Genomic DNA, 72,089 nt, shown 5'->3' on the forward strand with positions numbered 1-72,089 from the left:
AAAAGCATCCGTACCCTTACACCCTGAGTTGGATAAAAATACTATCATAATACTCATTTATATTTCCGAATATTTCTAATATTAAAATAATTATTAAAAAATAAGAAAAATAGTAAAAAAGCATGTCAAATCATGAAAAGGCATGTCTGGCTAATTGACGTCATGACATGCCCATCTTGGCATGCCCGTGCCGTTGTGACATGCACCCTAATCTCGCATCTCCGATAGGTTGTTTAAACAAGTATTTAAATTAAAATATAAAAAATATGATAAAATATAAAATTGTAACAAGGCTCATATTTACTCTTAAATCCTTAAAAATTTCTTCCCTCTGCTCTACTTTTAAGAACCACCACATAGCCCTTAATCATTTTTTATTTTTTTGAAAACACCCTTAATCATTTTTTGTTACTAAAATATTCACTTGTACCGGTTTGAATTTAAATTTTTGTAGTGAAATAAGAAATATGAATATTATATAATTCAGGAGTTAAGATATAGAGTATTGTTTGAGTTGACACAAAAATCTATCTGCTGTTTGCTAAGAGTCATATTATTTATCTATACTATATTATTATTATAATAACCGGAATGAGTATAATTTGGTTCAACTGTTATTCTCTAATTTTATTTATTAAAAAAATAAATAAATCGTGTTATATATCCTATAAACTACTAAATTGCTAAACTACTAGACTTAAGAGTACTTATACTACTAAACTACGACCACAACTTATCATATTATTAAAAAATAAATAAATAATGGTATATATCCGCTAAACAGCTAAATTTTTAAACTACTGGAAATAGTTTACTTTTCCTACTAAACTACGATCACATGTTAGCCTATTATTTTCATTATAACTTTATAATTATTATATATTTATAAAAATCTTTTAAAATTATAATATAAAGGAATAAATAATTTTTTTAAATAAAAAAGGGTACCCGTGCGATGCACGGGTTTTAAGCTAGTATTATATTGAGGAGCGAAGTAGAAGACTATTGGAGATGTTTTAAGAGCATCTCCAATAGATTCTTAACTTTGCTCTTGACTTGAAATTTGAGGACTAAGATGTATTTTTTTGCTCCGAAGAGACTCTTAACGGCTCTTAAATTTACTAAAAATCTCCTCTCTTCTCACTTGTAAGAGCTTCAATCCCACTCTTAAACGATATTATATTATATATTCATCAAAATAATCTATTTCTCTCTGCAATATCTTTTGACCTATATAAACTCAACTTACATTTAATAATAAAAATTAATTAAAAGTAAAGATAAAGAGCATTGTGGGAGAAGGACACATGTTAGGTCACTAGAAACTAATATTATATATTATATTTAAAGTAGAGATGCTCATGGAGATGCTTTAAGAGCCCCCAATTTCTTCTTTATTTTTAAGAATTATAACTAGCTTTTAACTTATATTTTGTAATAAAATAATTTTTGCACTCTCTTTGTCTCCTATCTTTTTTTGTACTTTTGTAATTTCAATACTTTTAATTATAAAATAATATTTAAGAAGTGAATTTAAAAATAATTGTGGTAGTTGAACTTGAGTTATCTTCTAGCATCGTTTTTATATATATATTTTTAAAAGAGTGAACTAAGAGTCTGTTGGAGATGTTTGAAGGCTCTATAAAAATATAAAATGGGACGGGATTGTCCCACAATTGATCTTTTCTTTTAAATAAGGGTTCAAATTATTTCTTTAATAATTAAATAAAGTTTTGAATATAAGGTATTAGAGAATGGTTGTGATAATTTTATGACCATTGCTAGAACTATATGTTGGTGGGTGATTACTTGTCTCAGCTCTTACTTCTCATCATCCATTCAATTCTTAAAAACTGGTTAGTAGCACCTGTTAGGAGAAAACATACATACGAGATTCAATCTAACAATACGCAGTACACATATAAAATATATAACGCAAAAAACCCACATCCTAACTTGTATTATTATTCTAAATAATTATCAATAAAACATCAATACATAACACCTCAATGGTGTTCCGAAATGATATTTGAGCCAACTAACGCTAAAGCATCTCCCGCACGATATCTAAGACGACTACATCTCTTAAACATACATATCAGACATAATATAATTATGTCTATATAGCCACCGAGACTTACCACACGTGTTCTACAAGTCCTCCCATGCTTGTTATAAATGCCTTCCTTACTTAATATCCAATATTCCAACCTTGTGACCAAGACATACCATATATAATAATTGTCTACCTATAGTTATTATCCAACCTAATTATGATTATAATTTATACCCATAGAATTATTATCCAATCCAATTATATCCTGTATCACCAAGCCCATGTAACCTATTGGGTTTAAACCCAACAATCCTCCTCTTTAACCCAATATTCCATATTAGATTGAACGGTAACCATCAAAACATCATTGTCCATTCGCTGATGCCTCCCCTCGAACAAGAATACATTCATCTCGTTCATTCAACTGTTGAGAATGACTAAAACCCGTATAGTGACATGCAAACTACCGTTCTTCATCACAACGGTATACCTATCAACAAAATAGCGTGCATCAACTACTTCAAGTGCCCTTTCATCATTTGAGGCACCCGATCCTTGCTTTCTCAATCATTCGGCAAGTTGAAGAATATCACGAGCACCATCCAAATTTTTTACCTGGTTGATCAAGCCATTGAAACTATTACGATGATTGCTTCCATCTTTTTCCATCTCTAACCCGATCGATTTGATCCACGGTACAATTGAACCACCAAATCGCACGTAACTCTGTCTCTTCCCACGTTAGTAGGTTTCAAAACTATCATCGTACTCCACCATACAAATTATATCTCAGACTTTCCTCCCAACCCAATTCACTATGAACATTATCTATGATACCACTTGTTAGGAGGAAACACACACACACACATACGAGATTCAATCTACCAATATGGAGTACACACACAAAATATATAACGCGTAAAACCCACGTCCCGACTTGGATTATTAATCTAAATAATTATCAATAATACATCAATAAATAACAACTCAATAGTGTCCTAAACTAATACTTGAGCCAACCAACGCTAAATCACCTCCCGCATGATACATAAGACGACTACATCTTTTAAGAAAACCTATCGGGCATAATATGACTATATATATATATAGCCACTCAAAACTTAACTACCAAGACTTACCATACTTGTTCTACAAGTCTTCCTATACTTTTATACAAGTCTTCCTTTCTTGATTTCCAATCTTTCAACTTTGTGACCTTGACATACCATATATAATAATTGTCTACATACAATTATTATCCAACCCAATTATGATAATAATTATCTACCCATACAATTATTACATAATCCAATTATATCTTTTATCACCAAACTCATAGAACTTATTGGGTTTCTTTAAACCCAATACTCCATATCAGATTGAATGGTAACCATCAGAACATCCGCGTCCATTCACTGATGCCTTTTCTAAAACAAGAATCCATTCATCCTGTTCTTTCAACTGTTGAGAATCATTAAAACTCGTATAGTGACCTCCAAGCTAATGTTATTCATCACAACGGTATACTTACATACAAAATAACGTGCATCAATTACCTTAAGTGCCCTTCCATCCGTTGATTCATCTGATTCTTGCTTTCTCAATCATTCAGTAACTTGAAGAATATCACGAGCACCATCCAATTTTTTTACCTGGTTGATCAAGCCATTGAAACTATTACGATGATTGCTTCCATCTTCTTCCATCTCTAACCCGAATGAATTGATCCACGATGCAAGTCAACCACCAAACCGCACGTAACTTTGTCTCTTCCCACGTTAGTAATCATCAAAACCATCATTGTACTCCGCCATATAAATTGTATCTCAAACTTTCATCCAACCCAATTCACCATGAACCTTGTCTCTGATACCACTTGTTAGAAGGAAACACACACACACACATACGAGATTCAATCTACCAATACGGTGTACAAAAAAAATATATATAACACGGAAAATCCATGTCCCAACTTGTATTATTAATCCAAATAATTATCAATAATACATAAATACATAACACCTCAATGGTGTCCAAAACTAGTACTGGAGCCAACCAACACTCAAGCATCTCTCACACAATATCTAAGATGACTACATCTCTTAGGTAAACCTATTAGAGATAATATGACTATGTTTATTTAGCCATTCAAAACTTAGCCACCAAGACTTATCATGCTTGTTTTACAAGTCTTCTCATACTTTTTATACAAACCTTCCTAGGGGTGTTCAAAAAAAATCAGTCAAACCGTGAATCCGGACCGGTCCACGATAATCAGAACCAAGAAAGACTGAAACCGCTAAAACCGTTTTAAATGGTTCGGTTAACCGGACCGTTCACGCATAAATGGTTTGGTTATGGTTTTCAATAAATTAAAACCGTTTAGACCAAACAAGACCGTTATATAATAATATATAAAAAATCTAGTATATACATACAAGTTAAGATTATAAATTATGGTTTTGTGTATGTGTAGGTGTATATTTTATTAAAAACATCAAATTAATTTTTTAAATAAAAACTTAAGTTAATTGTTAATGTATTTTGAAAAGCTTAAAAGCTATAAAAAGGAACAAAGCCCCTGGTCCTGATGGATTTACGATGGAATTTTTTCTTAAAACTTGGGATATAGTGGGTGATGACTTCTGCAAAGCCATTGTCCATTTTTTATTCTTATATTTTGAATCCTGGAATTAATGCTACCATTATATCTTTAAATCCTAATATTCACACTCCAACTCAAATGACTGATTATAGACCTATCTATCTTTGCTCTGTCACTTATAAATATAATTCTAAAATCTTGGCTAACAGATTGAAGATTGTTTTGCCCCAGATTATAGCATGCCCAATCTGTTTTTGTAAAAGGAAGATCTACCACTGATAATATCCTCATGGCCCAAGAGTTGTTCAAAGTCTATAACAGAAAATGAGGGACTGCTAAATGCGCTTTAGAAATCGACCTTAACAAATCCTTTGATTCCATCAGGCGGGACTTTATAATTCAAATTTTGATCAAAATACAATTTCCTCCCAGGTTTGTGCAATGGGTTTAGTCTTGCATTACAACTACCAGGTTCTCTGTCAAAATAAAATTTTGAAGATAAGGTATGAGAGAAGGGTTGTGATAATTTTATGATCATTGTTAGAACTATATGTTGGTGGGTAATTACTTGTCTTAGCTCTCGCTTCTCATCATCCATTCAATTCTTAAAAACTGGTTAGTAGCACCTGCTAAGAGGAAACACACACACGAGATTCAATATACCAATACAGAGTACACATATAAATATATAACGCGGAAAATCCACATCCCAACTTGTATTATTATTCCAAATAATTTTCAATAAGACATCAATACATAACATCTCAATAGTATCCCGAAATGATATTTGAGTCAACTAACGCTAAAATATCTCCCACACGATATCTAAGACGACTACATCTCTTAACATTAAACTAAACCTTCAAAAAAGTTATATCATCTAATCTATACCTACGATATAATCAGGGTTATTTCTTAGTATCAAATTATCTTATGTTAATTATATCGTATACTATCTAGAACACTCTCGATAGTGTATAAACATATAATTAATGTTGTTATAAAGAATAATGAGACACATAAAATGATTTGATCACGATTAAAAGAAGAACTTTAGGATTCAGAATAGAAAAATAAATGACAAACTAAGTAAAAATTCGATCAAGTAAAACTAAGTTTTCACGTATAAAAAGCAGTGTTCTAAAACTCGGAACTCGGTTCACCTCGGTGAATGGACGGAGTAACTTAGAGAGTACTCAGAAATAGTACTCGGTTAAAAACTCAAATGTAATTAAATATTAATTTTTAATTTTAATATGTATATTATGTTTTGTAAATGATATATAATTAATTTTGTATGCAATTTACTAATTTCAAACGCAGTCAATGGTACCCTAATTAAATAATAGATAGATTATAAACTAGAAGAATCATCACAAATACAAATAGTTGAAAATGTCGCAGCAGGTAGCACACCAATTGCAAGCACCACCATTACAATATCTAAACTCCGAAATAATTTAATAAAATTCTGTTTTTAGTCCAAAAACTCTTACAAAAAATGTTAGCAAGCACTGCAATCATCTAAAATTTTACCATATCTATAATATATAATAGATTATGTCAAAGATTACTGGAACTAATAATGTCATCAACATCTATGATCTGAGTATATCAGAAGATAAGAAGAATTGAAGGCAGTAGGCAAGAGCAGAATATCAAAGGATGGAAAATTTCTGTATGTAAAAGCTGGCTCTTTGTCAAGATACAGGATAGGGATGTTAGCTAGTTATCCTAAGCCAGATTTGCTGAAACTAATAGAGGCTCTAACTGACACCCCCATCCTAGAAGAATTGGAAATACTTGTGCAGATTAAGAACATAATTGAGAAAAGATCAGACAGCTCAGTCTTTACTTAATTATTGTAAACTGTCAAATATTCAATGTACAAGTGTTGTATCAGCTTTTGTATTATTTTATTTTCATTCTTTAACTTGGGGCTAGTCTTGTTAACAGGCATGCATTTGTGATAAGCAATCTTCTCACAAATTGGGGGAGATTGTTGTGCAAGACATGCCTGTATCATAACAAGACTAAGTCATACGAACAACCCTAAGATTAGTTGTATTGTAACCTTAATTTGTAATTCATACTTGTAACACTTAATATCTGTAAAATGTAAATGGAGCAGACTGGAGCATTTTTCTCTAAACAGTGTCAAGCCTAAGAATTCTATCTGAAAGAAGATCAAGAAGGTCATGCCTCAGAAGGATTATGAAGAAGCTTGGAGTTGAATAATTCAGTTTGGTGAAAAATATTCTAAGTCAAGATCTCTACAAGTCACATAATTAGTGTTATAGAGAAGTCGTTCGAGAACTCAGAAAGACCTATCGAGAACTCAGGAATAGTCATTCGAGAACTCAGGAATTGCCTATTGAGAACTCAGGAAATGCTATTGGAGATATCGATAAGTAAGATACCCATTCGAGAACTCAGAGATATTGACAAGTACACATTCATTAGAGAACTCTGAGTTATCGATAAGCCAAAGTCCATTAGAGAACTCTGAGTTATCGATAAACCAAAATTCACTAGAGAACTCAGAGTTGTCGATAAGTTAAGACATTAATGAAGTTTCAGAGATATCGACAAGCCAACATGCCTATCGAGATGTCGAGTTCTCTACAGCTTAATTGGAGATCTCGAAGTGAAGAAATTTCTCTAAGTACAGAATTGCAGAACAGTTTAATATCCAAGGTTGCAGATCAACAAACAATTCACACAGCTGGATTGTCAAGTCTACAAAAAGCAGCTTGAGAGATGTGCAAGATCAATGACAAAGATTAACTGGCATAGGAGATTAAAGTAAACACGGGATGCTAAAGATATGCTAAGCCAGAAATGGAAGATTTGCTTTTCTATAAATAGAAATGATAAGTGAAAGTTTAGAAAAACTAACAGCATGTTTATTATCCACTGTGTAAACCAGCAGTTAACTGAGTTATAAAGTTAACACTGGTCCTCTAGTTAAATGTAACAATCTAGATAAAAAATTGTATGTTCTCTCTCAAGAAAGAAGCTAAGTTCTAAAACAAGAACTTAGAGATTTTGTAGCAAAACACTGCTTGATTTTTAATATAAAATTAAGTGAGTTTTGAAGATCTTTGTTTTATATATTTGTACAGTTATTTATGTTTAACATCTACTCTACTAAATCATTGGTAACAACCAACTGCTAAAGCCTGGGTCGATCAAAAATCAAACATTTAAGACAAAACACATTCACCCCCCCTCTGTGTTGTATTCATACCTAACAAGTGGTATCAGAGCAAAATCTGAAAGCAAACAGATTAGATCTTGGAAAAATGAATACACGGAAAATCAGTAGTATCAAGATTCCTCCTATTGATAAGGCCAATTACACTTTATGGAAAAAGAAAATATTGTTGCTTATAAGAATGGCCAATCATCTTTATATTGGTATCCTCAAGAATGGGCCCTTCACTCATGTAGTTAGAATTGAGGAAACCACAGATGGAGATATGGTTATTCCAGCTCATTATGCTCCCAAAGATCATTCTGAGTATACTGAACCTGAAAGAGAGAAAGTTTCCCTGGACAGTGCTTTGCAACTGATACTAATTGAGTCACTTGACAATGTAATGTATAATAACACTGTCAACTGTGACACTGCTAAACAGATCTGGGAAAAGATTGAAATACTTTGTGAAGGAACTGAGGAGGTTAGGTCAAATCAAAGAAGGATATTGATTTCTCAGTATGAGGGTTTATGGCTAAACCAAAGGAGGGTATTACTGATGTGTTTGAAAGGTTTAATAAGCTGATAAATGACTTGCAGCTTCATGATAAATTTTATGATGTCGAAGAAGTGAATTTGAAGTTCTTACTCACTCTCCCTGACCATTTGGAACAAAAGATCTCTGCAATCAGAGAAGGAAGGGATTTGAGTAGAATCACACTGGAAGTGCTCTATGGGGTTCTGAAAACTTATGAACTTGAAATGATTCAAAAGAAATCATTAAGGGCTGGTCAAGGATATGTACTGGACGGCTCAAGTGCACTAATTGTGAATGATGGCCAGACCTCTAATGATGAGCAAAGATCCCAAACTCCGGAAGTTTCTACAAGTGAGAAAAGAGTCAATGACACTAAAGAGCAAGTCATACTGGAATTGGATGAAGAAGATGAATTCTACACTCTTGATGAACTTGATGAGCTAGACAAATCAATGGCTTACTTGGCTAGAAAATTCTCTAACATTAGAGTGGAGAAACCAAGATTTTTCAAGAGCAAAGGACAGTCCTTCAACAAAGACAACAGCTGGAAAGGAAAAGGGAAGTACACTCCTGATAGCAAAAATGGCTACAAGACTGGATCCGTTGATAGATCAAACATAAGGTGCTTTAATTGTGATGAGTTGGGCCATTTTGCTACAGAATGTAGGAAACCCAAGAAGGCAAAGAAAGACAAAGCGTATCTTGAATTGGAAGCAAAGTATGATGCTCTTCTAAAGAAGCAACAAGGGAAAGCTTATATTGCTGAGGGCAAGAGCTGGGATGATTCAGATAATGATGAGGATGAAGAAGTTGGAAACTATGCACTCATGGCCTTGGAGCAAGGAGACTCTTCATCATCTAAATCACAGATACCAACTCTTACCACAATTGATTTAAATGTGAGTCAATATAAGGAAACTGTTGAAAAGATGAGCAAAAAAATGTTCCACATTCATACAAGCATGGTTGCTACAAATGAGGAAGTTAGCAGATTGAAAAAGATCAATGAAAAACTTGAGAGTGAAAAACAAGAGACTGAATTGTTGCTGGTTGAGCTTGATGCTGCTAGGCAAGAAAATGCATACTTAAAGAACAAATTAAAGTGTGCAAGTGAAATTGAAGCAGTATTGAGAGAAAGGCTAGAGAAGAATGAAGTGAAGCTGAAATCCTTTAAAAATGCTTCTGATTTGATTGGCCAATATCATGAAAAGAACAAGCCATGTGCAAACATTGCCATTGGTCTTGATTATGAGGGTTTGAACAACAAAAATAAGTCTGTTAGTGACAAAGGAAAATCAACTACACTGAAGATGTTCCAATTATTTTGAAGAAAGTTGAATCACCTTTGTTCAAGGCACGTGAAGTGAACTTCAGTGAAGAGAGTTGATCATCAAACATGAGATAGATGATGAGGACAAGAAAAAGAAAAATGATGAGATAACTCAGTCTTCCATCTCTGTTGAAACACCAAAAGCCAATCAAGAAACTAAGGAGCCTGTGAAGGAGATTAAAGCTGAACAGGTCAAAAAGAAAAAGAAGAATAAAAATGGAAAGATTGGGATAAACAAAAGCAATAATTTTGCTTATGTTGCATATGCTCCTAGAAAGAGGTGTGAGAATTGTGGATCAATGAATCACCTAACTCATCTTTGTAAAAAGACTGTTAGCAATTCACCTGAAGGAGTCTGCAAGTACAATGAAGCTAAGGTTAATGATCCCTATTCATTATGTGACAAGTTTGACTGCATTCCCTGTAACATGAAAGTGACGAAGAGTTGTCACAAATTGAGAATTGATCACATAGAATCAAAAATTGGTTCTGTATCTGAAAGGGAAAATGCTCAACAGTCTATGAATTCCATTTTATCTCAAAATTCTCATTCTACTTCTGCAAAATCAGCTAACAAGAAGAAAGTGCCCAACACAGCTTGGGTAGCTAAACACAATTAATCCTCATTGTGTGCAGGGCAAAGGAAAGAAGGTCATATGGATCACTGATAGTGGATATTCCAGGCATATGACAGGTGATAAGGCCCTGCTATCACAATTTGAGGAGATGGCTGGCCCTTTGGTGACCTTTAGAGACAATAACAAAGGATTCACAATGGGATATGGCAAGATTGTTTCTGGAAATATTGTCATTAAAGATGTAGCACTAGTTGCTGGATTAGAAGTAAATCTCCTAAGTGTTAGTCAATTTGCAGACAGAGGTTTTCAAGTTGTTTTCAACAAAGAAGATTGTGCTTTTATTAGCAAAAAGACTGGTAAAATTGCTCTTAAAGGAGTAAGAAAGGGAAACTTGTTTGTTGCAGACTTAGACTCAACAAATAAGGATGGAGTATGATATTTCTACACCAAGGCATCAGAAGAGCAAAGCAAATTATGGCATAAGAAGCTATCTCACCTGAATTTCAAAGCAATCAACACCTTAATCAAGAAGGAGCTTGTGAGAGACATGCCCAGTCTGGAATTTGCTCAACTGGAATTTTGTGAAGCTTGTCAGAAAGGAAAGATGAAAAGATCAAATCACAAATCAAAATCTGTGAATTCCATAAGTGCACCTCTGCAACTTATTCGCATGGATTTGTTTGGGCCAGTAAATGTCTTGTCCATTTTAAGGAACAAATATGCCCTTGTTATGGTTGATGATTTTTCAAGATACACTTGGGTTGAGTTCATGTACTCTAAAGATGAAACTCCAAACATTATAATTAAGCACATCAAGAAAATTGAGAAGCAAGCTGAAGGAAAAGTTAGTGTGAAAAGATTGAGAAGTGATAATGGAACAGAATTCAGAAACTCAACATTAAGTGAATTCTGCAAAAGCAAAGGCATTGTTCAAGAATTTTCAGCAGCTAGAACACCTCAACAAAATGGAGTAGTTGAGAGAAAAAATAGAACATTGGTTGAAGCTGCTAGAACTTTGCTACAAGATGCTCAGTTGCCAACTAGTTTTTGGGAAGAGGCTGTTAATACTGCATGCTACACCCAAAACAGATATCTCATCAACAAAGCTCATGGCAAATCACCCTACTCAATCATGTCTAACAGGAAGCCTACAGTGAAGCATCTACATGTGTTTGGAAGCAAGTGTTATATTCTAAAAGACAAATCTGAATATGTGGGAAAATTTGACACTAAAGTTTTTGAAGCAATTTTTCTGGGATATTCATTGGAAAGAACAGCCTACAAAGTTTATGTGATTGATCAAAAGAAAATGATGGAAAACACAGATGTGACTTTTGATGATGACAAGTGTCCAAGCTTGGAATGCCTTGATGTAAATGATGCTGAAGCCCTTGCATTTGAGAATCTAACCATTGATAGTGATTCTGATGAGGAGGATGAAGTTGTGGCACAATAAATGACAAATGAAGAGACTTCTGAACAAAATCATGGGAATGAAAGCTCTCTTCAGACACCTGAATTTGATGGCACAAACTCAGGGGGAGAAGGAGAGAATGGAAATGACATTCATGGTAATACTGAAGAAAATGATGAAGGCACCAGTCAACAGACACACACTAGAAAGTGGGATAGGAGTCATACAGTAGAAGCTATTATTGGTGACCCCTCAGCTGGTGTGAGAACTAGAAGTGCAACTGCTAATGAATGCCTACATGCATGTTTTATATCTCAAGTAGAGCCCAAGAAAACTGAAGAAGCCCTATTGGATCCTGATCGGATATGTGCTATGCAGGAGGAGCTGAATCAGTTTGAGAGAAACAAAGTGTGGAAATTAGTCCATGTACCAAAGAACAGAAGCATAATTGGAACTAAGTGGGTGTACAGGAACAAAATGGATGAAAATGGAATTGTTACTAGAAACAAAGCAAGGCTGGTTGCTAAAGGCTACTCACAAGAAGAGGGAATTGACTATGATGAGACTTTTGCTCATGTTGCAAGACTAGAAGCAATAAGGATTTTTCTGGCATTTGTTGCACACTCAAATTTCAAGGTGTATCAAATGGATGTCAAGAGTGCCTTTCTTAATGGTGAACTAGAAGAAGAAGTTTATGTGCAACAACCACCTGGCTTTGAAGATCTAGAATTCCCTAACTTTGTTTACAAATTACTCAAGGCTCTATATGGACTGAAACAGGCACCTAGAGCCTGGTATGACACACTGTCAGAATTTCTACTCAAACATGGCTTTACCAGAGGTACTATTGATAAGACTCTCTTCTACAAGAAGCATGGTGAAGATATGATCCTAGTTCAAATCTATGTGGATGATATCATCTTTGGATCTACTAATGAAAAGCTTTGTCAAAGATTCTCTAGGCTAATGCAGAGTGAGTATGAAATGAGCATGATGGGAGAATTGAGTTACTTCCTTGGCCTTCAAGTTAGTCAAAGAAGTGATGGTATTTTCATCAGCCAAACCAAATATGTGAATGACTTATTGAAGAAATTTGGTATGGTGGATAGCTCACCAGCATCACCAATGTCTACTGCAACCAAGTTGGATGAAGACAAGAAAGGCAAAAGTGTGGATATTTTAAGCTACAGAGGGATGATTGGATCATTGCTTTATTTGGCTGCTAGTAGACCAGACATCATGTTTTCTACTTGTCTATGTGCCAGATTTCAAGCCAATCCAAAGGAATCACATTTGATGGCTGTAAAAAGGATTTTCAAATACTTAAAGGGAACTTCAAACTTAGGATTATGGTATCCTAAGGGAACTGGTTTTGAAGCTGTTGGATACTCAGATGCAGATTTTGCTGGATGCAGGGTTGATAGGAAAAGTACTAGTGGAAGCTGTCAATTTCTTGGTCAAAGACTTATATCCTGGTATAGTAAAAAACAACAGTCTGTGTCAACTTCCACAGCTGAGGCTAAATATATAGCTGCTGGAAGTTGTTGTGCTCAGGTGCTTTGGATTAGAAATCAGCTAATGGACTATGGTCTAGTGTTACACAAAATTTCTATTATGTGTGACAATACCAGTGCCATATCTATAGTAGCTAATCCAGTTAATCATTCTAGAACAAAGCACATTGATGTTAGGTACCATTTTTTCAGGGAACATGCTGCAAATGGTACCATTGAGCTCATTTTTGTTCCAACAGAGAAACAATTAGCTGACATTTTTACTAAACCTTTGGATGAAGCAACCTTCACTAGACTTGTGAGTGAAATTGGAATGCTCAATTCTTCATTCTAAGGCAATAACTCAGCTAATGTGTTGCAGCAGATTAATTTCTGATAAATCAACCTAGTTTGATTTAATTGGAAATTAACTGAAATATGAATTATAAATATTTCAGAATCTCTGTATATTTATCTTTCTTAAAAACTCAAAAATTAACTTAGAATATTTCTAAATTCTAAGTAAACTGCTTAGTTGTTAATTTACATCTTAAATGTGTAAAATTAGCACAAAGCAGAAAAACAATACTCAAAGGTATAGAGAACTGAGTTCTCGATAAGTCAAAATGACTTATCGACAAGTCATTTTAGAGTTCTCGAGTGAGTCATCGATAAGTCTTTTTACAGACTTCTCGAATGACTTCTCGATAAGCTCTACTATGACTTATCGATAAGATCATGTATAGTTCTCTAATAGTGTTAATCAACAGAGTTCTCGACAAGGTTATTTTGAGACTTATCAATAACTCAGAACTAAAATAATTTAATTCAATAAATTATTTTAGACAAATACTTTTGGAAAATTTATTCTGATTTTAATTTGATTCAATTCAAATAAATTAGAATCATTCGTAGTCCACTTTCGGACAAACTGGGCATTTATCAAAGTTCTCGATAAATCATTTCTTAGTTCTCGAAAAGAATTAATAAAATGACTTATCGAATGTAACTTTTTCAAGTTCAAAATTACTTCTCGATAAGTTTAATATCAAACGGTTATTTGACTTCTCGATAAGTATTTTATTTTTTCTATAAATACACAGACTTCTCGATTAATCTTAACTTGGAATTTCTCAAAGTTCTAAGTAATCTGAATATTTATTACTTCATATCTCTAGTATATGAACTTAATAAATAACAGATCAAAAGAAGCAAAAAGTATGAAAAACTGAACAAATTTAATTCATAAATTATGTTCATAAAAATACTTTTGACATACTTTGTCTCTAATTTCTCTGACTTATTGACACATTTACATGCTTATATGATTTCTTGCTTACGTGGAAATATGTTAGCCCAATGTTAGTAGACTAGGACATTATTTGTGTTGTTTTGAGTATGCTGATAGTGATAAATTTATCTGACGGATTGCTGATAGGGTGAGTTACTTTTTGTGTAGGGAGTACGTGCTTATTTGCATGGGGAATAGTTACTCTTTAAAATAAACTAATATTCTTGAGTACTTGCATGGGGAATAGTTACTAATCATTTCTAGCTGTCAAGTATGCTTATTTGATTATTACTCTTATTATCCGGGCAACTCAAGAGTCTCTTGGTTTCTATCTTTACTCCCTCTATAAATTAAAACGCTTCACTCTTTATCACTTATCACTCTCCTACTCTCAACAAACATCAAATTTCAACTCACCTCCTGTTCCTCTCTCTCTCTCTCTCACTCAAATGGATGGCCCAGTTTTTTACAGACTTATTCATGGAGCTTACCAACCGGTCCATAATTTGGATGATGATCTAGTGTATTTTGATCCTATCAGACTTCGTGTCTGTCTCAAGGGGGTTGTTTACAGCCCCTTTGATATTCCACTTGAATTCTTTTACGAACTCTCATGGAATGATCAAATCAACATTCTTTTCTTTGAAATGGAAGCCTCTTTCGAGCAGGAGAGACGAGCCAGGGTGGCTGAGCAGCAACGCCTTTCTGCTTTGGAGTTGCAGGAGAGGATCATCTCTCTTGCATACTCCATGCCCAGAGCTTACCAGCGCAGGGCAAGGAGGTTGGAGGCCGAGGAGAAGTAGTCTGAATTAGAGTAGTTAGGATTAGGATTTACTTGTTAAATCTATGTCTTAATGTACTATGTTTCCATCTTTAATTAAAGTTCTGATTCTTGTCTTGAAATCTCTTGTTTGTGTAATAATTACTATGTGCTTATATCTATATTAAATTTTGTCTTCTCTGCAATAATGATTGCAACTAAAATATCTTCAATGTATTTGTCTAATAAAACTCCAAAGAGATACGGTTGTTCAATGCATTACAGGTCTAATTCAAGACATCAACAGGGAATTCAAATAATCAATTCACATGTATTAGTGCTAAACCTGCAGCTAAAACACTTCAAAACCAAAATGTGGTTTACCTAGGCACAGCAACACAAACACAAACTCAAACACAATCCCACTCAGGTGACTCTCAAAAGCCACATGTTTTACAAAAGGACAATAATTTCATGATGATCTTCAGATTGTTCTGTTGTTTGAGAAAAGAATCCACCAAACATGAAAATTTATCAGTTTACTGAATATTTCATGAGTGTTTCTCTTGCACCTTCATGTGCACAAACAGTCTTCACAGACTGAAAGGTTTGAGGGTAGTACTCCTGAGGGGGAGCTATCTAAATCCTCTCCAATCCAATTGGAGGTTCCTTAAAAAGGAACAACTCCCCTCATAACTCTAGCAGAAGCTGTCTTAGCAGTCAAAGCTAGAAGAACAATTGCCTATGACAATGTCATAAGAAGGGCAATCTTATCACATTTATGTGACAGTGCTCTGCAAGGTGCACAAAGGTTTGAGGTTGGTGTACATGACAATAACCCAGTCAAATTCTCTCCAATTCCAATGGAGGTTCCCACTACATGTGGTGGACAACACACTGTCACAACCACAGAGCAATCTGTGAGTCAAACTGTGACCCTAGTCATAGATGTTTATGCACTCATTTTTTTTGGTGAAATGAGTATGATTAGCCCTATATGGTCTTCCTCTAATCATATGATCACAGATTACCTCTTCTCAGCCACCTCTTATTTCTGTAGATCAAACAACATTTGAGCCTTTCATGTGAGGATAAGAGAAAAGATTGAGTGAAAAACAAAGAATAAGAGAGGCAGGATCCTTCCTGGCAAAAGGAGAGGTAGATGAATGTATGGATTTAGTAATCCTTATGAGGGAACTCTGACTCTCAAACGTCATGAGACTAGTGCAGTGAGAATTGGTGAGACTACTTATTCAAAAGAACAGAGAGCTTAGGACTTTTATCACTAACAGACTTTTTCTACAGATCTAAGTGAAACTTCTATTTTTTTGATAAACTCATCACCATGAATCTCAGTGAAGCTTGAAGCTGCAGACAGTGTTCCAAATGGACAATGACAGCAGCTTGAACAATGTGCATTTAGCTGGATCTTTCTTCCTGGAGATAATGTCAAAAGGGGGAGAATATATCTAAATACCAAAACAGCTAAAGGATGTTGAATAAATCTAAATGCAACTCAACAAAAGAAGACCTGATGGGAAGATTGGTTTTAGTTTCTGCATTTGGATAAAGTTTTGACATCATCAATCAGGATTTGTGCATAATTTCATAATGAACAAGTTGGGGGAGATTGTAATATATAATAGATGATGTCAAAAATTACTGGAACTAGTAATGTCATCAACATCTATGATCTGAGTATATCAGAAGATCAGAAGAATTGAAGGCAGCAGGCAAGAGCAGAATATCAAAGGATGAAAAATTTCTGTATGTAAAAACTGGCTCTTTGTCAAGATACAAGATAGGGATGTTAGCTAGTTATCCTAAGCCAGATTTGCTGAAACTAATAGAGGCTCTAACTGACACCTCCATCCTAGAAGAATTGGAAGTACTTGTGCAGATTAAGAACATAATTGAGAAAGGATCAGACAGCTCAGTCTTTACTTAATTATTGTAAACTGTCAAATATTCAATGTACAAGTGTTGTATCAGCTTTTATATTGTTTTATTTTCATTCTTTAACTTGGGGTTAGTCTTGTTAACAGACATGAATTTGTGATAAACAATCTTCTCACAAATTATGGGAGATTGTTGTGCAAGACATGCCTGTATCATAACAAGACTAAGTTATACTAACAACCCTAAGATTAGTTGTATTGTAACCTTAATATGTAATTCATACTTGTAACACTTAATGTCTGTAAAATGTAAATGGAGCAGACTGGAGCATTTTTCTCTAAACAGTGTCAAGCCTAAGAATTCTATCTGGAAGAAGATCAAGAAGGTCATGCCTCAGAAGGATTATGAAGAAGCTTGGAGTTGAATAATTCTGTTTGGTGAAAAATATTCTAAGTCAAGATCTCTACAAGTCACAGAATTAGTGTTATAGAGAAGTCGTTCGAGAACTCAGAAAGACCAATCGAGTACTCAGGAATAGTCATTCGAGAACTCAGGAATTGCCTATCGAGAACTCAGGAAATGCTATTGGAGATATCGATAAGTCAGATACCCATTCGAGAACTCAGAGATATCGACAAGTATACATTCATTAGAGAACTCTGAGTTATCGATAAGCCAAAGTCCATTAGAGAACTCTGAGTTATCGATAAACCAAAATTCACTAGAGAACTCAGAGTTGTCGATAAGTCAAGACATCAATGAAGTTTCAGAGATATCGACAAGCCAACACGCCTATCGAGATGTCGAGTTCTCTACAGCTTAATTGGAGATCTCGAAGTGAAGAAATTTCTCTAAGTACAGAATTGCAAAACAGTTTAATATCCAAGGTTGCAGATCAACAAACACTTCACACAGCTGGATTGACAAGTCTACAAAAAGCAGCTTGAGAGATGTGCAAGATCAATGACAAAGATTAACTGAAAGAGGAGATTAAAGTAAATACGGGATGCTAAAGATATGCTAAGCCAGAAATGGAAGATTTGCTTTTCTATAAATAGAAATGACAAGTGACAGTTTAGAAAAACTAACAACATGTTTATTATCCACTATGCAAACCAGCAGTTAACTGAGTTATAAAGTTAACACTGGTCCTCTAGTTAAATGTAACAATCTAGATAGAAAATTGTGTGTTCTCTCTCAAAAAAGAAGCTAAGTTCTAAAACAAGAACTTAGAGATTTTGTAGCAAAATACTGTTTGCTTTTTAATATAAAATTAAGTGAGTTTTGAAGATCTTTGTTTTATATATATGCACAGTTATTTATATTTAACATCTACTCTACTAAGTCATTGGTAACAACCAACTGCTAAAGCCTGAGTCGATCAAAAATCAAATATTTAAGCCAAAACACATTCACCCCCCTCTGTGTTGTGTTCATACCTAACAATATCCCTTGATCAGATTCATCAAATATGATTTCGTCGTTCACTTCTTCCTCAGACACAAAATCATCCTCATCAAGCTCGCTTACAACTCTTTTAGAATCGACACGGGGTAGTTTAACAAATTCACCTACATTATAATCCACATCCACACCAGTGTTTGAATCTTGTGGAACTTCTTTTTCGTCGTCACTGCCTTCTAGTGTCATAATTGCGTCACTGGCTAACAAAACATCACGCTTATCATTCATATTGTTCTTCTTTCTGTGCTAGCTTTTCATTGAATTGGACATAAACAAGATTATGCAATCTCTCACCATCTAGTTTAGTCGATTTGAGATTGAGATTGTATAATCCCCTCTTTAGTAACTTAAAAAAAAGCTATTATCTGCAAACATAAGATGACACTATATGTTGTCCGTGACAAAAATTAATAATTTTTTTGATAACATCATATGAAGGATATTTTTAAAACGAATTGTCAACACTCTCGTCATAATCTTATATAAAATTTTGCATAAAACAAATTGGACGTAAGTCCTTTATACTATATGTATTATATTTCTTGGGGGATAAGTAACACATTAGTGTCGTTTGACTCAGTCCTGAATTAAAATTTATTACAAGAATTTCACATCATAAAAAAATTGTAGTGTTATAACCGGTATTTTGTAATTATCCAAATATTTCAAATAAAAATTCTTGTTAATTTGACATGTATCTAGGAGAGGTGTATTCAACTAGGATTTTAAAAAGTTTTTTTTGGATTTTGAAAATTCTAGGGTATTCAATTTGAATTCTCAAAAATTATTTAAAATATGATGATATTCAATGGGGATTAAAAAAGTCTTTTAAAATCTGAGGGTATTCAATTTAGATTATGAAAATTCCATTAAAATCAGGTGGTATTCAATTTAGATTTAAAAAAATCCAATAAAATCTGGTGGTATTAAAAAGTCCATGGATTTTTTTTTGTATTTTATAAAATTGTAGATTTTGATGGATTTACTAATGTATTTTATATTTTCATAAATCTTAGCAAAATCCAAGAGATTTTGATGGATTTTTAGAAATCAATACTCTAATCAGCAAGTGTCTATGAGATTTATTCAACAACTCCGCTAAAATCTACGTAGCCAAAATCAACAATCATTTGAAATCAATGGAGTGTTATAAATACTCTAAAATATGAATTGAATACTTGCTCGCCATGTCAATTAATTATTTTCAAATTAAAACCAAAATATATGTAAACTCAAATATAATAAATTTATATGACATTGATATAATATATGTAGACATGCTTAGAGTGCGTTTGCATTGATGTTGCAGACATCTATAGTAATTTTTTTGGTTGAAAAATAATTAAAAAATTGTTAGGTAAAATTTTAAAATTGTTAATCTAATAAATATTTTTGACCAAAAAGGTTTTAGAGAAAACATGTTTCCCATGTTTCTGAACAAAACTGATTTTCAATTTTTGCGAGATTTGACCATCAAACCTAATTGAAAATATTATATTTTTTTAATTTTTTTACCTCAAAACATATGCATATCGAAAATATTACTAAACAATGATCTAATTTTTTCGATTAACAATTTTTTCACGGATATTTTTTTTAATGCACAACAATATTTAACAACCTAGGCCGCAAGGGTTGGCTCAGCTGGTTAAAGAGGGGATAACTATTCTCTTGGTCACAGGTTCGAATCTCATGGGAGGAGAATTTATGATTATGTCTCCTGAGTCAGAGTATGTCGCTTAAATACGGTTTACCTTGGTTCACGTGATTTGCAGACTATTGCGTGAGTCCGTAGAATTAACCAGTACGCACCGAAAAGATAGCGGTTGCGGGTTAACTACGATAAAAAAAATATTTAACAACCTAAACATATTCTTAGTTGCCTAATTTTGTGTTGGACCAAGAAAAATGAAGATTAGGAATTATGTTTTAGTTGGGCCACGAAGTTACATTGTAAGTAATCTAAGTCTCACTGACAAATTTGGGCTCCGTTACTTTGAATTTCAAGTTTCAACCAGCTTCTTTGACAAATAATCTAAACTAATCGGCAGATTCTTCGTACTCCAGTCATGTTTCTCACGCTTGTAGTAAAAAAATATATTGGTGTAAAGTTAGGTTTGCAACTTTGCAAGTTAGATTGAAAATGACATGTCAAACTTATCCATTTACTTGCTAATTTATTTTTCACAAAATAATGTATTTTTAATCATACAAAGAGAAGAGGATCTTGTGATTGTAAGATTCTCTAAAAAGAAAATTCAGGGCATTAAATTTTTATTAGGTACAAAGCATGGGTGTTAATAAATCAAATTTGGTTTGACTTAATCTAAGCTTGTATTTGTATTCATATTCATTTATTATTTTAAATAATACCAAAATTCTAATTAATAAATTTATATTCAAAATTTGTTAGGATCGTGAATCGAATTTCGGACCCAAAATTTTATAAAATAATCTTACAATATTTTGCAATATATATAAAAAGTTAATAATAGAGTTCAAAATTTAAAATATAAAGTTTAATATATTGTTATAAATTAAATAAAAATAAAAGTTGGAAGTAAAAAAAAAAATTTAACATTTTTATTAATATTATATATAATATAAACGAATATATATAAACGTTAACAGAGAATACATAAAAAAAGATATCATATGGATATAAAATTTGAACCCGATTAAGTAAAATCAAATTAATAATTTATTATATACCTTTTTGCAATGTCATAAAACCAATTATTGGAACCTCTCAAATTGTTCAAATTTTCAAAGTTGGTGTTCCAAAGGGACTGTTCTAGAAGAAGTGCAACCAGTTTTTTTAGTTAAGCAAAGAAATGCAACTGGTGGATCTTACAAAATCCGAAATCCGAAATTCTGCCCAATACGAAAAAAATCCGAAAAGTCCGATTCTGATAAAAGCTAAGTCCAGTACGGCCCGACCCATGGGCCTTATATTAACCTCCTTTTTCTCCAAAATCCGGCCAGACCCAAAATTCGAAAAATCCGGATAAAAATTCGGATTTAACAAAGCGCGGTTAAAAGTACGGATTTAAAAAATTCCGGATAAAAGCCCGATTCGGCCCGGATAAAACTCCAGACTTTATGAAAAACCCGATTAAAAAATCGTTTTTATGTAAAATTTGAAATTATACAATACTTTTAATATTTTTAAAAAAATGCCCGATTCGGCCCGGATAAAACCCCGGACTTTTTGAAAAACCCGATTAAAAAACCGTTTTTTATATAAAATTTGAAAATATACAATACTTTTTATAATTTTTAAAAAAATATATTATAATATTAGAAACAATTAAGATGTATATGATTATTTGTCTGACTTATTTTATTAAGATTTTCTGTTTTTTTCGTCAAATTAAAAGGTATTAAAGATAATTACTAAATTAGTTGTGATTGCAACCGGATTTTATTGTTATAAATTACAAATGATGTCCTATTTAAATTTTTAATTTTATCTTATATAGTTTGTGACTATAGAGAATTTACGAATTAGGCAGTATAGTGCATCAAAAATGCATTGTGCATACATAGTAATTACAACTCACAAACTTTTGTTTGACACTAATAACTAGCCGAACAAACCAGATTTTGGAGAATACAAATTGTTATAAATAATTGTATTATTATAATTATTTATTATATTGAAAACTAATTATTTATTACGGTGTTTAAACTACTCTATCTGATATATCATGATATTATTTTCTCCAGTATTTAAACTACTCATAGTTCGACTTATAATATATAAAAATAATATTTATAATATAAATAAAAACCTGGATAAAGTCCGTTTGAACCCGATCTGATCCGGCCCGCAGACCTAAAACGGACCGTATATTTCTTAGGAAGTCGGGCTCGGCCCGACCGGATTTTTAAAAAAGACCAGTCTGATCCGTTTTTAAAAAAATAGGGTATTTTAAAGTTCGAATAAAACCCGGTTCAAAAATCGAATGTTGTATTTTTTGAAGAAAACGAACATTTTATTACTCAAAATACGCATCACCGAATCCAACACATTTCGCGAAGGATTCATAACATTCATAACTGAATTTAGCTCACAAGGGATATGAGCCATATAATGGGCTGCCCTATTAGCTAATCTTCTCACATGCTGAACAAAAATATCACTTCTACCAGCTAAAATTGACCTGCAAACATTAATGCTATGACCAACTTCCGAATAAAACACAGTAGTACCCCTGATAGCTTGCACTGCCAAGAGAGAGCCAGACTCAATGCAGATGTCTGTAATACCTTTAGAAGTAATCCATAAAATAGCTTCTTCAATTCCAGTTGTCTCCGCTTTCATAACCGAAACTGTCTTGTTGAGCTTCATAGTTCTACCCTCCAAGAAGAAACCTGTGTGATCTCTAAGAAGCATTCCTATGGTGAAACAAGTCGACTCTTCAACAATGCCTGCATCAACATTAACCTTGAACTTTCCTCACCCTGGTCTAACCCATTTAACATTCTCTCTGTTGTTAGCTGGAGTATTCACTTGCTGGAAATTTTGAACCTGGGACACAGTCTTTTTCCAGTCATTAAGCTGTTTCAGTCCCTAGTCTACTGCAAAACCAGGCGTGACACTCTTCTCATCCCATACCTTTTTATTATGAAAGAACCATATGGCCCAGAGGATCATAGCTACTTTAGTAACTTGGTCTTGACTTTCAGACGCCAATTTGTTCAGTAACCAAGTCGACACATCTTCAACCTCCCCCATATTAAAAGACAAACCTTCATATTGCCAGCACTGTGAGGCAAACTCACAATCAAAAAACACATAGCGAAGATGCTCTTCATCCGTGATGCATATTGGGCAAATGAGAGGGACCATAATATGTCTTCTCTGCAGAGTAGATCGAACTGGAATATTATTTCTACAAACCCTCCATAGAAAAAAGTTCACCTTAGATGGAATTTGCATCTTTCAAATTTTTCTCCATCCACTAGAATTCTCGTGAGGCAGTTGCTGAGTATTACTTTCTTGCCATAACTTGTAACCTGATTTGACAGAATACTGACCATTTTTATTATGAACCCAAGCTACTCCGTCAACTGTACTAATCTGAGGAATCCGCATACGCAATATGGCTTCTGCATCTCGTTCGCTAAATAAATCTCTGATTTTCTCTCTATCTCACCCTTCAGAATTCTGATAAAAAAAATTAGCCACCTTCATACTACCATCAATATTCGAACCAACATCAATCATAAAACCATCTTCCCCTGTAACCTAAGGACCTGTAGCAATCGTAATATCCCTGCCATTTCCCACCACCCATTTAAATCCTCTTCTTAACTCCTCCTTCGCTGCAAATATACCAGACCAAATGAAACTGGATCCTCCATCCCGAGTTGCACTTGAGATATGAGACTTGGGATATTACCTAGCCTTAAACACACGAGCAACTAGCGAATGAGGTTTGTGAATAAAATTCCATACATGTTTCCCCAGCATTGCTAAATTATACCCATATAAGCTCCGAAAACCCAAACCTCTTTTTACTTTTGTATTACTCAATCCCTCCCATGCCATCCATCGAATACCTTTAGTAGTTGTAGACGAAGAACTTCACCAAAAACCATTAAGAATGCGCTCAATTTTCTGGCATAATTTCTTTGGGAGCAGAAAGCATGACATGCAATACGATGGGATAGCAGTGGCCACATTTTTTAAAAGGACAGCTTTGCCGGCTTTTGATAACATCTTCACATTTCACCTGTGAACTCTTTTCCATATTCTATCCTTTAAGAAACTAAAGACATCTGTTTTCGACTTGCCTACTAACGAAGGTAATCCCAGATAATTTCCAGTAGAGAGATCATTTGCTACCCCAAACATATTCATAATTTCCACTTGTTTATCTCTGCGGACATTAGAGCTAAAGAACACCCTTGACTTATTATAATTAACAGCTTAACTAGAAGAAAGTTCATAAAAATCAAGAATCTCTCTAATTTTATTTGCTTCCCTATTATGAGCTCTAAAAAATAAAAAGCTATCATCAGCAAATAATAGATGTGTAACAGACGGAGCTGAACGACTTACTTTGCATCCATGAATATAGCTACTTTCTTCTGCTTGATTTATAGCTCGAGATAACCCCTCCACACAAAATAAGAACAAATATGGGGAAAGAGGATCCCCTTGACGCAACCCCTGTTTCGGCTTTATAGGACCTATAATCGATCCATTAAAACAAAAAGAATAATTCACTATTTTTACACACATCATTATCCTATGGGTCCACTTCGAACAGAAACCCATTTGGTGCATTCTTGCGTTCAAAAAATCCCAATCGACCCTATCATATGATTTACTCATATCAAGCTTTGGAGCTACTTCACCTACACCACCAGAGTGTTTTCTCTTTATATGATGAATGATTTCAAACGCCATAAGCACGTTATCAGTTATATTTCTTCCGGGCATAAAGGCAGATTGGTTCTCACAGATGATTCCAGGGAGGATTACTTTAAGTCTATTAGCCAGGACCTTTGCAAGTATCTTGTAGAGCACGTTACAGAGGGCAATAAGATGGAGATCTGTCATTCGTTCAGCATTTTCCTTCTTGGGAATAAGGACAACATTTGTCTCATTCAGTTCAACAGGGAATTTACACCGGTTTAGCCACCCTTTACAAGTTTCAAACACATCTCTACCCAAACTCGGCCAGAATTGCTGAAAAAAGCGGGGTTTAAGCTGTCAGGTCCTGAAACTTTGTCAGGATGCATCTGTTTCACGGCCTTGGTAAACTCATCAAAAGAAACCTCAGCCGTTAGAGAGGCATTCGGTTCATCTGTCACAAGACGATCCATATTTTCCTCAGTCATCGATAGTGTGGCACCTCTTTCTCCAAACACACCCCTAAAATAATCCAGAACTACATTGTGCATATCAGATTCATTCGTTATAGTACCCTCATCAGTCTGCAGCTTCGACACAAAATTAGCTTTTCTCCTGGTGGATGCAAAATTGTGAAAGAACTTAGAGTTCGCGTCTCCTTCAGCAAGCCAGAAGGTTTTTGCACGTTGCTTCCAGTAGCTTTCCTCATGCCACATCAAATCGTGAAGCTTATCCTTTTCTAAAAAATAATTTTTGATACTATCTTCATCCGTTTTTTCTGCCAGAGTATTCACAATTGCCTTTTTTTTTTGCAATTTGTCCCTGAATTTGTAAAAAAATTACATCCCCATTTGGCCATGAAGGTCGACATAGAAATCAATTTAGGTAACAATTGTATACGAGGAAGACTATCCCAATACTCCTTAACATCTCCACGGAAATTCGGTTCTCGAAGCCACGTGTTTTCAAATTTAAACCGGAATTCCTTTTTCGTCAGGCCAATATTATGCAGCTCTAAGTGGATTGGGTCATGATCTGAATACACTGTATGGTGCACCTTCAATTTACAAAGTGTATGCAAGTGCCACCAATTATCTGAAGCAAAAGCTCTATCCAAACGCTCCCGTACCTAGTTAGTTGTTCCTTTTCCTTTCTCCCATGTAAAACGGCCTCCATTGAGATCAATCTCTATCATACCACTTTAAACAATGGACTCCCTAAATCCATCCATCAAATACTGAGGATGGTCATGCACACCTTCCTTGTCACTCTAAAAAAGTAAATCATTGAAATCGCCAAAGATGCACCAGGGCATTTCAGAAATAGAAGAAAGCTGCTTAATTAAATCCCATGAATCTCTTCTGCGACTTCTCTCCGGGATGCCATAGAAACAAGTAAGGCGCCAATGCGGAATTTGATCCTTTAAAACCACCACATCAATATGATTCACTAAAGAGCTGTCAATAGTGCATACCACTGTACTTCTCCACATCACTGCAAGACCTCCACTCTTGCCAATACAATCAACTGCAAAACTATTTACAAAATCAAGACTTGAACTAAGATTTTTTATTTTTTCACTACGAACAAGAGTTTCTGAAAGAAAAGAAGATCAGGTTTACGAGACTTAACAACGTCCCGAAGAACACGAACTGCTTGAGAATTTCCCAATCCTCGGCAGTTCCAACTTAAGAAATTCATGGCGTTTGGCTAGCTTGCTTAGCAAGCGTAGCCAGATCAAGTTGTTGAGAAGCAACACAATCCATTTCAGAAAGAGGTGCCTCTGTACTATATAACTCCAGGTTATTATAGACTTTTACATGGGATGTGTTTTCCTGATAATTCATCTCACGGGCTGGATTATTTTCTCTACGCCTTTTCCTCTCCACAATAGTCAACCCATCTAATTCTTCCTCACCCGACCCATTGTGATGAAATTCTGCCGCGACTAATTCCAAATTAAAAAATTTTAAATGGAGCAGTTGTTGTGATAACCTTATCCTTACCCCTGAAATTTCTCCCCTGATTGTTATTCTCATTACTGGTCTTTGTAACCACCCTCCCTAATTTCACGCTTCCATAATTCCTGCCATTTTTGAATTCCCAGTCATCATCTCCGTCGTCCCGCAGCCATTTACTTTTCGTATGTCTGGCCAATCTTCTCGGAGTTGCACGGAGCCAAGCTCCCCATTCTTTAACAATGTTTTCCTTTGGACTCTCCAAGAACTGCTTACAGAATCTATCCGTATGAGTTATCATACCACAAATGAAACAGAACTCACCCAAACGCTCATATTTGCACTGCACTACAAACTCTTTACCCTTCCTATCAGTTATCTTTTTCTTTCTCTTCAATGGCTTCCTGACATCCGGCTTGATCTTTAAGCGCATACAATCCCTCCATAAGCTACTTTCATTTTTCAAATCATACAACAAGAATTTCCTGAAGAAGTTTCCAAGTAGCTTACCCACCGTCTCTGTCATGAAACCCGATGGCAAGTCATAAATTTGAATCCATATATTAACATATATCAGAACAACCTCTGTAGGATTTTCACCCGGTGGTATGGTAGCCAACACCAACATAATGTTATCGAAAGACCATGAGCCTCCATTCATCACCCAATTTAGATCTTCTATATGATAAAACTGGAAGAGATATATTCCAGGCTCTATCTCCTTAATAGTTACTCCCATGGCTGGCTTCTATATATCTGCTAATTTAATCTTCATTGCTCTGTCATTGATCGACTTCTCAAAAAGGAACCTTCCCACGAGGTAAAGCTCATACTGGTTTACCTCCTCCACCTCTGCACCGAAAATCAATTCTTCATTCTCCTCGTCCTCAATCTCTAAATTTGTCATATGCCTGTTAATATCTTCTGTAATTTCCATAATGCACACAAAACTACTACTCTCACAATTCTCAAAATCTGAACGATATCAAGACGGAAAGAAACTCATAAGACTATCACAATGACGGAGAGAATAATAAATGGAATGTTCTATTGTTTGTTTAGACTTTACATATTTTGTTGTATAACGGAGAGAGTGTTTTTATATTTCTTTTGTTTGTTTAGACTTTACATATTTCATATAAATTGGATCCGACCCGACCCGTTACTTACCAGCCAGTTATCTCTATTTAACTCCATTCAGTTTAATTTCACCTGCCGGGGCTCCTTCTCTACATTCCGGTGACATTTTCCGGTCAGTACTTACATTCACCTCTCTCTCTCTCTCTCTCTCTCTCTCTCTCTCTCTCTCTCTCTCTTATATATGTTAAAAGCAGCAGCTTATATGTGAATAATATTCTTTATATTTATCTGTTTGTGCAATTTATACTACCTTTGTAAATACTTGTTAAAACACCTGAAATATAATAGTAACAATGCATACAATTTGAATATTTTCCCTCCTGAAATCAGTTACTAATTTTGAACTAATATTGTTCGTTTCTATTTTGTGGTATTGAAGTTAATTATTTTGACACCCTGTACTTCTGAATTTCGATATTTATGTAGTTAAAACACTGAATTTTAGTTGATAATAATAGTTACTTATCTGTTAAGTAATCGGCCACTCATATTAAATTTTGAGAATATTAGGGGTTGCAGCGGGTCGAACTTGAGACCCCGGCCTACTAGAGCTTTGATGTCATGTTAAGTAACCAGTTAGCAATATTGATTAAGTGGCTATTTAAATGCTAATTCTTTTTTTACGGTTTAGGTGATTTTGTTGGTGTGTTTGATTGACATGGATTTCTTGCGTTGGGCTTGTCCATCACCAGAAGAACAGAAGTCATGCATCAACAAGTAAGTCGAAATCAATTACGGTAACTTTTATACTAATTAGTATGAAGAAAGAATGATTTTAATGTGTGATATTTTTTTTTTTGCTTTGTTATGATACGATACCAGGTCTCTTGCTTTCAACTATGATAGTAAGTATAAAGGAGCTAGTGTTAAGCCTGTTTCTTCACTTCGAGAAAATGAGGGGCTTAAGAAAGATGGTTACTTTGTTAATCACTCAAAAGTTTTACTGGGTTCGGGGCGTGATACCTATGAGAAGGGCAAGACTGCTCTGCAGACATGGAAGTGAGTAAATAGAATTCTACATAATAGCTAATTTAAATGAAAGGATATTTTTGTATTATATGGAATTTTGGTTTACAGGCATTTTGGAATGGATTGGGCTTTTGTTGATTCAAAGACTCCAATCCAAACAGGAGCGAAATTGTGTGTTTGTGTGAAGGAGATTGTACCATGGATCATGATGCCTCTACAAGTTGTGTTTGTTAATGAAAGGAAAATGGCTAAGAAGCCTGTGGCATCTTTCAGTTTTGGAAGCGGCACCCTCAAAGGACACCTACTGGTTAGTGCTTATTTTCAAGTTCTAAGCATGTAATCACTGCAAATCCTGCGCATCTATTCATGCCAATAGATACGGCTTAGTTTTATTGTCAAAAAGAGGTTCATCTTGTTCAGTACCTAAGTACCCAAGCATATAATTTGACTTATCATTTTGTGGATTCTTTGATAAATCTGCATGCTTAGTACATTTTACTTTGTAACTTTTGCAAGTAAATCATTCATTAAATTTATGTGTACATCTCTATTACTCTATAGTTTCTGTAATAATTAATTAGCACTGTGCACAATACCTTGAACAATTTAAGCTGCATTATACAATTAATAAGCACTTTGTTGAATGTCTAATCTTCAACATAGAGGTAATGCAATATATGTTTCTTTTGAAAACAGGCTGGTGAAGAACGTTTCTCAGTTGAGCTAGATGAGAACAATCAAGTGTGGTATGAAATACTTTCTTTTTCCAAGCCAGATCACTTTATCTCGCGAATTGGGTATCCATATGCGCGTCTCAGGCAAAAATACTTTGCTAATCAATCTAGTTGTGCAATGCAAAAATATGTATCTTCTAATTAAAATACTTCGTATCTTTGTCACTATGTTTTTTTTTCAAACTTTTGGCATATATTGTGTCCCATAGATCTGTATGAATTTAAATAAATTGTCAGTTAACTTTATTTACAAAGAGTAAGAGGCTGGTTTAGGGCTCCATATTTTTTTACCAGTATTAAACAGGTGAAGGTTGACCTTTAATTCAGTCAGGACTACCCTTGTCAAAGTTGCACAACGGTAGACATTTATCCAGTAAAGTTGTGGCTCCAGCTTTTGCACACTTGACCACTTAGGATGAACTTTATATGAAGAGATATGGTGGCAAAACAAATAACTGTAGTTGATAATCAGCGCTGATTACAGGATTGATATGCATTTTAGGTGACAGTTGGTTATTCAATACAGTTATTAGTGTGTTGATCTCACTTTTGAGATGAGTAGTTGTGGAAATTCGGGAACCTATAAAATCTATAAAAATCAATGTGATAGGAAGATCGAAAACTCAATAGAAGAAGATATCTGTTTAAATTTTCTTTAGGCATTTCACCTATCTTCTTTTAGCACAGAGAAATTCAACCACAAACTTTTGATATTATTTTTTTTGTGAAAATTTGGGCCGCCAGTTTGAATTTTAAATATGTCAAATCTGTAAGCCATATTTCTACCTGCTCATGAATGAAATTTATGTCAAAAGAGAATGGGCTGGGTATCTCATTTTTGAACTTGTGTCTCCTTGAGTCCTTGTTTCATCAGTACAGTGGACCCAGAACTTATCTCGAAAAACAGAGAGAGAAACAATGAGGCTTTATTGTCAATTCGAGTCTTATGACATATACAGCGTATTAAATACACATGGTGGCCACCTGTGAGAGTGGAAGGGAGTGTTAGAAGATTAAGATTTGTTTAGTGGCTTCTACGGCGGCTTCTACCTCCTCCCCTTAGCATTTTAGGAGAGCTGGTTATCTAACGATATGCACTCTAAACCATTCTCTATGGACTTTGTTATTCAATTAAGTTATTCTGCCATTTATTTGAACATATTATCCTTAATACGCATCCATTATCCTTTTCATCTTCATAGAACAGACTGTTGCTCTCGCCCATGATTTAACTTGTGACATGATATATATTGTACTTTCATAGTTAACTAGATCTGATGGATCTGTCCAACAAACTTATCAGACCAGTACTCAAGTTGATCGTGAGTGATGGTTTGTCGTCTCAGTAGCAAATTGAGATCATCTGCGCCTCTGTAAAACTCTACCAAACTGGAAATTTTCTTAAACTGTTGGCACAGTTGATACTTCAGTTTCCTATTTTGTAAGCTTGTTCAGCTCCTCTTAGATGTTAATAGTACTGCGATGCAATCTACTAGGCAAGCTAATTTATGGAGTCATACTACATTTAAAATTGACCTAGTCATTGGCTTGTTCAGCTACTCTTAGATGTTGAAAGTATTAGGATGCAATCGACTAGGCAAGTTTATTTATGGAGTTATGCTACATATATAAATAATATAATTTTTAAGGAGCTAGCCATTGATATCTTTCAGTAATTAACTATTAGCTTTTGGAATAGTGAGCAATGATACCTCAAACTTCTATTTCCTGCAATGTAGATTCTCTAGTAAACAAGAGGAGCTATGACCTAGTGTTAGCAATGTGATGAACATGTGTTGAAGATGTTTTTCTCTGAGTTCAGTTATCTCTTTATAACATGTAGCAACTGTAGTATATATAGTCTGCATTAGTATGGGAAAACAATTAAAGCATATACATGAAATATATATTAAGCCCTTATAATAATATTAAAAAAGAGTTGCAATTGTAACATGGTATCAGGATTTTGTTGAGCCAGCAGTTTCGAGAATCCACTTTTAACCCCAAAAAAAAGGCTTTGGAGGGGTTGTAAGCGTGATATGCATTTAAGTCCTTATCCGAGGCCATCTAGATTTTAAGAAAATTTGTAAGCTACCAAAAATCATTGGTTATTTTGTGTTGCCTACACATGGCACACACTGTCTCCCACAGTTTCCTCCTTTCAACACCTTTACACAAAGTTAAATCAATTGGGAAATTCTGAAGACACCAAACTGTTATAATCTATATACGACAAGATAGTGCAGATTCTTGAGATCTGTTCAGGAAGTAAGATATAAGAATGAATAAAGATGACGTGTTTATAATAAGATTAAATGTACATAAGAAGATATAGAGATTGGAAATAATATTATACTAATCCTGTGCACGTATGGCTTCTTAAATTTGTGTCTCCACCATATTCATTATTGTTCCATTGGGCTTTTTAAATATAAATTAGACGCGTACTTGCTTAGCTCATTTGATGTATTATACTTGATTTCTTTTTTATCTCACCAGTAGTTGCTTGCTTCACTTAATATAGTATAGTGAAAAGAATCTTCCAGAATTATAGATGGATGCTAAAGAAAATTCTTCTTTTTTATTTTCCTCTTTACATTTCCGGCTGAAAAATGCAAGTGTAGGCACAATATCTTTCTAACAGAAAGAATTCATCAATTCAAGCTGTCTAGTGAGAGATAATGCACAATAAGATCTTGCTTGGGCGAGTGTCACAATGTGCACTTACTGACTCGTATAGTGTTCTTTAAATAAAATTCTACTTTGTGGATTTCAGGCAGTTTTAATTTTGCGAGATTTATCTTTATTTAGCAATACTCTGTTGTTGCCATCCTTTTTGAGTTAGTCAAGTAAAATCCGATATCTCATATTGTAGGTTTGCCTGGTCAAAAATCTCTCTGTTTTAAAAAGGATTTAGCTGGTAAGACAAATAATTGATACTTGAGTCTAGCTGTTATAAATAATGTTTGCACGAGTGGTATGCTTCCTTTGTTTCTGGCATTGGGGTTCTGCTACCTGCCATATTATCTGTATTTTTTTAAAAAAAAGAAGAAATTAGTGATATCTGATAAATGCAGCCAGATAAGCTCTGTAATACATTTATTATTATGGTTCCTTGTATATATATATATAAATATGGTTGCTGCTATGACATGCTCGAATTGTTCTTATATTTGTAACTATAAAACTACAGAAATAGATTTTTACAGATCGGAAATCTTGTGTCCCGCTACCACTTTTTCGATATTCATCGACTGATATCACATTTCCCAATTACTGATTACGATATTTTAAAGCAATTAGTTGTGCGATTCATCCTTCTTGTTTCGATGTTACACAATTTTGTAAAAATCATAGATTTGTGCTTGTAGTTATAAGTTATGAGAATAGAAACAGAGCTGGTATTTTAGTTTTCGAAACGAAGCCTTCTTAATCTTCTTTTAGCTCTGTCAGTGTGAAAACTCCCCTGCTTTAATTATATAACAAAATATTGAATTCATTGTATAATTAAGTAATAGGGGCCATCTATGTACTATATCTAATAGTCATTTATGAATTTTGTCCTATTGTATTATTTTTTTTTTCTCATCTTCTTTAATCTATTTTATGCATTTATTCATTAAATGAAAATGGCTAGTCTAGTTGACCATTAATATGGGCAACGGTGGCTCCCAAATCCTAATTGTGTCTGAATGGCTGGAAGTTGGAACCTTCATTAGATTATAGGAGTACATGAAAATGTAGGATGTGAGATGAAACTGAGATCACATACTCAATTGTTAATCTAGATATACATTGATTTAGTTGTTTAGATGAACATTGTATATTGGTTCAATTTGTTTACTTAAATGTTTGCACGAATGGTATTTTGTCAGTATGTCAACACTGAGGTTTGCCACCTGCAACAATATTCCTTTTTCAAATCTGGATATGTATTGTTCTCAAAATATTCTGTTGATGCAAGGACTTTCATTGTGTGTGTGTTTACTTTTGTTAATGTTTAACAAGTTTTGTCTAAATGGGTTGTGCTTTCAGACCTCAGTACAGAAGTTTTCTCTGCTTTTTCTTGATGTTTCCTGATAAATTTGGTTATTTACAGTTTGGTATAAACAATCATCCTACCCTGTGTGGCATGACAAATTTTTTTATCATCTTCTCAGGTAAAAATGTGATCAAATAGTCTCTTGTTACATTACCATGGACCTTGAAAGTAAGCCAAAATTTTGAATTTTAGATGGCTGTTAGAGATAATGATGTGATATTGAATACAATAATGCAACTTATATACAATAATTTGATTTCATATGGGTGGTGGTTTCTAGATTTTAGCATGGACAATATGATATGTGTGCATGGCTGGCATGTTTTTAAAGTGTTACCTTTTAGGTTTGCACACAGCCAGCCAAAGAAGAGACTCCAGCTAATATGTTTTATAATTTAATAATAAGTCCTTCACATAGATCTGTATTGTTTTTCTATACCGAGGTTCATGGAGACTGAAAGTTTCATATCCAACTGAGGAAATGAGTTCTGACTGTTTGATCTATTTAATTTTTTACCAAAATTTGTTCCTTCAGGAAAATAAGTAAGGTCGATTTCTTGAATGTCTATACAGGCCTAATTTTCATTAGTACAGAATTGCTGATTTTTTTAAGGTCCATTTTCATGATTCTGAACATTTTTCCGTTATAGATTTTTCTTCTTAAAAGTCCAGGGTATCTACGAAAACAGACTCTGCTTACCTATTTCCTCATAAGGTATACGGATTTGGTTACTAATGTACTGAAGAAATCCATATATTAGACTTGGTGACAGGTAATAAGGCAATTGGTTATTACCTATGGTTTTGATATGTAAGAACCTGTGAAATTTAAAATGAATGATAGTGGTACGTAGGAGATTGGTTTTTTGACAAGGCTATGTTAAAGTAAAGCATTTTAGATTGTGCTGCTTTGTGACATAAATTTATTGATATTGATTTAACTATTCTCATAGATGTTGCATAACTTTTCTATATTCATGTTTCGCACTGTCAGAAAGTCTGAAAAACGAGAAATGCGGTATGATGGAGACAAAGGTATGTGAAACACTGGAGTAATATATATGAACTGTGTATATACTTTTGGAAATGAGCATCTAATATGTTTAAATTTACATTTTATACAAACCAAAATCGATTTCCACAAGGTTATCCTCTAATATTTGGATACTTTTGCAGACACCAGGAATTACAGATCCTACTACACAATTACTGGGAAACACTGTTTAGTAGAGAGGCTCTTGTTCTAATGAAGTGCCTAAACATGCACTCCAAACCATTCTCAATGCCTTCAACATCACTCTCTAAGGCCTTTACTCTTTCCACTTCATTTGCATCATGCTGTTGATCTTCGCTTGCTACAGCCCCCTTGTGCATCAATTTAGAAACTTGCATCCACTTTGTAGCCTTTGGCTTCAGTATAGGTGTAGATAAGAATAGCAGGACAGATTGAAAGACAATAATGCTGGCAGCAGTTACTCCTTTAAGTGATCTAATCACAGCAGCTAGGTGCTGATCTTGATCAAAGTTCTCCAGTCCACTGGTTTTGTTGTCGACTTGCTTGAGAGCTGCAATCATCCTTTTGGAATCCTTGTGTATCGCCTTTCTGAAAGCTGTGAATTCAGCATTCAAGTCCCCCTTCTTCCTCCTCAGAGCAGACTGAAGGTCTCTAGCATGTACTTTAATCTGTGACATAATATCTCTTGTATTCCCACAGATATCCAAAAGCCTCACAGATTTATCCATCAACTCATTGATACACTTCATGTTTTGATGGTGAGAAAGGGCTTGTTGAGTCAGTGGCAAATTCAGAAACTCGTCTGTAAATTTGTACAACTCTCCAAGCCTGCACAAACCATCACAAACTGTCTCTGCAGTTAAAACATTTGAAGCTTCAGCTTCCCATGTTCTGATCTTGTTAAGCCCTTCTTCGATCTTGCAGGCACTCGGATGCAACGTAGACGGAAAGCTAGTCGATCGGACAGTGCAACGTTTACTGGATATCATTGAAGAAGCCATTTCTGTAAGAAGTTAAAACTTTTGAAAAGGCAAGTTCTGAAAGTATTGATATTTGATATCTTAACCTTCTGAACTCTACTATTTATATGCCATATGGTAAGATATTATTTAAATAATATAAGATATTATTACAAAAATATCGGCAACTAGGGGAAGCAGGGCAAATTGAAAAGGACATATTTAAAACTTCACATGTAACTCTATGTACAAGATGGCTCCGCCCCTGGCGATAGTAACGTGGCTGGCATTTCATGTGAAGTGCTTTACTTATTTCTGTTTTATTATCTTTGTCCCCAGCTAGCTGAACAATAATTTGTCAACTTTTTTCATTTTTTTTATGAAATGCATTACTCATACCAAATTGGCCTCCCAATTATTGCTCTATAAGTGCCACATTTCACTTCTTTTGTTGCCCTTCGTATACGTGTAACTTTTTATATCAATGTGGAAAAAAAGAACATATTATAATGTGAATAGTGAAGATTTGGAGATCTTTCTGCAAATAATAGAAGTCAGATAAAGATGACAATTAGGAAGTAAATAATATATAATTAAGCTGCGGCTATGGTTTTTATTGTAAACGTGTCTCCACCGTTTTCAACTATCTTGATGCCCAACTTGCTTACTCCATTTTTGATTTTTTTGTACAAGTCAGAGTAAGATGCCTAATCTTGCTCATTTTTCTTGATGGGCTGTTGTGCCTTGGAAGTTTATATGCTTTATTTTCTGCTTTTAGTAATGATAAATGTATTCAATCGGTACCCAAAATGGATTTTAAATTTCACATGTCATTCAGTGTAAATGTCACTCACTGAGTGATTATATTAATTAATAATAGTGAATTTTATGCATTCATATAAAATTTCATCCAATAACATCATTAGTGTAAATGTCACTCAGTATAAATGTCACTCACTGAGTGATTATATTTATTAATAATAGTAAATCTTATGCATTCATATAAATTTCACCAATAGCATCATTCTAAATTGTGAAGTCAGCAATACTCCAAATTTTAGTATCTCTAGGATTAAGTTTTCTACTTCACTTATTCATATTAAGGTTCTTGAATTCTCGACTTTTTGTTATTATGGAAAAATTACTTTAAAATTTCGGCATCTTATTATAAGAAGAATTTGATAAATTGTTAAATGAAAGTTGTTTTAACATAGTTTTTGAATTAATTGTGAAACCATGATTAGGTTGATGTACTATTTGTTGCTTGTATTAACGGAAAAACAGGTAGAGTGGGATCTAAGGTGGTTAATTACGTTATTATTGATAGATATGGGTTTAGAACTGAAACAATGAATGTAGACACATGTTTAATAAATGTATGCACGAGTGGTATGTTCCACGTTGTCTGCGCTAAGGTTTGCTACTAGCTGGATTTTCATTACCTGTAACGTCCAATGTGTTTTCTGTACCGTTATTAAATTTCCATTCATATTCAACTAAATTTCTGATTGCAAGTGTGTAAGTGACTCCACTTAATACTGGAATTAGAGTTTTAGGGTTAGTTTGACATTGTTGTTAAAAATTGTTATTCTATTAGAAAGTGTTGTAAAAATCAGACTACTGTTTGATAAAATTTTTGATAAGTATATGTTTGATAAAAAAATTAAAAATAATAATGTTTTTGATAAGGTTTGATTGGAAAATCAGTATCTGCATCTCCTTCCCGCAATAAAATCAGTTTTTTTTAAAAGTACAGGGAACTTATTTTTTCTAACAACAGCTTTTAGATAAAAACACATTTTTGTTACGGTTGCGAGAATTTGAAATTTAATTGTGATTGTGTTTTCGAGATACCAAATTTTTAGATGTTTATTCTAATAATTTATGAATATGACAGAGGTCCCAAATTTGTATTAAAAATGGATCAAATTGTGATTGTATTTACATAGATTCAACTAATGATAGCTCTAAGATTACTCATAATTTTAACACACATTATTAGTTACCAAATTTTCGTACATAATTTGATAGCTTTAAGATTACTCATAATTTTAAATTAGGAAATTCGTATAATATATCTCAAATTAAAATATCACTTTATCATTATATCCCTTTTCTTTCAATAATTATGATTATGTCCTATGGTTAGTTTTTAACTCACACATAACTCTTATAAATATTCTTAAATTATAAAAATAATATTTGTCTTGCTTCTATGACTAGAATGCCCCCATGAGAAATTACGTTTTATGGCGTCACTTAAAATTACCTCTCCAATTCTTCAATTCTCTAGTGAAAAAGATGCAACATATTCTATCTTTTCCATCATAGAAGATTATAGTTTTCAAAATTATTAATTCTTATTCTCTTTTAGTGGAACATAAATTTTTTAATGTTTAACATTTTCAAATAATTTGATGATATTAGTCAAAAAAAAACTTTATGTAATGCTCAGAGACTAACTTTGGTGAAAGATTAGAGTGTGTTGATCAATGCAAATAAATTTATCTAATTTTACCGGTGACTTTCTTTGTACAAAGTTTTTGTTCTCTTACTTCATGTACTGTATTTGTTAACGTCGTTATATGTTTTAATATTTTTTTAATAGTGAATAATGATGACAAGAGCTCAACTAGTGAAGAACAATATAGGAAAGTTGAAATATTCAAACATGTATAAACTACAAAAATATATAAAAAAAACATAGACAGTTAATTGAGTAAGAAAATTGAGATGGCTTTGTCATCTGTTAGCAAGGTGATTAAGGTATCATGCACAATAATAATAATTTAAGGAAATGCATGTCATTTAAAAATGTAAAATTGTAGTTAAACATAATACAAAAATTTGAAAATGGGATATTTTTATAAATAAAATTATAAATGGGATATATTTATAAATCAATTTTTAAATTGGGACATAATAGTAAAAAACCCTTTAAATTATTCATAAAAGTTTGTATGATACGGTAATTTTCTCCAGAAAATCTGTATATCTGAGCGGGTCATAGTTGCTCATAGTTTTAGGGAAGGAAATGCTTTAATGTATTCGTTAAATTTTAATAATTTTATATATATAGTATGAATTATGATTAATGAATTGATTAATGTTATCCTCTTTTTTTTCTAGCTAAGAGATTAGTAATGCAGTATCAAGTTGTTAGAAAATCAATTTTCCTGATACTTAATATGTACAGAAGTTTATACATGAAGGTCATTTTAAGTGAATGCAAAAATTCTTAGTTTATTTGGTAACCTGCACAGCCCCAAATTTAAAATAATAGTATCACATTATTATTTGCATAAAATTAAAACTCATAATCCATGCAAAATACAGATCGAAATATAATAGATAAAATCCTCTTAAGATATGTAGTTAAAAAAATCGAAGTTAAGTTTAACTTTAAAATTTCACCGTATAGTTTTAGTAATGCATCCACCTAATTATTTACTTATACAAATCTCATTGGCATGTTAACTTATAAGATTATTTTAAAGTACACGCTTGGATGTTCAGCAACAAATAAAAATTAAAGGAAAATAAAATTTACAGAGAGTAGAGTTAATTTTTGTCAGTTAAGATTTTATTACATAAAATTCTAAAAATAGTTATATAATTTTTTAGTGAGTACCAAAATTTGGGACCTAAACATGATTTCACTTATTAGTATAGATAGTTGATAGTTGATAGTTGATAAGCCGAAACACGGACCCGAGACTAAAAATATCGAATTAATATTTGTAAAGAATTATTTATAATCTGTGTGAAACACGAATTAAAATTAATATATTAATATCAAATATTAAATTGGTACTTGTAAAAAATAGTTACGTGGTTAAAAAAAATCGAATCAGTTATGAAATTTTCCACTATAATTCTAGTTTTGTATTGTTTTACTTGATATAGAGATCTAACATATTAGTTTTATTTTTGTGAAACGAATTGTATCTCTATCTTACGACCCAAATATCTGTTCTTTAGATAATTTAATATTAATTAATATTATTTGATAATTATCTTTTAATTAGCTTTTTCAATATAATTTATTTATTATTACCTAATTATCGATAAAAATTTATTTACAAATTAAAAGTAAATAGATGTTATTAATCTTAATTTAATATTACTTAATCTAATCTAAATACAACCCATAAATTTGTTATTGTTAAAATATGTTTTTTAATTTTAAGTAAATAAATGTTGTGATGGAGAGTAACAAATACGATCCTTAAATCAATAATTCTCAGTTTAAAAGTTTATAATTGTTACTAAAGTAATTTGCTATTACTTAATTATTTTTAAAATAATATTATGCAATTTAAAAGTAAACTGACTAGGATTGACACTAACTAATAGAAAATAAAGTTTACAGAGAATAGAAAGTCAGTTTGTGTTAATAATTTACTTTGTAGTTAGTAGGTTTTCAATATAATTTATAAATAAATAAAGTTTACAGATACTATAAGTCAATTCGTGTTAATAATTTATTTAGTAGTTTGCAAAGAAAATAAAATTTAAAAGAATAGAAGTAGATTTGTGTTAAAATAAAGTTTATAGAGAATATAAGTTAACTTATTTGATACTTTTAATACCAAATTATACATGGTTGATTAAGAGTATAGATTTTCTTTTTCAAAGTCTCGGTGACCTACTGACCTTGTTTTTCTTTGAAACCAAATTCCAGATTACAAAGTAACAAAATTTGTTTCTCTTCTTTTCCAATTTTTATGCGCAAGTATAAACATCATAAATTTACTCCTTACAATTTTTAAATCCACTTCTGATGCTAATATAACAAGAAAAAATGGTGGCAAATGGCAGCTACAAGTTGATAGTAAAAGAGTGTTTACGTTCGCTCATTAATGCATTATATTTTTAATTTGATATGATTTTATAAATCTTTCCGTAAGTTATTGGAATCAATAATATAATGTTATATTACTGTTTTTTATTAACTTTATTATGATTAATAATTAAAGTTGTTGCTAACAGCTATTCAACCTCCACCTTATTCAATGTAGGGATGAGTAGGAATATTGAAATGAAACCGAAGCGGATACAAATTGTTTAAAACCGAACCGATTAAAACCGAATCGAATTAAAACCGAGAAACCGAGAAACCGAACTGTTATTAGCGGCCTGATTGCGGTTTTGGACTTAAATTGAACCAAAAAAATCGAAACCGAACCGATCATCATCATATATTATTAAATAATAATATATTATATAAATTATATAGATATATATAAAATCAAATAAATCAAAAATATGTAAATATATAGTTTAAGAATTCAAACTTTGGCCGTAAGGGTTGACTCAGTTGGTTAAAAAGAGGAAATACTCACTTCTTGGTTACAGGTTAAAATGCGGTTTACCTTGATTCACGTGATTTGCAGGCTATTACATTGCGGGTGCGGGTTACCTACGATAAAAAAAAAAAAGAATTCAAACTTTGGACCCGTATCTTTATTATCTAAGAAATTGAACATCCATGTTGCTAGTTGCCTGTAAAAAATACTACTAATATGCAAATGCTTGCAGTTCTGCTAGAGATCTCTATCTCATATTACTGTTAATACTGAAGAGTACTGCTAATTATAGTTTTCCTGACTCCTGATGCACAGGAAAAACCTGTATTTGCTTTACAGTTACCTACGGATAAGATTAGTTATATAGGGTAGGTCTTCATGGAGAACCTGTTATGTAGAGAATCGTGGAGAACCATTATTTAAAAAATATATAATATATAATTTATTTTATTTTTCATCATATATAGTTAAAAAATTTAATTATTAAGTTAAAAAATCGAAATTACACAATTTTTTATTTAAAAAAACATTGAAAAAGTTTAAATTGGTTTTATAGCAGAATCACAGTAGAATCACACTTATTAAAAATTATTCCACTGTAGAATCAAATTTAAAATCAAGTAATTTTATAAAATTTTAATTGTTAAATTTTTTATTATATTTATATTCTAGATTTGCATCAAATTTTATATTTTTTAAAATAAAAATTTACAATTTATGATGAGATTCTATGATAAAAATAATGGTTCTCCACAATTCTCCATATATAAGATGGTTATTCACGGAGTAAAGACCCAGTTATATATTTGATGTTTTTTGTGGTTGTTCCTGGTAATAATGTTCTTGGATTTATGATTTTATAGGTCTTGTTTTAGCTCTTTAAATGTTCAGAGAGAATCGTCATTTTGCCACTTGTTGGATAAGCCATTTTGTGATGCTAACATCTGTGGACACAGCAAAACGATGCATAATTTTTAGAGTAATCAGCTCGCTGCTTAATTGTAATTATTTTTCTTTTATCAGTTTTAAAATCGAACCGAACAAATTATAATCAAATCGAGACTTTTGAAACCGAAACCGATGATTCGGTTATACTTGCAATTTTTAATTTTTAAAATTGAAAATCTTCGATTTTGGTTGTGATTTTAGAAAAACCCCGACAGGAACAAATTGAAGAATAGCTTAATGTTCGTTTAATTTATCTTAAAAGTAACTTTTAAATATCTATAAATTTTTAATTTTAAAATTAATTATAAAGGAAAATAAACGTTAAGTGTTAAACATGATAAATTATTCAAAAAAGATGTTAGATAAATAACGCAAGTGGTGATTGGGAATGAAAACGGTGAACAAAGTAATTAAATCGAAAATACTTATCATACAAATTAAGCAATCAAGTTACAAAGTAATTATAATTATTGAATTTATCTGAGCCAATGTTTCCAATTATCTCAAAAACTTGTCTAAAAATAAAATATTTTAGCCTAAAACAGGAGTGACAATTATGTAAATTTAAACATTTGAAAATTTTGCATCCGTATGTATTATATATCAAAAATACTATAAATCCTCCCAAATATCATTATAATTTTTTTGTTAAATGCTTTATAAATAATAATAATTACGCTTATAATAATTTATGAATGTAACTCTTTAAACTAGTCATATTTTTTAATACTAGTCATTATGTACATATAAAAACACAATTTTTTTTCTTATATAAATGTAATTGCAACATGGGAATAAGAATGCACCGATTATTGCGATCAATCTAGACAGAAATGAAACTGCATAATTTGTGTCTAATATATACAAACATACTGTACATAGATTATATTTGTGGTTCTTAATAACACCAATGAAAATTACATGCAAAACCACCTTTTCACCAACAAGATATTTTCAGATAAATTTATATACCAGGTACATCTTCCTATGACAGATTTTATCCTAGATTTTCTGGAGATTAATTTAAAAAATTGTAAAATTCATACTCACCGTCAGCTTAAAATTCTTGTAAAAGGGTTCAATGTTCATGAACCTATAAAAGTCGGTTGCTAATTAAATGAAGTGCAGAACTTCTACGTACATTTGTCTGCATAGGATGTACCTTTGATACAGAATAATATTAAGATTTTGGTTTAGATTTAGTGTCTTGGGATTTTGTGTATATGCATGCAGGTTTGGGACTTTGGATAGAGAAAAATGGAGTAATAATTTAACTTGTACATGGCTGTCATGTTTCTACAATGTTCCCCTTATGAAATATTGAGATCAACTGCAGTAAAAGATCATGTTTGGACTGAATCAGAATCGGATTTGGAATTATTATTATATATGGTGTTAATTGAATTTTTATATCTTTGGAGTTAAAATCTTTAACGTGTCCAATATTAGTATTAAGTCTTGGTAAATATAGTAATATACATAGTTCTAAGTAAACTGTAGTACTACTTGGATGAGTTTTGATGGGAATAAAATGAGTGAGTTAACTGTTAAATTGCTGTACATTTCAGTGATATGTATTGCATTTATCTTGGTGGCTCTTAAGCTGAAATTTTTCATGTGTAAGATAGTGTAGGTAGGGAACTGTATACAATTATGAATTGTATGAGGGCATGAACTGATTGTTTGATTTAATGCAATGAATATTTAAGCAAAGAAGGAAAAATTGAGGGAACAATCTATGTAATGGAACTGAAGTGTTTGTATATATATACTAATTGCAGAAAGGACTAAGTTAGTCTTTCTGTGTACATTTCAGTACAATTCTATAAACTAATCAATCCTCTAAAATTCGGATAGTAATGTTGAAACATCTATTTACTGGGAGACAATGTTGAGCAGAGAAGTTCTAAATCTGATTATGTGCCTAAACATGCACTCTAATTCATTTTCGATTCCTTCTACTCCAGCTTCCAATGCCTCCAGTCTTTGCTTTAGCAAATCAGATTCTTTACTTGAACCCGATATCATACTTGATAATTCGGCATCCACCTTTTCCATTTCATTCATTTGTTGATGATCTTCACATGCAACTCTGCTTTTGTGCACAAGTCTGGAAACTGCTGACCATTTTGTTGATTTCGCCTTTGTGGATGTTGCCAAGTATAGCAGTACGTAGTCGAATACAGAAATAGTCGTGGCAGTAACTTCATTTAGCACTCGAATAAGTGAAATTAAGTGTTGATCTAAATCAACAAATTGCAAACCGCTAGTTCTGTCATCTACTTGCTTAAGAACTGCGGTTAGTCTTTTGGCATCTTTGCTTATCTTCTTTCTGAACATTGTGTATTTGGTAAAGCTGCTTGGATCTCCTTTAGGCCTCCTTCGAAGACACGAATGAAGATCTGCAGCATTTACTTTAACTTGTGACATAATATCTTTTGTACTTCCACAGATGTCTAAAAATCTGATGGATCCATCCAACAACTCGTTGATTGATTCGTCGTGTTGAAGGGAAGACAGGGCTTGTCGAGTGAATGGCAAATTGAGAAGATCGTCAGTGCATCTATACAACTCGCCTAGTCCAGATAATCCATTGCAGATTGTCTCTGCTGTTGGTGCATTTGATGATACTTCAGTTTCCCATGTTTTGAGCTTGTTCAGCTCCTGTTCCATCTTGTAAGTACTAGAATGTGGCCTGCAAGGCAAGCTAATTGATCGAATTCCACCACGGGGTTTGTTGCATTTCAATGATCCTGCCATTCTTTGATTATGTGAGTAAGAATATGAACTTATGTGAGAAATGTTATGTGATATACTGATATCCCAAAACCTCTATTAAGTGCTGCTATATATAGACAGATGCTAGGACAGGAACCAAGATTAGCTGTAAGTTATGGGGCAAAGTGATGGGCATGTGATTAACATGACCATTGCTATTTTTTAAGTCTCAATAGTTGGTGAAAACAATGTCATTTTTGCTGTGGCATCCTCTTTGAGTGCCACATTGCCATCATTTGCGCAGCTTCATCTACGTGCATTGTGAATATGTAAAAGTTGAATCAAAGGGAAGTTTTCAAGTCATCAAGAAAGTATTTAACAATTGATTTTAATATGATGCTGCAGATTGTGTGATCTTTCTAGGGATTAATAAATAATTACAGATGCAGATGAGATTTCTGGAGTAGGATTGAAGATAAATACCAAGAATAGATTAATAGACTGGCCATGAATATTCTATAAATGTTTGCAGGTATGGGTTTTTCGTATACGTGTCTCCGCCGTATTGATCAATTTACTATCTTTTTGGATGTCAGTTGCTGCCTCAACGCCCAACTTGCTAACTCTCATGGTGAGTCATCTATCTCCTTTCAATTGTTTATGCAGTGTTCCCAGCTATTGGTAATTTGGTAATGCAATACTCTTGAGCCTTTGTTTGTGCGGTAAGAGATAAGATTTGCGTACATCTTAGTCAATCGACTCTTCTGATCGAATACAGACCTTTTTACTAATTAGAGAGCTGCCATACTTCATAGCAAGTGAACATGGTAAATTTTAAACACAGAGATGGCTTCAAAGCCAAGAAGGATTGGAGCAAATGCATTAGGGGTTTCTTAAATGCATGTATTTAGACAACCTAACTGCTAAACTACAACAATTTGGGTAATATCAATCTCGTTAATCATTGGTTTTGTCTTACATGGAACTATTGAAGTACTAATTGTTTATTTTGGCGCCCACATATATATGTTAACATAAGTCTGGTCCATTTCATGCATGCATCTATTAATGACTCCCTCACTCTTGTGCTTACACATAGATCTTCTTGAATTTATGAAAGTCGGCAGCCATTAAATTTGCAGACGGTGGCTTGCATTAAAGTTGTCTAAATGAGAAGAACCTTGTACAAATAATGTAAAGAATTATGGTAGTTCTATTACTAGTACTTAGTGGATTTAGCTAGATCATTAAGCTCATAATTATTGATCAAAGATTTATAATGGATATGGTTGTTATTACAAATAATCCAATGAAGCCGATGTATATACATGTTTGCAAGAGTGGCATGTTTTAACTATGTCTGCACTGAGGTTTGCTGCAATTATCGTACCTTTCCATATGCAAAGTACTACATTAGTACTTAACTACAAACAAATACAGCTACTAAGCTTGCAGATTTAATCTTAATCAAGTCTTACTTTTATGTTTAAAATTTTGATGGTACGATTATGCTTTCCCTGTTAATCATCAACTATATTGTTATACCAAAAATTTGGCATTGGATTGCTTTCCCTGTTAATCATCAACTATATTGTTATACCAAAAATTTGGCATTGGATTGACTCGGGTCAAACGCGGGCTAATTACAGTCAAATTCAGTATTGTGTTGTGAAAGTAAGGACGCGTCCAAGCTTACAGGACGCGCCTACTTGGGAAGGGATATGTTATGAGGCGAGAAGAGTGCATGGTCAAGGAAGGACGCGCCCAAGCTTTATGGACGCGTCAATATTTATAAAAGTGCTTGGCAGATGAAATCTTATGGTGATGGGTGCTTTAGGACGCGCCTACTTTAGCAAGGATGCGTCATTGAAAGTGAAATGTTGTGCACGATGGTTAGAGGGTACGGTGCAAGTCTAATAAGGTTAAGGACGCGCCCTATATTTTAGGACGTGTCCTGTGACTTTACATGTTATAAGAAATGATTAAAGCAGAGTTGGATTTATGGAGGTTAGGACGCGCCCACTTGGTTAGGACGCGTCCTGTGTCTGATCTATATACTTTTGATGTTGAATTCAGGACAAAGCTTGCATGGAGAGGAGCAATGGAGGATTATTTTTGCTAATGTATTTGTTGCAGGTACTCTCTGAAGAATTCCCTCCTTGAGACGGTCAAGGAGGGGGATGTCCGTGAAAAGCTTGAAGGCCTCCAGTGTAACGACCCCAAATCCGGGGTCAGAGGATTTGGTCGTCACTATAAAACTTCAATCCAAAATTAACCTGTTAAATCAAATAATAAATGCCAGCGGAAGATATTTATCATTTATGACCCCAACTAATCCAAGATCTTTTAAGGTTACAGTTCTAGAAACAAGAATTCCAAATTCCACAAATAAATTTTTCACTTTCTTTTAAATCTCTTTTCAATAAATTTCAACTCAAAACTAAACCCACTAGTATAACTTCGAAATGAAGTATACTAGGCCCAAATAAAATACAAAACTATAATATAATATAATATAAACAACTTTACATAATAAAACTTACACTAGTCCGCAAACCCTGGACCAACCACCTTCCAAGAGCTTCTTCTTGCTTCCTCGAATTACACGGCTAAACAGCAAGCTAATCCTCACTGGAGGTTAAATTTAAAAACAGGCAAGTATGAGCGAAAGAAATGCTCAGCAAGTTCATTATAGTAAATATCGGGTCATTTTGATAAAAAAACTAACATCTGCATCAGTGCAGGTCATTTAGAAATCATAATTGCTGAATCATAAAATTTTAGTTGAGGAATCCCAGAATTGATTCCTTAATTGTATTCAAAAACCCTTTTTATATTTTCCAGCGACGTGCTTCAGCAATACTTTGAATCATAACGAGAATAAAACTCGTAAAACAGTGTTTACGGAAATATCGTAAACCACAATAACATGAAACAATGATTATGGATTGAATCATAAACTTTACTCAAAACCGAATTCTTGAGATTAATACTTATTTTGTTGTCATATCAAATTAGATATCAATACGAACTTTGATGCTCACAACATTCCATACTGAAGTCAACACCAATCATCTGTACTAATACCATCTTTGATATTTAACAACAAACTAAGTATACTCAAAATAAGAAACTGAATCAAAACCACATTTCATCTTTTATCCAAAAATAAAATACTTAATAAATCATTCCTTGTAAGATGTCAAAATCAATATAATAATTTCGATTGGAACCAAATTATGCACTATGCTGTTCCTGATGATCAGTCATGAAACAGCACCGGTATCCCGCAGTATACCGTAAATATAGGTACTACCCGTATCCCGAAGACATACGGTACCTATAGGGCGCCAGAAAAGGCATAACAAGCCTTGTAAGATATTACACTTCCGTATTACACTTCTGTATAATAGCTCACGCTGGACCGGTGCCTCGGCCTCTTACGCTACCAGTAACCATCAAATCTCAAAACCTTTTATTGAAAAGGGGTCATAATACTTGACACCCGAAATAATTTTATTCCCCCATTCACTTGGGCAGGAATACTTGCAACAAAATCATTTTTCTCAAAACCCAAAATATTTGTAAATCTATTCTGAACATAGAATAGCAGAGGGTACTTGCATAAACAGAATTATTTAATTCAGCGATATATAAAACATTTATCTATCTTGAACTGAGAATAGGAAAAACAATACTTGCATGATAAGATTTTAAATAAATATCACTTGAACAATAAGTGATGATAGGGATACTTGCATACTGTGATTCGAAATAAACATCACTTGAACAATAAGTGAAATCAGGGGTACTTGCCTTTGGGTTTTTAGCAGTTAGTCACACTCGCAAACACGCATCTATTCTGAAATTCTGTCTTAAAACATCACCGTCCTTCTTTTCAACACTTGACTGATATGCTGCTCCTGCGATTGCTAGAAGCCAGATACCCAATACCATTCCATCTCATTCTTTATCCAACGTCTTGTCCCGATCAACTCGAATGATCCGCATCTATAATTAAAATATAGAACTTTAATCGTCTAAACGGTAACCACTCGACGAACTACGCGTCAAAATCCTATCGTCTACCCATACGATAGCCCACATATAATTAAAACAGATAAACACAGAGATTCTTGTGACCCACACATAAATATAACAGACAAACATAGGACCCTTGATCCACATACACACCTAATTCACATCACACATAAGCACATAACTCATATATCACATAATTCATATCACATAAGACTCGGTTCATCAGAAGGGTCGACTCGATATGTTTAAAACTGAAATCAGGTCAAAAATATGATTTATCGATAAATAATCGACTTAGAATGACTTGTAAAACAAACGACCTTTCGAAACAAAAAGGATTTGGGTCTCGAAAGTATTTTTAATGAAAGCGGAATATTTTTCTGAGTCTGTACGCGTTCGTTTCGTATTAAACGGACGAACGGTTTATTTAATATGAATTTTTGAACATTTTTCGGAATTAAAACAGGTCTCTGAATCATTTATAACTAAATAATAGTGCTCGAACACTCGAAATAATTTTATAAGAATTATTGAGCCTGTAAAATAATTTAAAATAATATTTTCTTGGAAATTGGACAGCACCTCCTCTATTTCTCGGACTGCCAGTCGATATCATATCGACACAACCAACAACAATCAACACAATAATTTATATTTACGCGTATAAACACTCCAGAAATGAATAACACGGTCACCTGAACCAAAACTCGGACCAAAAGTGACTTCTCCTACAATTTCTAAAAATTATGAAATAAATATATAAACACTAACATGCTATAATATATACAAGTACGAAGGCGGAATTTCGGAATCGTTACCCAAAATAAATTCTGATCAACCCGAAGAGAAAATCTGATGTCCGGAAAATATCTCCAGAAAATCCGAAATTAATAGCCATAGACATATACACGCTGAGATGCCATTTGGAGTAATCACCGCCTCCAAACTCTTTTTCTATGCCCCGAAAATAAATTAAAACGGAAATATAACGGAAATATGCCCTGCAAATTTTCTTCTTAAAACCTTGCAATATATATACCTATGCGTAGGTATCGAAACGCTGATCGTTTATATATATAATAATTGAAATTTGGATGAACGGTTTGTAAGATATGAATTTTTGAAAATTAAAAAGTATATACAGAGGAGATAGAAGTGAAGCAGAGAAGAGAGAGACAGGGGGTGGGGGTCTGATGCGTAGGGAAATAGGGGGGGGGGCGTGGCAGGGGTGGGGGTGCTGGGTAGTTTTAGGATTTGACACGTTTTTCTATTTATTTATTTTTTTTTTTTAATTTATTTTGCCCCGCATTTCTCAAATTATCGAATAAACGCGCCGGTAAATAAAATCAGAAAATTACCAAACAAATTCTAAAATTCTCAGAATAATTAAAAACTAATAAAATAAAATTTTTATAATTTTTAAAGCATTTTTAACTTGCGCACTATACCCGCACTATACGATTTAACGAACCGAGCTGCACTTAAAACAAATCCAGAATATCACGAAAATAGTCTTAAAATGTTACAAATATCCCGAAGTTTATAAAAACATAAATTTTGAAATTTTAAAATAATTTTTGAAACGCAATTTATACCCGCTTTTATCAATTAAACGATTCAACGCGCGGGTAAAATTAATCCTAAAAATTCCCAAAATAATTTTAAAATTCTCCGAATATTTCAAACTTGAATAAATATGAGTTTCATAATTTTTGAAGAATTTTGAAATTAAATATGGATTTTACAAATAAATGCAATCAGAAAATCATACAGGGCTAAATAATTGATGAAATATTGATTTCTAAATTTTATAAAATCCCAAAAATAATTATTGTAATTATAAAGTCATAAAAATATTTTTTAAAGATAATTTAAATATTTATGAAATTAGATTTTCAATAAAATCACTTTTAAAGACGAAAACAAAACGATACGACTCAGTAATTAATAATACAAATAATCCTCAATCACAACTGAGTCCCACACAATTAATATTACATATAACATATAGCAGACAAAATATCCATTCAATCCCTAATATTACTAAACGAACTCAATTTACCGATATCAATAAATGATCGGGTTTCAAATAAACTTTTGAAATTAATACATTTAAGGAAATATTTTCAGATATTAACAAGGACCGATATAACACTCAACAATTAGCACATTACCAATTAATAACACAAACTCGTCAAATAGGAATAAAATATCCACCATTTTATTCCTTCTAAATCAGAAAATCACATAAACATATTCAAATATTAATAATAATAATTCTGAAAATACGGGATATCACAATCTACCCTCCTTATAAGGATTCCGTCCTCGGAATCAGCAGAAGAAAGCAATAAGGGATCTTCTAGCCAACTTTCCATTTCCAAATAACCTCAATTTTCCATAATCTCAAATAAATCTTGTATTCTTTGTATAATAAAACTTTTATAGGAGCTTCACCGTGCACCACTGTTCCATTCACCTTTTTTTTTGACCAATTCTTCAATAGAATCACTTTTTACTGATCGCGAAAAAGAAGAATAGAAAGAAAGATAGAGAGAAGAAAATAAAGATAGATAAAGAGAGAAATAAAGAAACAGATTGACTTCGGTATATGCCACTCATATTTTAATCGCATTGCAATCCACTGTTGCTCTTGATAATCCCATCACATAACCCTGCTTTGACTTGACCAGGATAACTCAGCTTAACTTGATTGGCATACCTTCGAATGTTTAGAATGATAAAATCATGAAATTTCAAAAAGAAGAGAATTTGATACCATAACGGAACCAAAATCTGAATTTGAGAAAAATATTGTTGAAATAAAAGAATAACTGAGAGATCAATATGATCAAACGAACTTGGTATTGCGTGTCCAAATTAAGACACTACTAAAGGTTGTTAACCTTCATGTATTCACAACACACACAAGTGATGGCGTCCCATCCAACTCCTATCACACAGACAGGTATACCTTGTGTCCCTTATAGTTAAGGTTGTTCATTTCAGTCAGAGTAAAAGAATGTCAAAGGAATTCAAAATCTAATGAATAAACTGAAAAGATTTCAAAGCTGATATTTCTGAAGGAAATGAAATCCAGAGAACAAAATTTTGGCACCAGATGAGCAAGTGGTGTCACATTACCAAGAAACTATCCACCAAATAAGAAAAGTGGAAGTTAAATTATAATAACTTGACAGAGCTATCAAAACCTGAAAAATAGGCTTCATGACAGCCTCTGGCACATTTAAAACACAGATAGGATTGAAAATGAGTGTTAGGGAATATATCTTCTAACTGATATTTCTTTTTGAGAGAAGTCAAAAGAAATTATAGAAAGAGAAGGTATTGCCAAAGTCTTAATATTTATCTTGAATTTGAACTCTTCTGTTGACTCGTCATCCGATTCTAGATACTTCTTCATATTCTAAGGATATCGATAATCTCCATCGTTGTCGAATCGTAGTCTCGGAAGATTCCACAATAGAAATTTGCAGCTTCCCGGAGTTCCATCCAGTTCAGCACAATCATCTCAAACAAATACGCCTTATCTTAACTTATTCGTTGGTACTATATTCAATAGTCCAACAGGAACTCGATATGAGCTCAAACGTCCTCACATAGCTATACACACTCCTACACACTCTCGTTTCTAGTTTACTATAACCTCAGCTCTGATACCAACCTGTAACGACCCCAAATCCGGGGTCAGAGGATTTGGTCGTCACTATAAAACTTCAATCCAAAATTAACCTGTTAAATCAAATAATAAATGCCAGCGGAAGATATTTATCATTTATGACCCCAACTAATCCAAGATCTTTTAAGGTTACAGTTCTAGAAACAAGAATTCCAAATTCCACAAATAAATTTTTCACTTTCTTTTAAATCTCTTTTCAATAAATTCCAACTCAAAACTAAACCCACTAGTATAACTTCGAAATGAAGTATACTAGGCCCAAATAAAATACAAAACTATAATATAATATAATATAAACAACTTTACATAATAAAACTTACACTAGTCCGCAAACCCTGGACCAACCACCTTCCAAGAGCTTCTTCTTGCTTCCTCGAATTACACGGCTAAACAGCAAGCTAATCCTCACTGGAGGTTAAATTTAAAAACAGGCAAGTATGAGCGAAAGAAATGCTCAGCAAGTTCATTATAGTAAATATCGGGTCATTTTGATAAAAAAACTAACATCTGCATCAGTGCAGATCATTTAGAAATCATAATTGCTGAATCATAAAATTTTAGTTGAGGAATCCCAGAATTGATTCCTTAATTGTATTCAAAAACCCTTTTTATATTTTCCAGCGACGTGCTTCAGCAATACTTTGAATCATAACGAGAATAAAACTCGTAAAACAGTGTTTACGGAAATATCGTAAACCACAATAACATGAAACAATGATTATGGATTGAATCATAAACTTTACTCAAAACCGAATTCTTGAGATTAATACTTATTTTGTTGTCATATCAAATTAGATATCAATACGAACTTTGATGCTCACAACATTCCATACTGAAGTCAACACCAATCATCTGTACTAATACCATCTTTGATATTTAACAACAAACTAAGTATACTCAAAATAAGAAACTGAATCAAAACCACATTTCATCTTTTATCCAAAAATAAAATACTTAATAAATCATTCCTTGTAAGATGTCAAAATCAATATAATAATTTCGATTGGAACCAAATTATGCACTATGCTGTTCCTGATGATCAGTCATGAAACAGCACCGGTATCCCGCAGTATACCGTAAATATAGGTACTACCCGTATCCCGAAGACATACGGTACCTATAGGGCGCCAGAAAAGGCATAACAAGCCTTGTAAGATATTACACTTCCGTATTACACTTCTGTATAATAGCTCACGCTGGACCGGTGCCTCGGCCTCTTACGCTACCAGTAACCATCAAATCTCAAAACCTTTTATTGAAAAGGGGTCATAATACTTGACACCCGAAATAATTTTATTCCCCCATTCACTTGGGCAGGAATACTTGCAACAAAATCATTTTTCTCAAAACCCAAAACATTTGTAAATCTATTCTGAACATAGAATAGCAGAGGGTACTTGCATAAACAGAATTATTTAATTCAGCGATATATAAAACATTTATCTATCTTGAACTGAGAATAGGAAAAAGCAATACTTGCATGATAAGATTTTAAATAAATATCACTTGAACAATAAGTGATGATAGGGATACTTGCATACTGTGATTCGAAATAAACATCACTTGAACAATAAGTGAAATCAGGGGTACTTGCCTTTGGGTTTTTAGCAGTTAGTCACACTCGCAAACACGCATCTATTCTGAAATTCTGTCTTAAAACATCACCGTCCTTCTTTTCAACACTTGACTGATATGCTGCTCCTGCGATTGCTAGAAGCCAGATACCCAATACCATTCCATCTCATTCTTTATCCAACGTCTTGTCCCGATCAACTCGAATGATCCGCATCTATAATTAAAATATAGAACTTTAATCGTCTAAACGGTAACCACTCGACGAACTACGCGTCAAAATCCTATCGTCTACCCATACGATAGCCCACATATAATTAAAACAGATAAACACAGAGATTCTTGTGACCCACACATAAATATAACAGACAAACATAGGACCCTTGATCCACATACACACCTAATTCACATCACACATAAGCACATAACTCATATATCACATAATTCATATCACATAAGACTCGGTTCATCAGAAGGGTCGACTCGATATGTTTAAAACTGAAATCAGGTCAAAAATATGATTTATCGATAAATAATCGACTTAGAATGACTTGTAAAACAAACGACCTTTCGAAACAAAAAGGATTTGGGTCTCGAAAGTATTTTTAATGAAAGCGGAATATTTTTCTGAGTCTGTACGCGTTCGTTTCGTATTAAACGGACGGACGGTTTATTTAATATGAATTTTTGAACATTTTTCGGAATTAAAACAGGTCTCTGAATCATTTATAACTAAATAATAGTGCTCGAACACTCGAAATAATTTTATAAGAATTATTGAGCCTGTAAAATAATTTAAAATAATATTTTCTTGGAAATTGGACAGCACCTCCTCTATTTCTCGGACTGCCAGTCGATATCATATCGACACAACCAACAACAATCAACACAATAATTTATATTTACGCGTATAAACACTCCAGAAATGAATAACACGGCCACCTGAACCAAAACTCGGACCAAAAGTGACTTCTCCAACAATTTCTAAAAATTATGAAATAAATATATAAACACTAACATGCTATAATATATACAAGTACGAAGGCGGAATTTCGGAATCGTTACCCAAAATAAATTCTGATCAACCCGAAGAGAAAATCTGATGTCCGGAAAATATCTCCAGAAAATCCGAAATTAATAGCCATAGACATATACACGCTGAGATGCCATTTGGAGTAATCACCGCCTCCAAACTCTTTTTCTATGCCCCGAAAATAAATTAAAACGGAAATATAACGGAAATATGCCCTGCAAATTTTCTTCTTAAAACCTTGCAATATATATACCTATGCGTAGGTATCGAAACGCTGATCGTTTATATATATAATAATTGAAATTTGGATGAACGGTTTGTAAGATATGAATTTTTGAAAATTAAAAAGTATATACAGAGGAGATAGAAGTGAAGCAGAGAAGAGAGAGACAGGGGGTGGGGGTCTGATGCGTAGGGAAATAGGGGGGGGGGGGGCGTGGCAGGGGTGGGGGTGCTGGGTAGTTTTAGGATTTGACACGTTTTTCTATTTATTTATTTTTTTTTTTTAATTTATTTTGCCCCGCATTTCTCAAATTATCGAATAAACGCGCCGGTAAATAAAATCAGAAAATTACCAAACAAATTCTAAAATTCTCAGAATAATTAAAAACTAATAAAATAAATTTTTTATAATTTTTAAAGCATTTTTAACTTGCGCACTATACCCGCACTATACGATTTAACGAACCGAGCTGCACTTAAAACAAATCCAGAATATCACGAAAATAGTCTTAAAATGTTACAAATATCCCGAAGTTTATAAAAACATAAATTTTGAAATTTTAAAATAATTTTTGAAACGCAATTTATACCCGCTTTTATCAATTAAACGATTCAACGCGCGGGTAAAATTAATCCTAAAAATTCCCAAAATAATTTTAAAATTCTCCGAATATTTCAAACTTGAATAAATATGAGTTTCATAATTTTTGAAGAATTTTGAAATTAAATATGGATTTTACAAATAAATACAATCAGAAAATCATACAGGGCTAAATAATTGATGAAATATTGATTTCTAAATTTTATAAAATCCCAAAAATAATTATTGTAATTATAAAGTCATAAAAATATTTTTTAAAGATAATTTAAATATTTATGAAATTAGATTTTCAATAAAATCACTTTTAAAGACGAAAACAAAACGATACGACTCAGTAATTAATAATACAAATAATCCTCAATCACAACTGAGTCCCACACAATTAATATTACATATAACATATAGCAGACAAAATATCCATTCAATCCCTAATATTACTAAACGAACTCAATTTACCGATATCAATAAATGATCGGGTTTCAAATAAACTTTTGAAATTAATACATTTAAGGAAATATTTTCAGATATTAACAAGGACCGATATAACACTCAACAATTAGCACATTACCAATTAATAACACAAACTCGTCAAATAGGAATAAAATATCCACCATTTTATTCCTTCTAAATCAGAAAATCACATAAACATATTCAAATATTAATAATAATAATTCTGAAAATACGGGATATCACATCCAGGGGTGTGCCTGATGATTGAAGGCCTCCTCCTGTATTCAACGGGTGTTCTCGTTGGGGATGCGGGGTTTAACTTTAGTGTGTGCTTTGGGAGCTCTGTTCTTGTATTCAACGGGTGTCCTCGTTGGAGAACTTTGGAGTCATCCTGCACTTTGCACCCAAGAGCTTGGGATCACCTGTCCTGCTATCTGGTGGGTTATCCTCATTCGGGGGACAGGGACGCGTCTGGCACTTGGGGTGAACCGTGGCTATACCTGCGTTCGTAAATCAAGGGAGATAGCTGTAGCGGAGTGTTATCCTTGCGCAGGGAGATGCACTATCCGTGAAGTCCTACGATTGCGGACGAGCCTTGGGCCTTTGCGGTTGGGCCTCATAGTTGGACATTCCTAAAGCTAGCAGAAGATGGATATCGGATGGGCTTCTATTGGGCTTAGGAGTAAGAAGTCTCAACGCATTAGACTTCTTGTTCTACGAGAACTACGTCAGGCTTGATCCCTATATAAAGGGTACGTAGGCACATTGAAAGGGTAAGAAGTTGAGAGCCGATAAGAGAGCCACCACTTACTTTGATCAATCTCATCCTAAAACAACCATAAATCACCACACACCGCTTAAGTTTCCGGTAAAGAATCACCGTCACAGATCTTAATTCCGGCGAGAAACCTCAATCTTTGTTGTTACCAGATTCCTCCGTCAACAAATTGGCGCTAGAAGGAGGGGGGCTAATTAAGGTCGCAATCTTAGGAGGAAAAGATGTCTTACAATCGTGATGGAAGTTCTTATGATGGAAGTGACAGCAGGTCTGAAGGAGGAGGCGGGGGGCGCTATACTCGCCACGAACCTTACGTTCCCAGAAATATGGCGGATCCACCGAGGGCTCCGGATGTGGGGGGGGGGACACCTCCCGTTCTCATCAGCAACGCTGATATATTGGAGCAATTGTATCGCATGGGGGATACTCTTAACAGTTTTAACTCAAGACTGAACACGGTGGAGCGCCGAAAGACGAGGAGAGGTCGTCGTTTCCCCCGTCACGGTCATGCCTTGGGGAAAGCCCCTATAGTTGAGATAGATACCCAGGGGAGCGGGGATAACCCGCCAATCACTCCACGACGTTTGCAGTATTCTGGTGATGTAGAGCCTATTGTGGAGCTTGCGGATGATGACACTGAGGGCGGAGAAAGGCCTCGCCTGGGCAACCAGGTAGTACCACACCCACATAGGTCTGGGCATACGATGGACGAGCGTCGTCGTGCGGAGGACACTCAAAACCAGGACGGAGGAGGAAGGGATCTTTCAGCCTTGAAAAAGAGGCTTGGCATAAGGTTGGAGGACGACGACTTGAGGATGTTGCTGGTAGAATGGCAAAAGGAAGGAAACGCCGGAGAAGCGAGGGCCCGTGATACGACGCGTGTGCCCCCCGCATTCCAAAGGGATGCCGGGGTGCGGCACCGCGAGCACGAGCGTGCCCCTCCGCGAGGAAGGCCCGGGAATTACTACCGGGGATTTCAGAGGAATGGACGAGGGAGAATGGGACATCAATACGGAAGAGCCCCTTACAATGGTAGGAGAGGTGGAGCGCACTCCGCTGGAGAAGCCCCCGCTGTTATTCCTGTAGCTTCCCACAGCGCTACTGATAATGGGTCTGGGGCGCGTCCTCATGACCAGGACGGCGGGCGAATTCAAGGAAGAATGCAGAACAATGATAAAATTCCGCGACGCGGTCAAGGTGAACCTCGCGTACGGGAAAATGTACAGGACCAAAACGGTAACGTGCCACCGTTGCAGCCCCAGGGCGAGGGGCGGCGAGATCCTCCGCCACACCCGGGGGGGTAATCAAGGGGAATTTCAGCAGGTCGCAGAGCAACCCCAACAACCTAATGTTCAAACCATTCCTGGGGTAGGGACGTTTAATGTGAACGACCTCAAGCGGTTGCTCAACCATCTTGAGGGAGGAAGAGTAACGGCGACTGCGCAAGCTCCTTCTCCTTTTGCTGCTGTTGTGAGGGAGGCGCAATTGCCCGCAGGATACCGGAACACAACCAATGACTTGCGTTTCCACGGGAACTCTGATCCTGTGGAGTTCTTGGGGCGTTTTAACATTGAAATGGATGTATATCAAGTACCTGATTTGGTTCGATGCCGTCTCTTGGCAGCCACCTTCAGAGAAGGCGCTCAGCAGTGGTTCCAAAAACTTGGTCCAGGTGTAATTACATCCTGGGAACAGATGAAAACTTTGTTTTTGACACAATTCCAAGCCGCGGTGAAGTACACACCACCTGTTACCACGCTGGCTAATGTGAAACAAAAGGAAGGAGAAAGTTTGACTTCGTATTTCAAGAGGTTTAACGCAGAATCTACTTTGGTGAGGGGTGCAACTGATGAAACGTTGAAAATATTGCTTATAGCTGGGTTGCGTGTGGGGACGGATTTCTGGAAACACCTACAAGGGAAGGACCCAGTGTCATTGGCTGATGTGCTCGCGCAGGCGGAGTCGTTCAAAGCAATCGAGCAGTCGCTTGCAGAAACAAAAAAGAATGATAATACCTATAACTCCAAGGGGCGATCCAAGAGAAGGGACAGATCCGTGAGCCCGGACTATCGGCGAAACGCTAGAAGCCCTAACAGGGTAAATGCTGTGAGCTCGCGAAGAGAATGGAGCCCACCAACGAACTACGAAAGAAGAGTCAGCAATTATACACCGCTGGCGGCGTCCATTGATCATATCTTCGAGGTAAATAAGGATAGGGGAATCTTCAAGAAGCCCGACCGTCTAACTTCATGGCAAAGCAGAGATAAAAAGAAGTACTGTGACTACCATGAGTCTACTGGCCATGACACCCATGAGTGTCGTCACTTGCGGGATGAGATTGAGGAATTGATCAAGGCTGGACACCTGGGAGAATGGATTGACAAGGTGAAGCGACGCAGGGGACTTGATGACAAGGGTAAAGATGAAAGACAGCCCCCGCGGGCGGAGGATGTTGAGAAAACAGCAGAGGTCAAGTTTCAGAGGGCCGGCAGTATTAGGGCAATTTTTGGAGGACACCCTTTCGTTGGTGATAGTAATCGAGCACTGGAAAGAAACGCGAGAGAAGCGAGACATCCACCGCTCACCAACATCCACAGCTTGGAAGACAGACCCCCGAAAGTCTTTAAGGGGGAGTCCGCTGATATTACATTCAAGGAAAAAGAATCTAGGTGGGTGCATCATCCTCACAACGATGCGCTGGTGATTACCATGCTTATTGGGGCAATGAACGTACATCGAGTTTTCTTGGATAATGGGAGTTCTACAAACATCTTGTACTACAGCACCTACAAAAAGCTGGGTTTCCCAGATAGCGACATGTATTTCGAAGATGCACACGTCTATGGCTTTACTGGGGAAGCTGTGAGAGTTATGGGTTCGGTCAGGCTTCCCGTCACGCTCGGGGAAGGAGCTTTGTCGGTTACTCAAATAATAGATTTCAAGGTGCTAGATCAGGATTCCGCGCACAATGTGCTGGTCGGCAGACCTTGGTTGCGAGCGTTCAGGGTGATAACATCGATACACCACTTGATGATAAAATTCCCAATGCCAAACGGAGTTGGCAGTCTGAGAGGGTCACAGTATGAGTCGCGCGACTGCTATCACAAGGCTGTCAAGGAATTTCGCAGAAGAAGGTATGAAGGGAAAGGTCTCCCATACGAAGATATAGAAGATATTCATACAAAACCAAGTGGAGAGGTCCATGCCCACTATTTTGTTGAAAACCCCGGGAAGGAAGAAACCAATACCTCTGGAAACTCTTTTGTGACGCAGGCACGTGTTTCGAAAATCCGTAGTGTAGAAGAAGTGGTGGCGAGTCATACAGAGGGAATCATACAGAAAGAGGTCAACGGGGAAAAGTTGGAAGGAAGAAGTGAGATTTTGCAAGGTCTCGGCAATAACGTCAAGGTTGATGCTCCTCAAAAGAAGGATGCGCCCTTGAATGAAGTTGAGGTTGATGCTCCTCTAAACGAGGACGCGCCCTCAGATGAAAAAGTGGAAGTTGAAGACCCCCGAGACTTTGATTTCGATTTGGATCCCAGGATCCCTATGCCCACCGAAAAAACGGGACCGGCCGAAGACACAATATCTATTCCAGTTGATAAAAATGACCCAAACAAGGTTTTGAAAGTGGGATCTCAGTTGGATGATGAGATGAGAGGAGGTCTCACCCGCTTTCTAATTGCAAATCTTGATGTTTTCGCATGGAGTCATTTAGATATGATAGGGATCGACCCGGAAGTAATGTGTCACCGTTTGAATATCCTCCCGAATTGCAAGGGCATACGTCAGAAACGCCGCCCAGTAAGTGGAGAAAGGGCGATAGCATTAAAAGAAGAAGTAGACCGGTTGTTGGAGGTGGGGTTGATCAAAGAATCGTTCTACCCCGAATGGCTTGCAAATCCAGTACTGGTGAAGAAACCAAATGGGAAGTGGAGGACATGTGTGGATTTCACGGATCTCAATAAGGCCTGTCCAAAGGATAGTTTCCCGCTGCCAAGAATCGATCAGTTGGTGGACGCGACGGCGGGGCATGCGCTGTTGAGTTTTATGGATGCATACTCCGGATATAATCAAATTCCGATGTATGGCCCCGATCAAGAACATACATCCTTTATTACGGACAGGGGGTTATACTGTTACATAGGAATGCCGTTTGATTTGATTAATGCTGGCGCAACCTACCAGCGGTTGGTAAACATGATGTTCAAAGATCAAATCGGGAGAACCATGGAAGTGTATGTGGACGATATGCTGGTGAAATCTGAGGTGACGACTGACCATATCAAACACCTGATGGAGATGTTTAATATTTTGAGGAGGTTTCGTATGAAATTAAATCCGCAAAAATGTGTGTTCGGCGTGGAGTCGGGCAAGTTTCTCGGGTTCATTGTCAACCACAGGGGAATTGAGGCCAACCCCGCGAAGATCAAGGCATTATTGGATATGAAGTCACCCACCAATGTGAAACAGGTGCAGAGTTTGACTGGGAGAATCGCCGCGTTAAATCGATTTGTTTCCAAGTCGTCTGATAGATGCAAGGAGTTTTTCAAGGCGATTAAATTAGCTGGGAAAGACTTTGTATGGACGTCAGAATGTGAAGAGGCTTTCAAAAGAATCAAGGAGCAACTGGGACATCCTCCCATGTTGTCAAAGCCGTTGGATGGGGAAAATCTAATACTGTACCTCGCAGTGTCTGAATATTCGATCAGTGCAGTTCTGGTAAGAGAGGAAGATGGGCAGCAATCACCAGTGTACTACGTGAGCAAGCGGTTACACGACGCTGAAACTCGCTACACAAATATGGAGAAACTGGTTTACGCCCTGATTCTTGCGTCAAGAAAATTGCGACCATATTTTCAAGCCCATAGAGTTGAAGTTCGTACAGCGTACCCGCTGCGACAGGTCCTGCACAAACCGGAGTCATCAGGCAGAATGCTGAAATGGGCTGTGGAGTTGGGACAGTTTGATTTGGAATATGTGCCTCGAACAGCGATAAAAGGGCAAGCCTTAGCCGATTTCTTGTTGGAATTTGATTCTGAAATTGATGATAAAGCTTTGGTAATGCTATATCCACCTCATGCCGAGGAGTCTTTGGAGGAGTTTCCGCATCCTTGGTGGATCTTGCATGTGGATGGGGCGGTTAACAATGGAGGAGCAGGTACGGGTATAGTACTTGTGTCTCCGGAAGGCCACCATCTGATGAGCGCAATTCATTTCAAGTTTTACGCAACCAATAATGATGCGGAGTATGAGGCGCTGATTAATGGCCTGAAAATCGCTCTGGAAATGGGGGTGCGAAACTTAATTGCAAAAAGTGACTCAGAGTTGGTAGTGAATCAGGTAAACGGGGGATTTCAAGCGCGAGGCCCGCGAACAGAATTATACTTGAGATGTGCACAGCGCGTGATTGGAATGTTCAAAGAAGTTAGATTGGAATGCGTTCCGCGGGAGAAAAACAGTAATGCGGATGCTCTGGCAAAAATGGGGTCGCAACAAGAGGCTGTTTTGTTAGGATCCATTCCTCTTGAAATCCAGGAGGTTCCTAGTATCCCAGAGATAGAAACGATGCAAGTGGATGAGGCTCCTAAGGAAACATGGATGACGCCCATTCTAGCTTACATTCGCAAGGGAACACTCCCCGAGGATAAGTTTATGGCTCGTCGACTCCGTTATCAAGCTGCAAGATATGTGATATACGATGAAGTCCTGTACAAGAGAGGGTTCAACAAACCTCTGCTCAGGTGTGTTGAAGAAGAAGAAGGAAATTACATCCTAAGAGAGGTGCATGAAGGAATCTGTGGCAATCACTCGGGGGGTAGCTCGTTGGCAATGAAAGTGTTGCGCCAAGGGTATTATTGGCCCACGATGAGAGAAGATGCTACAAATTTCGTCAAGGCATGTGATCGCTGCCAGCGTTTTGCAAACTACTCGTCTATGCCGGCTACACTCTTGACGCCTATGGCAAGCCCATGGCCGTTCGCCATGTGGGGAATTGATCTTATCGGAGAATTGCCGAAAGCTAAAGGAGACGTCAAGTATGCAGTGGTTGTGGTCGATTACTTTACTAAATGGGCGGAAGCTATGCCACTGGCTACTATCACCGCAAAGAAAATCAGGGATTTCGTTTTCAATTCAATTGTATGTAGGTTTGGAATCCCTTACAAGCTTGTCTCCGACAATGGAAAACAGTTTGATAGCAAGGAGTTGCGGCAGCTATGTGAGGAGTTGAGAATCAAGAAGGAGTTTGCGGCGGTCTATCATCCTCAAAGCAATGGACAAACAGAAGCTGTTAACAAAATAATAAAGCATACCCTCAAAACCAAGCTGGAGGAACGTAAAGGGAATTGGCCTGAAAAACTCCCGAAGGTGATGTGGTCATACAACACTACGCCGCGATCTACTACGGGAGAAACGCCGTTTATGCTGACTTACGACTACGAAGCTATGGTCCCCGTGGAAGTTGGATCGGGATCACTTCGCAGGGATTGTTACGGGAAAGAAGACGCTGAGGTTAATCAAAGGCTTCATTTAGATCTCTTAGAGGAGACGAGGGAAAATTCTCAGTTAAGGCTAGCAGCATATCAGCAGCGCGCCGCAAGGTATTATAACAAGAAGGTAAAAGGACAGTTGCTGAAGGTGGGGGATTTGGTACTTAGGAAGGTGATGCCCAATACAAAGAACCCCCAACATGGAGTGTTTGGAGCTAATTGGGAAGGACCGTACAGAATAAAGTCTATCCTGTGGAAGGGGACTTATCACCTTGAAGATATGGACGGGAAGCTAGTTCCGCGAGCTTGGAATGCGGAACATCTCCGAAAGTATTACCAGTAAGGCGTGGCTTTGGCCCCTTGCATATGTCTTTTATCATTTTGGTTTATGCTTAGTTTATAGGCTAGAATTAAATAAATTCCTCCTAGCCTAGGGGGGTAGTGCATGTACTACTTACCTTAGGACTAGTTGAAGGGTCATTTTTTAGAAATAATTTCCCCACAGAGCATAGTAGCCGTGGGACTGATGCACTTTTGACATCAGAGCGCATTATAAATAAAATTTTGAAACTTTCCTAAGGGATATTTGCTCAGTTTGCTTGGTCTCATGACGCGTCCTAAATGTAGGACGCGCCCTAAGTTAGGGTTTTATATAAATGAAACTCAAGACAAAATATACTATTTTCGAGGACGCGCCCAAGTTGTCTTGGTTGATGCTCCTTTATACTGGGTGTTAATGTGATATTGACAACATAAGTAAAAAAGAAAAAGTGCTTGTCAAAGACGCGTCCTGCGTGAAGGATGATTTATTTTTGGATCAAAGGAGAGGCGCATCTTGATTGATGGTTCTATGTGGATGTTAACTGAAGTAGTGGCTGCTAAAAGGAACAATAGAACTTGAGTAAAAACAGTTAGGACGCGCCCCATCGTGCCTTGTGCATTGGTTAAACACACAAGTACAATGTATTGCCGTGCTCATGAACTTTCCAAAACAAACAAAGACGCGTCCAACTAGAGAGGACGCGCCCACAATGGATATTTGCTTGACAGGAGTAAAAATGATAACAAATTAGTCAAAGGCGACGTGCCCTAAACACCAGGCGCGCCCATGTAAATGATTGAGGAAAGTGCAAGTGAATGGAGGTCAAAAATAGTTTTTACAACTTGCAAGGCTTCAAAGGGCCCGCGCCTTTAAAGAGTTTAGAAAAAATACATGAAAAACATAAGACGCGTCCTATGCAGGAGGCGCGTCTTGGGGCTTGTCCTGGTCATTTGCAGGGGAAGGCTGAGTTTGGAGTGGAGCAGGTTCAGGGGACGCGTCCTCTTCCTCTAAGCCTAGGAAAATCCTTTTGTTCTTGATGGATTCTGCAGCCCTGACCCTGAAATCGTTTACCCATATCTGGGTATCTGCATCAAACTTTGAGAATGTATACTCTGGGTCATTGGCAATGAACCCAGAGCACCATTCTTCAAATCCAGCCTGGAAGCCGTGCTGATAAACCAGTTTTTTCTCCTCTGTCCATCCATGCAGCCTATCATCATTCAGGATGTCAAGCTCCAGCTGCATGGTGGAGTTCAGGGCGATGACGCTGTCCATTTGCTTTTCCATCGCAGAGACATTGCCTTCCAAAACAGCTTTTTCTGTTTCTAGACGCGTCCTCTCGCCCTCCAGGCGTCTGATTTCAGCATCTTTTTCTTTGGTAAGCAGGGCAATGTGTTTTTTCAGGGATTTGACCTTGTCTTCGGCCTGGCTCTTTGCAGTGTCTGTAACAGCAAGACGCGCCCTAAGCCTGGCAGCCATGTTAGTGCTCTGCCTGGCATGCAGGTGAAGCTCGGCTGCAGCCTTGACCATGGCCTCCTCTGTTTGTTGCTCAGTCCTGAAGGTCCAACCTCTCACTTCGTCCTCAGAAAAGTCACCCACTGAGGACGCGCCCAGATATCTGAGAACAAAGGACTGATCATCAGGAATAGTTTTTTGACGCTTTGAGGGCGCGTCCTCTACCTTCTCAGGAATATCAGACATGGTAGTGTCTATTATCTTTGGTGGAGGAGAAGGAGTTGCAACAGGAGGTGGGGTTTTTGCCTTTGGATTAACTTTTGTAGGAGCCTGTTTCCTTGCCCTTAGTTTTTTAGAAGCCCCAATTGCGAATCCTTTGGGGAGTGAAGCCATATCTGCGGTATAAACATAAAAAGGAATTAGTTATGTACAAAAGACGCGTCCTGAAAGTAGGACGCGCCCATAACGTGATATAAAAATCTATATGCAGGACAGATATAGATGAATGCAAAGATGTATAAATGGGTGTGAGAATGACGCGTCTTAAAGATGTGATACGTATTACCTAAGAGGCACGCCAGGGGGGTTAGGACGCGTCCAAGGTGATAATGCATATATAAAGTAACGCTTATAGGTCAGGCTAAATATGACGCGTCCTACAGCCGTGACGCGTCTTATATGTAATGATTTCTTACCTTGCTCTAAATCCACTTTCTTGTTGACGTCTGGCTGAATAATTTCTGTGGCTTGGAGCCCTTTCGATTTTTCAGAAGCGGTGAGGACGGGTTTCCCATTGTGGAAATCTCGGAATTTGCAGAGAGAACCCACTCGTGGGGACAAAGCTCCTATTTTCTTCAAATTCTCCTCGGTAATCATATCTTTGAGGTTGAAATGTTTTTCAGCATACTGCAAAACCTTCTCTGCTCTCTTCTTCTTCTTTCCTGTAAGCTCTTTCTGGGTCCTTTTGTCTAAAAAAGGGGATGATAGGTTACAACAAGGAAAATAAAGAAAAGGATTATAAAAGAGAAGGCGCGTCCTGAAAGGGAGGACGCGTCCAGAGCATTGAACTCACTTGGTTCCAAATTGAAGCGAACGCGTGTCCTTTTGACGTCATAAATATAGAAAAATGGTTCCTTCCAGTCTCTCTCGTGGCTGATTTTGCCTTCATTAAATCCTTTGTTGTTCAACCATTTGTTGACTACCAGAAAATGGTATCCGGGAATTGATTTCCTGATGCTGTAAAAGAAGCTGAACTCTTTCATTGAGGGCGCGCCCAGCCTCAAGTTATGGTACATAATGTACAGAGCCCAGGCTAGTTTGTATGAATTTGGTGATAGTTGGACTGGAGCCACGTCGTACCATTTCAAAATTCTCTTAATGTATGGATGCAAGGGCGCGCCCACGCCTAGGGAAATCAGCTTTGGAGTAAGCACCATTCGGGGGATCCTTTAATTCCCGATGTTAAAAATGTGTGGCCTCATAGTTCGAAGAGGGCGCGCCCAGATGCCCTCCATGTCATAGTACTTCATGTGCCATTGAATTTCCCAGTCGGTTGCAGTTGAGTCAAGAGCTACGCATGCCAGCTTACCCTCTCTTTTCCTTCTGACATTCTTCTCTGCTTCAGTAAGGGTACCGAGCCTCTCCCAGTCACAATCTATTTCAACATCTGAAGGTTCCCAATGCTCTAGGGGAGGATCAGATTTTTGAGGAGATATGGGGTACGTTTCAGGGTCAGGAATCCTTCTTTCGAATTCACTTACACTGTGTGGGGACACGTCCCCAGAAGGAGCCGCGCCCTGAGAAGATGACGCGTCCTGTGTGTTTGACGCGTCCATATCAGAAATAGCCATTCCTTGAGGTTTTTGGCTTGTAGTAGGGATAATTTCGTCGTCCGTCCAATCTTCGATGGCGGCCCTTGAATGGAGAACTGGAGTTCTTTGCCTTTTAACTCCCTTCTTTTCCATTCTTGAAATTATGGGAACATGGTCCATAGAGTCAGAGCTGGAATCAGACATTATTGAGTTTTTTGATTTGAGGGAACGGAAGACGCGTCTTTCTGCTCTAAGGAAGGAATTTGTCCTGTGGATGTTGGGAAAGTCGGGTTTAAAAGCTAACAGATGTGGGGAGTAGATTCCGAGGCGTTTGTTGAGGGCTTTGAATGGATGAAATGGTGAGAAGGAGGACGCGTCCTCCAGCTGCAAAAGAATGAATAAAAATTTTGAGGACGCGTCCATTTTAAAAAAAAAAAAAGAAAAAAAAAGGAAAGGATACTGGAAGGGCGTGTCCTAAAAATCTACCACAGTTGGTGTGCTACAATGACGCGTCCTAATAAACCTATTGGCCCTATATACCTTTGTTTGGGACAGCTTAAACATGTCTTAAATTAGGAGATACAGGTTGCGCCCAATAGGGAGGACGCGTCCAACATGATTATAATCGTGGAATGTTAATCGACTGTTAACAATTTGGGGGCAATATGATGGAATCCTAGAAATATGTAATTGGAAGATCAGGGAAGCTAAACGTGTTATATTTACCTATACATACATATATACATACAAATGAACATGAAGGACAATTGATATGGACAAAAAGCATATGAACGGTTTCTTGCTCATTAAAATCAATGTATTTGGCCAAATAAAGAAATAAGAGGAGATTTATGTACCTTTTGAGTTGAGGAGTGGATTGAGCTAAAGAAGTAGGGAAATGGTTGGATAAATCGCCGGAACTTAGACCTCGAAACTCCTGCTTGAAAAGGCCGCAATGGCGGTTGTGCGAGAGAGAAAAAGAATGGTGTTGGTGGTATGGTGCAATTAGGGTATTTATAGAAGAAGGACGACTCTAAGGACGACAACTGTACACCACATGCGGAAGTTGAAAGTGAGACGCGTCTTCCTGTCATGACGCGTCCACATTTTTTGAGCCAAATTTCGCTTGGAAAGAAATTCGAATTTTGTTTTTAACTGCAAATGGAATTTGGGGGGTAGTTGTTATACCCAAAATTTGGCATTGGATTGACTCGGGTCAAACGCGGGCTAATTACAGTCAAATTCAGTATTGTGTTGTGAAAGTAAGGACGCGTCCAAGCTTACAGGACGCGCCTACTTGGGAAGGGATATGTTATGAGGCGAGAAGAGTGCATGGTCAAGCAAGGACGCGCCCAAGCTTTATGGACGCGTCAATATTTATGAAAGTGCTTGGCAGATGAAATCTTATGGTGATGGGTGCTTTAGGACGCACCTACTTTAGCAAGGATGCGTCATTGAAAGTGAAATGTTATGCACGATGGTTAGAGGGTACGGTGCAAGTCTAATAAGGTTAAGGACGCGCCCTATATTTTAGGACGTGTCCTGTGACTTTACATGTTATAAGAAATGATTAAAGCAGAGTTGGATTTATGGAGGTTAGGACGCGCCCACTTGGTTAGGACGCGTCCTGTGTCTGATCTATATACTTTTGATGTTGAATTCAGGACAAAGCTTGCATGGAGAGGAGCAATGGAGGATTATTTTTGCTAATGTATTTGTTGCAGGTACTCTCTGAAGAATTCCCTCCTTGAGACGGTCAAGGAGGGGGATGTCCGTGAAAAGTTTGAAGGCCTCCAGGGGTGTGCCTGATGATTGAAGGCCTCCTCCTGTATTCAACGGGTGTTCTCGTTGGGGATGCGGGGTTTAACTTTGGTGTGTGCTTTGGGAGCTCTGTTCTTGTATTCAACGGGTGTCCTCGTTGGAGAACTTTGGAGTCATCCTGCACTTTGCACCCAAGAGCTTGGGATCACCTGTCCTGCTATCTGGTGGGTTATCCTCATTCGGGGGACAGGGACGCGTCTGGCACTTGGGGTGAACCGTGGCTATACCTGCGTTCGTAAATCAAGGGAGATAGCTGTAGCGGAGTGTTATCCTTGCGCAGGGAGATGCACTATCCGTGAAGTCCTACGATTGCGGACGAGCCTTGGGCCTTTGCGGTTGGGCCTCATAGTTGGACATTCCTAAAGCTAGCAGAAGATGGATATCGGATGGGCTTCTATTGGGCTTAGGAGTAAGAAGTCTCAACGCATTAGACTTCTTGTTCTACGAGAACTACGTCATGCCTGATCCCTATATAAAGGGTACGTAGGCACATTGAAAGGGTAAGAAGTTGAGAGCCGATAAGAGAGCCACCACTTACTTTGATCAATCTCAGCCTAAAACAACCATAAACCACCACACACCGCTTAAGTTTCCGGTAAAGAATCACCGTCACAGATCTTAATTCCGGCGAGAAACCTCAATCTTTATTGTTACCAGATTCCTCCGTCAACATATATGATTCCCAAGCTTGCTGAAATGAATGTACACACTTATACTATAGTCTATTCAAGCGTGAATAATTTTACCCTAAAAATTATCTACAAATCATTACAAACCACTTAAAAGTAAGTTCTGATAAGTTTCTGGTCATGCTAGTACAGAAAAGTGAGTTGCGATAAATTTCTAGTATATATTCGAGCACAGTTTTGTATATACATGATTCTGAATATGGTTTAGTGACCTGATAATTAACTTGGCAATAATAGTGTCTAAATAATCTGTTTCCATCTAGATCGAAATTTCTGTGTCTTTTGCTTAGACTCGTAGTTTTCTTGCTTCTGAACCTTTGGCATAAGTGTACCAAGTCTGTAATTTGTACTGCAAGAACAACAGGTGCAATACTATATTATAGTCTGAATGCCGATTTAGTACAGGTCTGTAAAATGAAAGAACATAATCCAAAGAAGAGAAATTGTTCCACCATTCTGGACAGGCTGAAATGTTGTTTTTAATTTTTAAGTTAGATCTTGGCTACAAAAGCTGATTTCTGTTATCCTTATAATATCCTCAAGTTTATGCTTTTATTTACTAAATTTTGAACACTCACACTGAGCTTGATCAATGATACTGAGCTTGATCAGTCAGGATACACATGACACAATCTTGTTGGCTTGTTAATAATGTGCACAAGGATTGCATGAAATAATATGATTGTTCAAAGAGACAAAATTCCGAAAAACAGACACAAGGAAATGTATGCAAAAGATTAATTTTGTAAATGTTCCGGTATTAGTATGATAAGATATCTCTCATGTACATTTCAGTTGAACCAATATATTGAATGTGTAACATTAGGACACTTGCTATGCTAGACCTATAAGCTGGAAATGATATTTAGAAGAGATGCTCTCGTTCTGATCAATCTCCTGGACATGCACTCGATTCCAGATTCAATTACTTCAATGCCATCACGTAGTTCCTTCAGTCTTTCTTGTGTGACTTCAATCTTTTCACTTTCACACGAATCGTATGTGTTTAGTGCAGAATCAACTTTTTCTAACTCGCTCTTGTTTTCGATTTGTTCTTCACATGTTACAGTCCCCTTCTGTATTAATTTTGATACTAATGACCATTTAGTTGGCTTGGACTTGGAAACTGGGGAAGAAAAGAATATTAGGAGGGACTGGAAAATTGATATGCTTACTGAACTAACTTCTTTTAGTACTCTGATCACATCTGAGAGGTGGTAATCTAAATTGAGGATTGATGAGCATGCGGTTTTGATATCCACCTGCTTTAAATCCGCAATCAATTTTTTAGCTTGATTTTTCATTTTTCTTCTGAAAGAATTGAATTTTGATATGCTGCTCGCAAGGGTCAAGTCTCCCTTTTTTCTTCTAATTGCAGACTGAAGATCCACGACATGTTCTTTGATCTGAGACATAAAGTCTCTTGTGGTGCCACAGATATCTAAAAGCCTCACTGACCCATCCAACAACTCATCAACCCATTTCTCTTGTTGATGGTTAGAAAGGGCTTGTTGCGTAAGTGGCAAGTTAAGAAGATCAGCAATACACTTGTACAGACCTTCAAGTATCAATAGGTCACTGGAGACTGTGGATGCTGTGCAAGATGATGACACATCTCGGCTTTTCAGCTTTCTAAGCTCCTCGTCTATTTCAACTACATTTGGATGTGATCTTGAAGGTAAGCTAATCGATCGGATGTGATGACTGTTGTTGGCTTCTGATGCACAAGCCATTTTTGTCAGTATCATCAAAGAATTCAGAAGTTTGAATGTTATGTAAAAACTGCAGACTTTGCTATTTATATCAAAAAATTGCAGGGGACAAAAGATCAAATAATGATGCTCTTGTGGGCTCTGCCTTAAAGTTTGTTAGTTTGTTACAACTTGTCTTACAAAATGTAATATAATTTGATAAAAATTGCATGACTCATCTCCTTGTAGCTTCCTTATAATGTGGTATGATTGACACCATAACAATATGTTAACTATTAAAGAAATGTAACTGCATCACCTCCATATATATATGTGCTGGCAATGCTGTCTCTGTCTCATCCAGAACATATATATGTCATAGTAACAGCAACACAACATATTTCTTTATTAGATATGAAAATGCAGGGAGATACATGAAAATGCAGAAAGATTTTCAATACTCATTAGAGTTAAACAATGCTAATACAGAAAATTAGCACACGAATTGCTTGTCTGTATCGTACAGCAATCGTTCATTTCGTGCTACTGCATTGCTATCTGGTGTCGATGAGAACATGATTTGGCTAAATTTTTTCAGCTTCTGGGGATCATATATTGACAGAATC

At 35.7% G+C, this 72,089-nt stretch overlaps 6 protein-coding genes across 6 annotated transcripts; 2 read left to right on the forward strand and 4 right to left on the reverse strand.

Annotated features, from left to right (window-relative positions):
• Positions 1 to 23,203: 23,203 nt before the first annotated feature.
• LOC141679415 (uncharacterized) lies at positions 23,204 to 25,201 on the reverse strand. Its single transcript, XM_074485917.1, has 5 exons — positions 24,913 to 25,201; positions 24,698 to 24,828; positions 24,369 to 24,547; positions 24,036 to 24,218; positions 23,204 to 23,525 (listed from the first exon to the last, which is right to left on the reverse strand). The coding sequence occupies exons 1-5, from the start codon at positions 25,199 to 25,201 to the stop codon at positions 23,204 to 23,206; spliced, it is 1,104 nt and encodes a 367-aa protein (XP_074342018.1).
• A 2,872-nt stretch (positions 25,202 to 28,073) lies between these two features.
• On the forward strand, positions 28,074 to 30,049 carry LOC141677451 (UPF0548 protein At2g17695). The gene is made up of 5 exons (XM_074483394.1): positions 28,074 to 28,204; positions 28,724 to 28,809; positions 28,915 to 29,091; positions 29,170 to 29,368; positions 29,758 to 30,049. Exons 2-5 carry the CDS (start codon positions 28,751 to 28,753, stop codon positions 29,938 to 29,940), a joined length of 618 nt encoding a protein of 205 aa, XP_074339495.1. The 5' UTR covers positions 28,074 to 28,204; positions 28,724 to 28,750; the 3' UTR covers positions 29,941 to 30,049.
• Positions 30,050 to 34,873: 4,824 nt separating this feature from the next.
• Positions 34,874 to 35,933, reverse strand: LOC141677450 (uncharacterized). Its single transcript, XM_074483393.1, has one exon. It carries the CDS (start codon positions 35,851 to 35,853, stop codon positions 35,044 to 35,046), a length of 810 nt encoding a protein of 269 aa, XP_074339494.1. The 5' UTR covers positions 35,854 to 35,933; the 3' UTR covers positions 34,874 to 35,043.
• Positions 35,934 to 43,943: 8,010 nt separating this feature from the next.
• Positions 43,944 to 44,828, reverse strand: LOC141679416 (uncharacterized). The gene has a single exon (XM_074485918.1). The coding sequence runs from the start codon at positions 44,826 to 44,828 to the stop codon at positions 43,944 to 43,946; it is 885 nt and encodes a 294-aa protein (XP_074342019.1).
• A 14,050-nt stretch (positions 44,829 to 58,878) lies between these two features.
• Positions 58,879 to 64,070, forward strand: LOC141679418 (uncharacterized). Its single transcript, XM_074485919.1, has 9 exons — positions 58,879 to 59,385; positions 59,569 to 60,684; positions 60,805 to 60,987; positions 61,372 to 61,772; positions 61,896 to 62,088; positions 62,407 to 62,724; positions 62,815 to 62,927; positions 63,669 to 63,785; positions 63,953 to 64,070. Exons 1-9 carry the CDS (start codon positions 58,879 to 58,881, stop codon positions 64,068 to 64,070), a joined length of 3,066 nt encoding a protein of 1,021 aa, XP_074342020.1.
• Positions 64,071 to 70,555: 6,485 nt separating this feature from the next.
• On the reverse strand, positions 70,556 to 71,626 carry LOC141678246 (uncharacterized). The gene has a single exon (XM_074484511.1). It carries the CDS (start codon positions 71,518 to 71,520, stop codon positions 70,618 to 70,620), a length of 903 nt encoding a protein of 300 aa, XP_074340612.1. The 5' UTR covers positions 71,521 to 71,626; the 3' UTR covers positions 70,556 to 70,617.
• Positions 71,627 to 72,089: the final 463 nt, after the last annotated feature.

Source organism: Apium graveolens, chromosome 8 (assembly GCF_009905375.1).
Source record: "Apium graveolens cultivar Ventura chromosome 8, ASM990537v1, whole genome shotgun sequence".
Lineage (NCBI taxonomy): Eukaryota > Viridiplantae > Streptophyta > Magnoliopsida > Apiales > Apiaceae > Apium > Apium graveolens.

Coding starts and splice junctions, on each gene's coding strand:
- LOC141679415 (XM_074485917.1), bottom strand. CDS start 25,201: ATGACAGATCTCCATCTTATTGCCCTCTGTAACGTGCTCTACAAGATA. Junction 24,548..24,697: donor GCTATATTCATGGATGCAAA/GTAAGTCGTTCA, acceptor AATTATAATAAG/TCAAGGGTGTTCTTTAGCTC. Junction 24,219..24,368: donor ATATGGAAAAGAGTTCACAG/GTGAAATGTGAA, acceptor TTTTTGGTGAAG/TTCTTCGTCTACAACTACTA.
- LOC141677451 (XM_074483394.1), top strand. CDS start 28,751: ATGGATTTCTTGCGTTGGGCTTGTCCATCACCAGAAGAACAGAAGTCA. Junction 29,092..29,169: donor ACTGCTCTGCAGACATGGAA/GTGAGTAAATAG, acceptor TTTGGTTTACAG/GCATTTTGGAATGGATTGGG. Junction 29,369..29,757: donor CCCTCAAAGGACACCTACTG/GTTAGTGCTTAT, acceptor TTTTGAAAACAG/GCTGGTGAAGAACGTTTCTC.
- LOC141677450 (XM_074483393.1), bottom strand. CDS start 35,853: ATGGCTTCTTCAATGATATCCAGTAAACGTTGCACTGTCCGATCGACT.
- LOC141679416 (XM_074485918.1), bottom strand. CDS start 44,828: ATGGCAGGATCATTGAAATGCAACAAACCCCGTGGTGGAATTCGATCA.
- LOC141679418 (XM_074485919.1), top strand. CDS start 58,879: ATGAAAACTTTGTTTTTGACACAATTCCAAGCCGCGGTGAAGTACACA. Junction 59,386..59,568: donor CCATTGATCATATCTTCGAG/GTAAATAAGGAT, acceptor TGGATTGACAAG/GTGAAGCGACGCAGGGGACT. Junction 62,725..62,814: donor TTCCTCTTGAAATCCAGGAG/GTTCCTAGTATC, acceptor TACATTCGCAAG/GGAACACTCCCCGAGGATAA.
- LOC141678246 (XM_074484511.1), bottom strand. CDS start 71,520: ATGATACTGACAAAAATGGCTTGTGCATCAGAAGCCAACAACAGTCAT.